The sequence below is a fragment of the Strongylocentrotus purpuratus genome, unplaced genomic scaffold (assembly GCF_000002235.5).
Source record: "Strongylocentrotus purpuratus isolate Spur 01 unplaced genomic scaffold, Spur_5.0 spur5_scaffold_7, whole genome shotgun sequence".
Lineage (NCBI taxonomy): Eukaryota > Metazoa > Echinodermata > Echinoidea > Camarodonta > Strongylocentrotidae > Strongylocentrotus > Strongylocentrotus purpuratus.
Genome location: NW_022145613.1, coordinates 2486312 through 2537323, shown reverse-complemented (window position 1 = coordinate 2537323; position 51012 = coordinate 2486312). Strand labels below are relative to the sequence as shown.

Below are 51012 nucleotides of genomic sequence, written 5' to 3'. Positions count from 1 at the left end.
TCTTAGGGTCCTTGGAGGGGTCCGGGGGCGGAGCCCCAGTAAGCTCTGGGGTTTTAGGCATTTAATTACGGTCAGATGAGCATATTTTTATACCTCATTTGTGACATTGGCAGGTCACTTATTTTCTTTTTCTCTTTAACATACTTTTTCAAAAATTGAGGGGGGCTCGAGCCCCCGAGCCCAGCCGTTTCTGTAGGCCCTGAAATGAAGGCTTCTTAAAAACCATATTTTTCGCCCGACTGTAAATTTGGGGATTTCTAATTTTCCAACAAACGCAAAAAAAAGTTTATGACTTACAACAAAAATTGAGAAAAAATACCGGAAAATCATGTCATTACAGCAACATTTGTAAATCACTGATATCGAATAAGAAATACCCCCCCCCCATCAATACGCCAGCGTTCAGGGGCTCATGACTTCTCACCCCTATAACAAAAAAACCACACACGCTTTCCCATCCTCTCACAATATTTCCACGATATGTGCGTATCGCTATTATATAAACATCCATTGATAAATGTAGGTGGCATGCGGAATGTTTAGGAAATTTAATTCCTGTGAACTTTCCTTTTCTTTGAATGAAATTCATATGTGATTTAATTCCGGTTTTTATGATTGTTATGTTCTTTTGGGTTGAAAATACAAACCACCTTTACTCCTTTACTGCATTTTTTACGGCGTTTTGCCCCCCCCCCCCCTTCCGGCGCCTATGAGGAGGGGCGTGGGAAGCATATTAGCATCAGAAAGAAAAGAAGAAAGAAAAGTTTTGAGACGGGGAAGAGCTATATGGTTGTACTATCGTTGCATTGATTACCAAAAGTATAAATACTGACACTATTTGTGCATCGGGAAGGGGTGTAACAGTCCCCTAAATAAAACAAGAATGAAGAGTGCCCTTAAACCAAGCTTTGCTGCCCCAAAATGGTTATTTAGAAAATGCATTTTGAAAAACACCTTCAATAACACGGATACTCGAATCTTTTTGGTTGTCACAAGCTCCGAAATAGAGTGACACTTACTTTGCAAGCATAGGCCGAGCGCCAGCTGGCGTTCAAAAATAAATAATTAGAAAACATGGCAGCGCCCATGCGAATCTAATTTTACTCCTCTCCTATCTCCTTGGACCTGGCCTGGTGAGCGAACGCGATCAAATAACTCTAGTCTGGACTCTAGATGTGTTTGATTCAGTCACTTCATTGCTGTTAACAAAGCTATAGAAGAATAAGCACCATATCTCGACGATAATTAAGGTTAGATGGCCAATATTTTGATTTTTAATTCGAGTCGATCAAGACTGAAGTCAAGACGACAAGTGCAGTGCAGTAGGCCTACGCGGCCGCCGCGCCAGTAGCAGTAATTAGTGGCAGTATAATAACTCCAGGAGTCCAGCTCCAGGAAGCTTCAGACTCAGAGGCTGCTTAGAAAAACTATTTAAACAGCGGGTTGGGCGACATTATCTCAAAATATTCAAAGGGAGTAATTAGAATTTTGACTTACTAGGCTGCTCGACTCTTCTGGGCATCTCGCAGGCCATTTGAAATTATAATTTGAAGAAGTCTTCGATGGGAAAAAGGGGGTTTGTCCTACCCCGACGATTCTTCCATGTTGTATCGTTAATTCAACATGGCGAAGAGAGTACGCACGCATTCATATTTGCTGCGCCGCTACCACGCACACGTACTTTCTCTTTGCCATGATGAATCGATGCTGTACAATTGTACTCTGCAGTGTAGATCTAGATCTAGATGTGTTAGCCTACTGTTAGTACTTAGTGTTACTGTGTTGATGCCTGTTTCCTCTTCTGATAATGGCCCTTTCAGAGTCTAAGTTAGAGCCCCTTTTAGATTTTCCCGGAAGACAATTTAGGATAAGAAGAACTGTGGTGGTAATTGACCAGAGGGCCATATTGTCTGGCAGGCACTTGTGGGATTAAATACACCTAGAGGTCTAGATCTATGTAAACACCAACATTAATTAATGGAAGCAAGATTTGATTAACATGCATTTACATGCATTTGCTTGATTACATGATTTACAGACTTTGCAACTAGATCTATTACTCTTCTTGAAATATTGGGTTTAAAAAGTTCAAAATCAAATTTTAGATAATTATTTTCTTCTCATGTATAATCTACCCTGGACCAATCCCGGCTAATCCACACAGAAGCCTAGTGTGTGGTCAATTCTAAGAAATACAGATCTGCCAAAGTAGAAGCTTGTTTTCTATCCTTGTAACCAATCTTCCTGCTCATTAACTTATGCAACTTTTCCACTAAGACTTGTCAAGTGGCACTCCATAGCATTTTGACTAAAACACATACCACTTCATGGACTAGATCTAAATGCTTTTTATTTTGGGAATTGAACTGTTGTTCTTTTTCTGTAGGTACAATGGCTAGTGCCGACCAGCAACCCACTTCATGCACTTCTACAGGAGCTAGCACAGAGCCAGAGGGGCCAACCGTTGCAAGCCAGATCCCTTTTGTACAGCTTTGTGGGTTCCTAGAGAGAGTCCAGAAGAAGAAGGGGAGCGATGCAAAGAAACTACTCTTCAAGGAATTCTTAGAAAAATGGAGAGAATTCCACAAAGCGATGCATGCCAAGAACCCAAACACGGTTAGGACTGATGATTTGTTATAATTTGTAATCATTCAATCAAAAAATTTCCTAATTTTCCTCCTTTTATTGTGACAATAGATCTTAATGAAATTACGAGCCACTTTGTATGTGTTTGTGTGTGTGTGTGTGTGGGGGGGGGGGGGGGAGGGGGTGGCAACGCTCAATTTTGTTGGTGCTCTACAGACCCTATTATAAATAAACATATTTGAAATAAAATTTTGTGAGAAGATGTGAACATCAGCACACATATGTAGGTAGCAATATTTTTAAAAATTTCTATCTACTTTTGTCCTGTATCAATTACATCTCATCTTATAACTCTCTATTCCTTGTAAACAGACAGATAATTTCTATCCAGCAATGCGACTACTGTTACCCCAACTTGAGAGAGAGAGAATGGCTTATGGCATCAAAGAGGTACTAGTAAATGTTTCTTTCCATTCAATTTCTTAGTAAACATGCTTTATGACAACAAATCCATTTTTTTCATAAGACTTTTCAAAATTATTTGTTTTGTATGACAAAGGTATTTATCAACAATATTCTTGTTTATTTTTTATGTAGAATGCAAGTGTAAGGGAAGGGGGGATGTTCAAAGGAGCTTTTAAAGTTTGCCAATTATGGTGGAATATGGTGGAATATTTGGCAATTCTGAAAGTGACATGTTGAAGAAGAAAACAACTCTGTTCTTTATGTACTTATACAAACATTGCAACAACAAAAAATTTAATTTTGAAAAGAAAGCTTTGAAGACTCTTTAATCAGTTGAACAAATTCATTGTCTTTGGATTTCTATTCTTGTCTTTTCCCTTTGCTGTGTAGCACACCCTAGCTAAATTCTATATTGACATCTTTGGTTTAGCCAAAGAAAGCACGGATGCCAAGAAACTTCTAAACTACAGGGCTCCAACAGCTAAACAGGTAAGGAACATTGATTGATTATTGAACCGGGACACTGCTCTACAACTGAGTCATCATGCATCCTCTTGCAAATTTTAAGTAACAATACAAACAGCATTGTTTGAATTTTATGGAGACTACACATTAGGGGCGTAATAAAGATCATAAAGTGAAGAGGAATGAAAAGATATTGCCCATTAGTTCATTATTTTATGAAACTGTATTTGAGTCATTACCATTAAAAAGAGGGGAAAATGAGAATAAATTGACTTGGTTAAAACCAGGTAATTATTTCATAGAATGATGATGTATGTGATATATTTTGTTCCTATCTCGAATTCTCGATCATATATCACAGATAACATGTTCTTTCATGCACCCCCCTATAAGGTAGGTGTACCATTCCATTAACATTCAGAGGCATGGAGATTTTAGGTCATTCAGTCATTCAGATCAGTGGTGAATTGTGAGGGGATGACATCACAATTTCTGACCACATTGCCAATTTGTCTCAAAGATTCCCTGATTTTCATGATTTTGAAAGATTCATTACTTTCTTATTTAAAACAATAGGATTTTTAAATGAAGGCAGTTTTAGAGAATAATGAGATCCTAGCAAGGCTGGTTAAGATCCAAACTCACCTGTGAATGATTCATACCATGATAAATCTTTTGTACAGGAAGCTGGAGACTTTGCTAGTGTTGCTTTCTTTGTCCTGCGTAATAGATGCCCAGAGAGAGGAAGGCAAGTATGCAAAGTCTTTTGTGTAGTACTGGTTATTTTACCTGACTGCTAAAAATTAGAAAGCATAAATGCCACTCCGAGGGACCTGGTAATGATGATTAATGCCTTATCAAAGGGCACTAGCACATCGCCTTGGTTTCGAACCCTGGGTTGCCGGATTACAAGACCACTGCTCTACCAACTGAGCTTATTCCCCTCCTCTAAGAATCTTGGACATTTACACCATATGGAATTACCCCCTGAGACGACTCCCTTCCTCTCCCTGACAACAACCCCAATATAGTAGCATAACCAGACAGGTAATTGCTTTATTTTGGATGTCTAGTGGGTGGGCGGGGGGGGGGGGGGGGGGGGGGGGGGAGGTCTAGTTGTCTTTGCATGCCTGAAGATTGATTACTATTTTGAAATTTCCCTAGCTATGCTCAGAGGAAAGATAATTGTGTTATGAGATAGTTTATTGTGACCCTTCCTAATATTTCTCACAAAGTTACAGGATGAGTTTATAATAAGTACCAGCTTTAGAGCCCCTGTGAATGGGTTTTTTAAGCTGTTTAAATTATGGAGTTCCGATATGTTTAAAGTGTCCACCCAATTAAGAAATATACTTTTCCCTGTATATAACCAAGTGTACATTGCACATTTAATATTTTTAAAACAATGGCTAGCAACAAAAAAGTCACTTGATTTTCCTTGCTCATGTATTCAAAGGAAATTTGAAAATACTCAGATATTAGCTACTATTTTTGACTGATATAAATGAATAATTTCCTCTTGCAGCTTGACCATTAAGGATGTGAATGACAGTCTTGACTCTATCGCTCTCAACAATGCTACCAAGAAGAAAGACCTGGTCAAGCAAAGTTTGTTGAACTTACTCAGGAAAACCAGCGCTATAGAACAAAAGTGGTTCATACGTATGATTATGAAGGTACAATATGTCCATTTGTATTTTCATTTTCAAGGACAATTTATTTGGCAGATATGTGTGAATACATGACATATACCCACTATACTAAGTTCTTTACATTTTGAATGTGAAAAGTAGCTGCTTCTCAAGCTGATGATAATTGCCTGCTTGTACTGAATAGCATGCAAACATGCTGTGTATGTATATCTATCTTTAAGAAATGTAACACTGTTTAGGCTCCAAGGAAAAGCCAAACTCTCTAAGAAAACCACTAAATTATTCAGACATTTATTAAATTTGGGTTGAGGGAGACAAAGATGTAACACAGATGATGATGATGATGATGACGACGACGACGACAACGACGATGACAATGATGATGATGATGATGATGATGATAGTGGTGGTGGTGGTGATGCTGATGGTTGTGATGATTATAGTGATTATGATTATTACTATTATTATTATGATGATGATGATGATGATAATAGTGATGGTGGTGATGCTGATGGTTGTGATGATTATAGTGATTATGATTATTACTATTATTATTATGATGATGATGATGATGATAATAGTGATGGTGGTGATGCTGATGGTTGTGATGATTATAGTGATTATGATTATTACTATTATTATGATGATGGCTTTGTTTGTAGCGTCGTTAGTTGGCTCCGCTGAGCACTTATGTCTTGCTCAAATCCACAACATTCCATATAAAAGTCAAGAGGATTACTGTTTTCATTGATGATAAAAAGCATTAGAGTTTATATTTAAAAGGGGTTTCCTATTAACAACCAATTTATTGGTGGGAGAAAGTTAACTCAGATTCATATTCCGTATTCCTTGTTTTGACAGGAAATGAAAGTTGGTCTCAGTCAGCAGTCCATTCTTGGAACCTTCCATCCTGATGCAGAAGACTTGTTCAATGTTACCAACAGTCTCTCAAAGGTAAACTAAAAGCACATCTAAAAGACTTTTTTTTAAAGTGTACTGATCACCAAAACATGTTTTGCTCTTGATGTAAGGGGTTCCATGTTGCTATACTGTGGTTAAACTGTATGGGCTTCACATTTTTCTTCTACAAAGAGATATTACAGTTTAAATACACTTCCAATGAACTGTATACTACTTAACACATGTGTACCCACTGGCATAGAATAGAGCACATACATATATTTTTATGTCATCCTTTGTTTTCTTCATACTCCTAAACAGTTTACCTACAGAACGCCAGGTCAAGATTTGTTAGGTTAATTATACACGTTCTACCTATATACAAATTGTTTTTTCAGTTGTTTGGTACGCTTTGAAATGTAACATCACATGTAGAAAGGGCTTCTCCAATAGAATGTTTAAAGTATTAATGTTTGATCAATCATGTATACATAAAGGTGAATCGTGTTTTTATTTTGATACACCATGAAGGTGGTTTATTGGGGGAGGGGGAGGTTCAACACACTTTCCCTTTGAACATATGGGAGTAGTTGAGCTTTTCTCCAAAATGTATTCTGCTCACAGAATCTGTTCGTTGTTGAATATGAAATACATTTAAAACTGGTATTAAAACCTGTTTCTGGTTTCATGTTTATCGTTCAAGCTTGAATCTTGTTTTCTTCTTTTGTAGGTTTGCAGTGATCTGTCTAGCCCGAGTGTGAGATTGAATGAGATTGCCATCAGTGTGTTCAGTCCTTTCAGTCCTATGCTGGGTGAAAGAGCCAAAATTACTGGGGTGGGTGCCAGGTCTTGTCTGTATCTGTATTGTTAGGTCAGCAAAATGTCTATTCAGACACAGCCACGCAAACTTTGTCAATGTAAATTCTCAGGAAAAGTTTGTTCAGAACAGCAGAAAATAAAACTGAATGAAGATCTTCTATTGTTGAAATTATATCCATAGCTTTTGTTTTGTAAAGCGCTAGGAAACTGTATTTGTATACCAGCGCTATATAAATCTTAAACTATGATCTCTCATTCTCATTTCCAGTGCATAAATTCCATGTAATAATGAGCTACCGGTATGTGTTTTGAATTGAAAATTACTGTAATCATTGCAAATAGAAATTGATTATTTCCTTTGAAATCATAGTTAAAATATAGGCCCTTTGCCTTCTTGAGACTATATGATGTCTCTTGATTCATCTCCGAGCATAGCACAGTTTTGAGATCTACTTGGGCCAATAGTTTAAACCATTTCCACCTGATGCATTTAATATTTGTGTAACAATGTTGGAATGCCAAAAGCATCATACCTGGTCCTTCTGCTTGCTGCTGCTATTATCGGTAATTATTGATTCATCTCAGGAATAGCACAGTTTTGAGATCTACTCTGGCCGATGGTTTATTAAACCCTTTCCCCCCAAAGCATGTAATATTTGTGTAATGATGTTGGATTTCCAGAAGCATCATGGCTGCTGCTATTATCATTAATTATTGATTTATCTGTCTGTCTTACATTTAGGTTGAGCGTATGATGGAGCACAAAGGTTTCCTGATTGAAACCAAACTAGATGGAGAGAGAATGCAGCTTCATAAAGAAGGAGACAAGTACATGTATTTCTCAAGAAGGTCAGTATTATGGGCAAAAAAAAAAAATGGCCCAGAAACTGTCGCAAAAAGAGTCACCATGAAGTTCAATTGATTTCTGTCAATGGCTTCTGATGCAAAAAATATCTCTCAACCAATTAGTTTGACTTTGAAGTAGCCTCTTTTCAAAGAAATCATTTAAAAAGATGTTTCTGATGTTCTTAGATATGCTTTTTTTAATGGAAGTCCTATCCCTCATGTTTGTGTTGTAGGTCACATGACTATTCTGGATCCTTTGGCAAGAGCCCAATGGAAGGGAGCTTGACACCATACATTGCAAACTGCTTCAATAGGTCAGTTACTTGCCTGGGTCTTGACATTTCTTATTTTGGATACATGTAGCTGAGCAAATGATTTTCTCTGTCTCTCTATGTCTCTGTCTCTGTCTCTCTCTCTGTCTCTCTCTGTCTCTCTCTCTGTCTCTCTCTCTCACTGCATTATCCCAAGAACGTTAGTGATCATGCTTCTTGGTACTGTCACTCCTTTCTCATCATTACGTTTATGTATGCTGTTCACCCCAAGCGCCCTTCTTTCCCTTGATCTTTCCTGTCAGAGGAAGATTCTCTAACCCTCCTGTACATACAAAATTCCCCAATAATCTTATCTACCAGGCATCGTTAGACTAGGCGTTGTGGCGTGCGCCTGTAATCCAGCTAAAAGTGAAAGTTACAAACTGATTCAGCTGAGGACACAGGTTCGAAACTGAGTCACGTCTTTCGGATGGTGACGTTTAAAGGTCGTTCCCCAGACGTAAATAATCATATCTGATTGATACACGTCTGTAAAAACACCATCAATAGTTCAAGTTCGACAACATCCCATTTAAATGTGTGTTAATTGTAACGCAAACAAATTGTACTTGTGACGGTTTCATGAAATTATGCCATAATCTTTGGTCAATTTTGGGGGGATGTACACGTTGGGGAAAGTTCAAAGCATGAGCAGTTAGAATGAGCATTTCTAAAATTCTTTGACATGCTTATGAAATTATTAGATAAATGGAAATTGTTAAGGACTATATGATCTTTTCCTTTTACAGAGATGTTCATTCCTGCATATTGGATGGTGAGATGTGTGCCTATAATTCAGAGACCAAAGCTTTCATGTGAGTATACCAAGCTATTAATTATTTAAAAAAAAACTATTGATCAATGTTAAATTCTGTTTTGTTTCATGCAATTGATATAGCCAAGTAATTCTCAAGTTTGTTAATAAATAATTGTCTTACATACTATTTTATAAATATATGCATATACAGTGAAACATGCTTTATCGTCCACTTGTATACATGTATAAATCCCACTTGTCTGTATAACAGACCACATATGTTCTATTTCCGATGAAAATTGAATTGGAATTAAAATTAATGACAAAGCACTCTAGTACAATTACCTGTACCAGAACTCAATGTTTTCTTAAATGCAGAATTATGTCTCTTTCTAAATACAGCTCAAAGGGAGAAAACTTTGACATCAAAAGCCTGCGAGATGAAGAAGGTAAGACGAAAGTTAATTGTTCGAAGCAGTCCTACCTATAACTGGTTTTATACTGAGCCTGCAAGTTCCTACATTCAACACTATTGAAAATGCATCTTTTAGGGACATAAAATTATCATCAAGTGATTAAATACACCTGCAAAAAAATGTCTTTATTGTTTGCTATCAGAGCTACGAGGTCACTTTGAATTCATTAGGAATATTACCATGGCAACTTGTTTACGCAGAAACAGAGTAAAAGAAAACGATAATTTTGAGACATGCAGGCTTACACCTTGCGCTCCATAGATCAGCGGACTAAATTTACCCAAATGTTAGTCTTTTATGGATACCAGTCTGATTTCAATTGCCACTACAATCTGCTGTGATACCTTTACAGGAACCAATCCCATTTCAATGACATTTATATTTGTATTCATGTGAGGTTATTCCTTTATATTTTATTTTTTGCTTTGTTTTTAGATGTTCAGGTGTGTTATGCTGTGTTTGATGTACTCCTTGTGAACAATACCAAACTTGCAAACCGCCCCCTCAAGGAGAGACTCAACTACTTACCAAAGTAAGTCCAAGGTTGTGTTACATCAAGTTTCTTTGAAAGTAGGTTTTGTATAAAGTGTTCCAATTGCTGACTTTATTTTTTTTTTAGCCTTAGATTTCTGTTTGAAAAATTTGAATTAAAAACCTTTAAAAAAAGTACTGTAATGGTATTCATGCTTTAAAAAAAGGATGTAAAAATTAACTGCTTCTAATAGTCTCATATCTTTGTGTTACAAAATACAAAAAGGTGAATTGCACTCCACTAATTATGCTTTAAAAACGTATGTTAAACCGCCATGGTTACTTTACCACAGCTTATGTGAGCACGCCGTAAGTCATGGTACCTTCCATATATATATATATATATATATATATATATATATGTCTCTGTCTGTAACTTTAATTCATCTTTGCAGTCTTGATTTACTTGGAATGTGAATTATGTTTCATGTCAAGGCTAATGTGTTTGTATCTGTTTTGGTTGTAGAGTGTTCACTGTAATTGAAGGAAGAATGGTCTTGGTGGAGAGGAGAGATGCATCTACAAAGTAAGTTTATTTTGTTATCTTCCCTGGTCTCAATATAATAAAAAGAAAAAAAAGTGTTCCCTGCCATAACCCATTGTTTTCTCTTTTCTTTACATGAGGAAAGATAGATAAAACTTTTTAATACTCACTATATTGCAACAGAAAATTATGGTAATACAATATTTGTTTTCTTCATATCAAACTGAATGGATGAGGTTAAATAGAAGTGTATTGACCCTTCAATTTAGCCCTGCACTTTTGTCCTATAATTAAAACCTGAGGTTTGGCAGTGAAGGTCTGGGGTGCAATTAATGTTTAGGTTGGGTATATGGTGTAGGTTTAGGTGAAGTGTTGAGTCCCGGTTTGAAGTCAGGAGTTTGGTTAATGCTAGGAATTGGTTGCGGAGCAGTTGTAGTTGTAGCATGATTTATACAGACCAATCTTTGTACTCGAAGATATTTTTCTGATCCACGAATGGTATTTGTTTTACAAAGTCATTACATTTGGTCTTGAAATACAGGCATGTTAGGGTGTTTGAAGTATTTCATTTCAACTAGACAGTAAAATATACAAATGCAGATCAAGGAAAAACGCAGGAATCAAACAAATGTTCATTTCAAATTTCGATTCTATTATCTATGTGTATCATCAATTCTGCTCTGAAAGAAAATGATTAGAGTATTATCCTGTCAAGACTAAAGAAGCACACATTTAGTTTTCCATGATTGGCATCTCCCTTTGATTTGACATTGCTTAGGGCGCGTTCATGCTTGATTTTGACGGCCAGAATCAGGCATCTGTTACGCGTTTAGTTTAAAACACGATTGCGTTCATGCTCACTTTTGTAGAATCACCGAAAAAACGGTGATCACGATCGCCGATCGTAAACTCACAAAAAGATGCGTTTACAATTTGTAAACACGTTTAAATGGGGTCAACGCACTGACCTCTAGTGGGTCTACGTAGCATGTGCACACAGGTTTGCGAATCCAGCTGAAGGCCACCCAAGGAGAATTGCCTGGAGAAGTGAGCATGAACAGTGCACCGTGGAACTGCGATTACGATGAGCGTTTACAATGAGCGTTACAAATCGCTCATTCTGCCTTCAAAATCAAGCATGAACGCGCCCTTAGTAGGACATCAGTCACACCAACGCGTCCGACAACAGACGGAACAAGAAGTTTCATATACCCCAATGGCCAAAAGTTGGTTGATTCGGAGTCTGTTTGGTGGTGTGACTGAGGTGCGACTCACTCTCTCACTCTCACTCCCTCTCTTTCTCTCACTCTCTCTCTTTCTTGTAGGGCAGAGGTTGTAGAGGCATTGAATGAGGCTATAGATAAAAGAGAAGAAGGAATCGTCGTTAAGCATCCAGAGTCAACTTATCGACCTGACAAGAGAAAAGGTTTGTATTCTGATGTTGTTTATTTTTGATATTTTTGTTTTGGGGTAACTTTCTACCATTACAGTGCAATAGGTTGTTAATAATGGCTTAGTCCTTTTGAAATAATTTTTTTTTTGTCTAAGTAAGATTGCATTCATCTTTAAATTCAGAATAAGCTCATGAGTTTTGAAGTTTGATGACATTTAACACTCTTTTGTTATCACAGCAAAAGACAAAGACAGAATGTATGACGATTGAAAAACCTGGAACATGAAATGATAGTTGAAGTACATATATCACAACGTGGTGGAGCTGTAAAACATTACTGATCAAGAGCTATTCATTTGTGTGCTTTTTCAAATAGAATTATAGGTTTTTTTTTACTTAAACATGTAAATTATATGGTACAACTTGGAAGGATGAGATGCTTTTTGAATACTTGTGATGACCATTGTGACACCAGACAATTGTTGGCTTTACAAATAGTCCAGATTTGTGAAAGTTTCATGTCTTTCCATTCTGTCCCATTGTAGGTAGTGGTTGGTTGAAGATCAAACCCGAGTATGTCGACAATCTGATGGATGAGTTGGACCTTCTTATAGTCGGAGGCTACTTTGGCAAAGGGGTAAGACAACACATACTGTAGATTGTTTGCCAAGAGTCACAGGGGTGTTCAATCATTGTGAGATAATCATGAATGGTTCTAGTTCTCGGCAGACAAAATACATATATAGTATTTCATTTTGTATTTTTATAAAGTAATTGTCACATCTGAAAAGATTTATTTGTTTATTTTTTTATTTTACATTTTCAATTTGGAATTCGTCCTACTTCACTTGTCCCATGTCTTGTATGTAAGAACTTTCGACTGTCTTTGAGTATATCAAAATTGATCACTCTTAGATTGGCAAGAACATATTGTATTTTAAATGTTCCAATGAATTCTCTAAAACAAGGTATTTTGTTTTACCTCTTTGTTTTACCGCTTTGTTTTACTAGTATCGGTCGCAGCTCATCTCACATTTCCTCTGCGCACTAGCTGTTCCTCCAAGCAGGGAAGGAGACCATCCCAAGATCTTTTACTCCTTTTGTAAGGTAAGGATTATCCTGCTAGAGGCCCAAGTACTTTATGTCACATTGGGCCTCATGTGAGATTGTGCATTTCAGTTGATGAGATTTCCAGCAAGTTCTGTTTATTTCTATATACATTACTGGTTCAAACAATCCATCTAATAAATGATGAATTAATTGAAGTCTGTACTTCCTCTTGTAATGCAATTCCAACATTAGTATTGAAGATTATCTTTAAATTTGATCCATCTGAATCAACATTGTTGCTACTTTCCTTAGGTCGGATCGGGATACACTTTACAGGAGCTCCTAGATTTCAACCAGAAACTTGCCAAACACTGGAAGAAGTATGACAAAGAGAACCCACCTAGATGGTTACAGTGCACAAGGGTAAGGGAAAGTCTTTGATCTATCAGCCAATGTAGTATGCTTAGCAATTTGGGCCTAGTAGCTCTTGCTGGAATGCTCCCCAGGGAGTGGGGAAAGTGCATACATTGTGTGCGGGCAAGCCAGAATCCGATGACCGCTGGTAATGACTGTAAAGCGCTGAGAAACTCGGACTTGCCGATGTATTAAGCACTATATAAGCAGAAATATTATTATTCATTGGACAGGTTTGTGATTGTTTACATATTGTCATTTTCCATATGAAGCGTTAGGGTAATATTTGTGTAATTTGATTTATAAAAGAGATGTATCAGTCAGTTCTGATTTAAGTCTGTGGATCAACCTCTCAGAGTTTAAATTGTAAAAAATAATTTGAGAGGAAAAGTACCTTACAAAGAAGTTTGATATTAATATTCTGCCTATGGATTATTATGTAAACATACATGGACTTATTTGCACTAGATTCATCTGAAAAATATATTCTTATAAGCTATGTGTTTCTGATATGCATACCTGTATATATATTTTTTGTAGGAGAAACCAGAGCTCTATGTGGAGCCCCAGCATTCCTTCATAGTTCAAGTCAAAGCTACCGAAATCAACTCATCTAATGTGTAAGTTCACACATAGAGTGCTGTAATGTCTACACTTGAAATGGCCAAACCTGTTGAACACTGGGCTCATGTATGCTGGGGTGGTCATCCATGACAAGTGTTTATGAAAGTAAATCATCTGGACTATTAAATTGCTCAACAAGACTAGCCTTTCTCTCATTTCTGTTTGATGACAGGGAAATTGACCTTGTGATACGAATGTGCATCGAGCAAAAATATGATTCACATTGACGGATTGATCTAAAAGATTTTATCTCCAAAATAATACAAGAAAATTAAAAATCAAGGTATAGAAATAAGCATGGTATTACAAATTAACATGCCCACCTATTCTAAAACATAGACCTGCACCTTTATTTTTTCCACTCCAAGTCCAAAAATTGCAGAATTCTGACAAATGGAGCCACTCCCTATGCTGGATGTGCCTCACTTCAGTGCATCTAATCTTTTTATGTCATTCCACATCAGGTACAGGACAGGATGTACACTACGATTCCCTCGTCTGGAGAAGGTTAGAGACGATAAGGACTGGCACCAGTGTATGACCACAGAAGAGATGGAGAACATGAGACAGGTAACCCATAACAAATCAAGAGTTTTTAAAGGTCTAAATGCATCAAATTGGCAACAATTATTTGCTTTTTCCACTCCACTCTTTCCACTCTTTCATAAAAATACCATCGATAGACTATGTCGACTTAACCTATGGAGATGGGCTTCACTAAGAAAAAGAGCTTTCCTAGCAGTCAAATTGGTGAGGATCAACAGTTTTCCTGCAAAATTATGATGGTTTGCAAGGACTTCTTGACGCTTCCAGTAAGATGCAAACTTGATTCCTTTTTCACTCCATGTTTTCTTGCTCAAACCTACTTTCATAGCGACCACCTGTCTATAAAGCAAAGGTTTTCTTCTCACAGAAATGTGTAGTACAGGTACCTTTATATAAAAGACTTCTTTCCCATAAAGACAGCTTTCTTGTGTCCCTTTAGCAGTCTTTGTAAACAAGTTTCATTGTATTTTTCTATCGTAGCAAGCAGAGGGCAAGTTAACAGGAAGACACGTTAACGTGGATGACGATGAGATCGTGACTACTAAGAGAAGAAAAGCAACATCAAGAGCAGTAATTCCGGTTGCTGTGCCATCAAGGTTCAGAGCTGCAGACACTTCTAATGTCAAACAGGTCAGGCATGGGGTGTTGTTATGTGGGTTTTCATTGTAAAGAGATATTATAAGAGTTTGCAGTAATAGCATTGCAATGATTTATATCAAGATTGTTTGTTACTCTTTTGTGGAAAGGAGCCAGTGTTTAACAGGACTGAAGTTCAGTATTCTCTTGATGCAGTTCTTTTAAAGTATCTTTAGTTTTCTATATTTCGTCAATGAACAAAATTGAGCGTATAATATATGAATACCTTCCTTTCATTCAGAAAAGATCCCTGTAGACATTATTTTACATGCAATGGCAGATTCTCTTTGGCATGTATAAAGCATATTGCCCTCTCAGGTATAAAAGCATTATACAATAGTCATGAAACAAACATACTTCTCAAATAGAAAAGTCCTTCTTCATTTAGTAATTATGTTGTATCCTTTGTGTCCTTTCCTTGTTGTTTCCAGACCTATGAAATACTAGAGCTCTGTATCATGAACAGTTCCCTGCGCCATCTTAAGGATGAGAGAAAAAAAAAGTAGGATGTAGAAGAGTAATGATCTAGAAATTGTGCCTAGTTTGGAATCTTTTCTGTCTTTCCATTTTTGTTTCCAGACGTCTGAAATGCTGGAGGGACGAGAGCTCTGTATCATGAACAGTCCTGCAAGCCATCCTAAGGATCAGCTAGAGAAGAAGATAGTAGAGTGTGGAGGCTTAGTGGTTCAGAACCCAGGTATAGATACATACTGTGTGCTGGCGGACAAGGTTAACCTCAAGGTCAAGAACATATTCAGGTGAATATCACTCAGTATTAAGCCTTGTTCACATGTTATGTGATGCAGTGCATGAGGTGTAGAGAGAGAGAGAGAGAGAGGGAGGGAGAGAGAGAGAGGGAGAGAGAGAGTTTGAGAGAATGCCGCAGGAAAATTAGAAGTGCACATAATGTATACATGTATTATGAATGGCTAATTGGGATGAACGAAATAGGAATTGTACACTACAAAAGCCGTTAGCATATTATCAGTGTTATGAAATACCAATTTTATATTGTGCTCTTCATTAATGTCACTTTATTATGCATGTGCATTTTTTTAGAAAGTTTACTGTGTCAATTGTGAACGAGGCTGCAGCAGCCATCTCATTTGCATAGAAGTCTGTTTTATCATGGCCCTCTTTCTTTCAGATCGATTTTATGAACAGAGTGTATGCTTGTATAACTCCTGCATGAAAGGCAGTGTGTCCATTGCAATCGCTAGAAACCTACCCCTTATGCACTTGTCCAGAGTCAATTGTCCAGAGGTGGAGGGGTACAGTTTTCAAGGAGATGTGTTATTGTCCTCTGGAGTAGCTAGTTGTGCTAGTGGAGTGGTTATGCATAGGTTGTCAGTGGCTTGATTTTATGGGAAGGGCATGGTGTTCATACAGGGATAATTGTCTTGGGTTAGTACTACAGGATGTAACTAATGGTCTTCTGGCATAGTTGACCAGGCGGTAGTCATCCAGATACAGGCACTGAAACAATGTAATTGTTATTTTAATGAAATATTTCATTTGTTATATCTTACAGTGCCAAGATATATGACGTTGTGAAGACTTCATGGCTCATTGAAAGCCTGGTAAGATTCACATACACCACCTAACCCTTTGCCTTCGAGAAAAAAATAGTTCTTGTACTAAGTGTATTGGAAGGGGAGAATCCAGTAGTTAGTTGGTTAACATTCATGAAATCAACAAATGAGACATTTCTGACTGCCTTAATGTCATAATCCCTCCTAGAGAATGAAATATAATGGTCCCTTATTTTTGTCATTATTTAGAATGAATGAAACTCAATAGAGCCTTTTAGCAAGGACTTTGGAAATAATGTTCTTGAGGCACATAGGGGGGAGGGGCAGTTACTTCTGAAGAACCAGCCGTAAAAACACCTGTAACATGCAATACTATTCCAAGCTCTCTTGTTATATTTCAAGAATTGTATAATTGGTAAAGTGTGTATCTACGTAATCATTCATACTGAATCATGACAGCAATGACCTCAAATTAATATCCATTGATCCTCATACTTGAGGGAACAGCCAGGACCATAACTACTGATAAAATCCTTCATTCTTGTGCATTCTCTTGGCTGATAGGATGCCGGTCGCTTATTGCCATGGTTACCATCCCATATGCTGTTCACCTCTGCTAAGATGACGGCTCAGTTTGCCTTGGACTATGACTGTCATGGAGACAGCTATACACAGGACGTCAATGAAGAGAAACTCAGGGAGGTCTTTGCAAATGTGGAGAAGAAGGTGAGCTTGTGAGACAGCTTGATGGGGCGATTTTAAATTCCGCCATATTTGAGATATGATTTGAATGTGCCATTTTTCTTTCTCCAGGTTCATGTAAATGCTACACTCATTATCTAGACGTTTGAGATTGGGAGTCTGAAATATATTTGATTACAACTGTTGGCTTTCCATTATATAATGAAACTTTCTTTCTCATTTGAGATGTGTAGTAGTAAATATAACATTGTTCCAAGGCAGTAATTTCCAAATATACCCTTAAAACACAATAGAATTGTCATTATCTTGCAATGAGATACAGATATGAGAAGCATGATACAGTTACATAATTTTATTTTGCTTTAGCATTAAAAAAAAAATTGTTTTACTTTAGTTTACCATTACATACACTTTGTAAACAAGGTTGTACATGTCAATGTCTGTTCATTGTTTTCACAGAAGAGTAAGCAGCCAATGACTGCTGAACAGATAGCCGAGATAGAGATGGACTACTTTCCTCAAGACTCCCTCCTTGGTCTCTTTCGTCTGTGCCGTGTCTATATGGATTCATGCCTTGTCATTGGGGAGGAGGACACAGTGAGTAGAATCATGATGATGTATCAATCAGGGGCCCGTTTCACAAAGCCTTTTTTCAATGACAAATGACAAAAATCAGTGACAAATCTGCTGATAACCAATCAGAAGCAAGGATTTCAGTAGCTTATAGCAAAGACTGTCAATTGTCACTGATGACAAGTTTTGTGAAATGCCCCCCTGGCCCCAGGTGTTTCATTATAACATCAATCTTTTATTATTATCCTCCAAGAAAAAGTTGTTGTTTGTGTAATATTCTATTCATTGCTGAATTGCAAGGGATGTGAAGAAGGCAATATTTGCTTGCATAACGGCTGTTAAAGGGCTTACAAATTTATGTGCTATCAAAGGTACAGCTTATAAGGGGATTAATATAATTATATATATCCCTTATCTGAGAGAGAGATTTATTTCCCAATATCAGACAGGTTTTAGACACTGACAATTTTGTTTTAATATTTGTGTTATTTTCCCTGTAGCACATCAAAGATTGCTCTCTTGACCTGGTATCCTTGGAGATGAGGTTTCATGGCGCCACCATGTGTCCTATGCTAGACAGGCAGGTCACTCACATCATCGTAGACAAAAGGTGGGATTTACTCCAATTAGAACTTGTATAGCAGTAGGAAGAATGACAAGACCCTCATTAATTCATTCTCTTGATATCTTGTCAAGTATACAGGTATTGGCTTACATTTCCTGAAGAATGATTTTTGTGTTTTTAAGCTGTAATTCTTGTAATTCTAAAAGACTACTGGTTAGATTGACATGCTAGTACATGTATATGATTGTACTATTTTCAGGCTTAAATTATGTTGGTCCTCATACATGTACCTGTAGCTGGTTTTAATTTTAATTTTGTCATTTGAATTGTCAATTTTGTCTGAAGAAATTTATCCTAGTCTTTTGTAGTTTACCTACATAAATAAGAATGTAATCCATTTCTAAATTCTAATTAACTTCAATACCATTTTTTTCTTGCAGTGACCTTAGCAGAGTGAGAGAGTTCCGTCTACGAGGCCAGAAGCGAGCCTTGAAGCAGCACGTAGTCACCTCAGAATGGGTCAGGGATTGCATCCAGAAAGAGAAATTTCTCAGTGAAAGGCCCTATGAAGCAGCAATGTCTTGAGATTTCTCCTTACAAAAAGTTGAATACCCCCGGTAGAAAGAAAAGAAATACAGATTCAATGCTGAAAGTGTTTTGAATTAGTACTGTAAATATATACAACGATACTCCTGAAATAGCCTATCATGTTTCTCAATTTGACAGCTAGACAACTGAACAGTACCAGTTCTCTTGATTCATGTCAAATTTGCCTCAACTCTAGTTTTAAATGAAAGGGATGTTAAACCCAAGGTTTGGTTGAATAGTCTACATTCAAATTGAACCATGCTCTCATAACATAATGGAAGTAACCTTTGAATGCCATTAATCCTAAACTTGTGCACATTTTTGTTTGTAATACATGCCGAGTCATTCATGGATACATCTGAATGAAGAATCATTTAATTATAAGATACATTATCAACTATCATGCCATTATGATATATTGAAAGCTGTCCTAGTGTTAGGGTTATAGTTGCAATTATATCAATACTTTACTAAAAATCCATTCTGTAGCTGAATACAAATTATGAAATACAGTGATTTTATACTCGGGTGTTTTTTTATATAAATGTTGTTTAAATATATTTGTTATGCAAATGGGAATATTTATTAGATGCCAATTTTGTGAAATAAAGTACAATCAGGAGAATACTCTCTATTTGGTAACAATTTATGAAATATTATAATGATAAGATTTATTGCTAGAAACACTTCATGTGACATACATGTATAAAAATGATCCAACATTTGCTCATATGACCATTGCTCCAGGTTTTATTTCGTCAAATGTATAGGGTTAGGGTTAGAGTTGCAATTGTGTTTTAATTTAGGTTTAGGTTTAGGATTAGGACTATGTTCATTATTTTGTTCAGAGTTAAAGGTTATATACCATCAACTCAAACCTTGCATTATGTTAACAATTATGAAAGGTAAGGTTTTTTTTTATTATCATGTACATGTATTCCTAGATATGTAACACACATGCTTACTATCAACTCAAACCTTAGATAAATACTTGGAACAATCATTTTGACTTTCAAGAAAGATGATTAAAGGTTATTCTCGCTTGCTCTTTTCTCCTCTCTCTATCTCACTCTCTGCCAGTGAGAAAAATTATGATTTGAAAAGTAAGTCACTGTACTCTTATATTTTAGTCTTATGTTGTAAGGTCAAGCACACTCATGCAAGTATGTTGTTATTCATTTTATATGTTTTCAGAAATAAGGTTACATCTTACATGAATTAATGTCTGATGAATATAATTTATTGTGTATTTCATTCCTATCACTCAGTATCTTAGTATGACTTGTAAGAGTGGGCTGTCATGGGGAATTTAACACCATTCTGGTGTTTACCCATTAAAGTTGTTTAATAATCACCAGGATTAGCTGTCAGTTTTATGACCAACATGCTCTATGTAATGCTCTACATTTCTCCAGGGAGGTGAGACTTTAACTCACATGCCCTGATTTCTCCATATGAAAAAGTCATTATCTGATATTTGCATCACTTGAATACTCAAAGAGACGAGGGGATATTTCTTGACTGGCCTATAAGTTTGCTGTGTGCAGAGTTGCACACCTTGTCTGGTGTCAGCGAATTCTGTTCTTCTACACATGATAGCTGCCGACCTATTCCCTTTAAACAAATTATGTCTTTCAATGTGTATTTTGTGTATCAATAATCTTTCCTTGTAAATTGTTTGCTTTACATATAAACTATTATGCCATCAGTTGAAAGTATATGTGTGAAATAGATGTATTTGTACAGGTCATTTTTCCAAATGTGCCATAGTTTCTTCTTTTATACAGGTTTTGTAGCAATTATTAATGTATATACCACCTTGCCTTAATTGTCTCTCATTGTCGCGGAGTGTTTACTGTTTATGACGAGAATGATTATAAAATAATTTTTGATCAGTAGACATCATGTGTTAGTACATTGCAAAGCAATAAAATTGTGTTTTTCTAAGAAGCTTTTATACGAGTGTTCTTTGTCGTATATCCTTTTATAATGTGAGAATTCATTCAAATCCAAAATCCAATTGGTTCATAATGCATTTCAAGTTCTGTTTGTAACAGTCATGACTTTGAGGTTGGTTGTATGTTGTGATTAAATATTTCAAACATCGAAAATAGAGAGAAATGGATGTTGGTGTTGGGGGATTAAAGTGGTGCTGACAGTGTATTTCATGAGAAAATTTTGTTTAAGTTATTTGGAATAACATGTAGATCAACTCATAACAATGGTACTTCAAAGTTTATATTTGCAAATTTGAAAGTCGTGATAAATATATTCAAACACTAAAAACGCAAATGAAGGAGGGGACATTGTTAATTATTAGCCAGATTTTTATTGGGGGGGGGGGGCTACTGGTGTCTATTGAATTTAATAATGGACTACATTTGTGCCTGGTTCAAGAAGGCTAAATAAACTACATATTTTTTTTTTTTTTTTTTTTTTGGGGGGGGGGGGGGCCTCATAAAACATGAGAAAATCAGAGAAGCAGTATCTAATGAGAACAACAAATTCATAGAAAAAAAATGCATCAACAATAATCAGATGAATTTTATGGTCTCGCTTTTCTATGGGGAGGGGGGGGGGTGCAATATTCATAGGTCATATCTAATCGACCATGTTAACAATATTGAACATAAAAATAAATGTTTACTTTTTATAAGCGCCATAATTGTTTTTTTAATTCGTCTCAAAATATCAATAGCTGAATATTGACGCTATGTCCCCCAAAATATATAGTTTATACAGAGTTTAGCAAGAAATGTACTAGTTTAATAAAAACTTAAAGGTAATACAAAGTTTTGGTATGTGGTCGTGAATTTGGTCCAATTGAACATATTGGAAGCATATATATGAGAGTCTACAATATTCCATTCAATTTTCAAAATTTCCCCAAAACTTTGCATTACCTTTAAGTATATAAGAGTGACCAACTCTCAATTAAACACTAGCAAGGTGGCATACTTTTTGGGATCAAATATATTTGCTAGATACTCGAGAGCCACCCAAGATTTTAAAGCACCCCCTCCCCCTCCCCCTCGAGTACAAGTGCTAGCCACAAACTTGCGTACGAAACGAAATCTCACGATAATAGCACTGCGCTGCACGTACGGCCAGTGAAAAACATGTGTGTGTAATGTAGATACGCACATGTGATCAATGGATGTGATGCAATTGCATTGCATTACGTACGAAAACTAGCGTACGTGCAAATCATATGTAACACATTCTTAAGTACATTTCATCATACTAACGGCCTAAGCTAGGAGGGCTTCGACTAATAATATTGTGATTCACTGCATGTGTAGCTTATGAATTGTTGTATATGCATAACATATATCAGTAAAATATATAAATCACATGCCTAGGTCGAATCGAGACTTCAAGAATCAGTAGTTGGCCTTTCACGGGAGCGACTTGGGTACTAAAAAACGTCGGATAACGCCGAGTAGAGTCTCCTCGCGTTGCGTTGTTCAGCTCGCAGCTCAGCTCAGCTCGGCTTTCCAAAGAAGAACCAAGAGAAAGTAAAATATGGCCTTAAATCAAGTTTTCTCCAGGCTTGGGACGCTCGGCTTAGGTGTTGCCATCGCAGGAGGTATTGCAAACTCGGCCTTGTATAATGGTAAGGAAGCTTGATCTCAATTATTGACTCGAGCTCGCTGAATCATGAATGAGCATGATCGAGGATGATCTGATTCTGATACCTGATGCATGATGATGATCAGCACTTCAGCAGCATATTCATTTTACTTTTAAGTTTTAGTCTAGGCCTACAGCTACGTCCATCTAAAAATCTATGCATCTTTATTCTTGGCCTGGTGCCAATGTGAATTATGAAGTATTAGCATGATTAGCTTGGCCTTGGTGGTATATCAACATGATCAACGACAACAGACAACATTCATGGTTTTTCATCCTCCAAATTCCAATCATGGATGATGGAGATTAACTGACATGGCAATAAATTAAATAACGACTAACTTTAAAGTTGAATCTAGTCACCATGGTCACGTCACAACCAGCGCTAATGCACTTTTACCACTGCACTGGCATGCTTCATTTTGTCACACAATGACACAAGTTAGACCTAGATTCTAGATCTATAGTCCTATCATGTTTAGTGTTAAGACTCTAACTAAGACTAGATCTACTAAGAGTCTAGACGCTTAGTTTAAACTCGATGGATAGCGCCTTTAATTTTAATGAGGAAACCAATGCATTTGATGGAACAATTACAAAGCATGCCCTTGGTGGCAGTGCAAATTGTACCCTGAGGCTGAAGTCTGTAGGCCTAGTAATTGCAAGTTTTTAATTTCAATCAAGATTTTTTAGTCTTCCTTTAATATTCCATTTGAAACTCCACACAATTCTCTAAAATGTGTATTTTATTCAATATTTTGCCTTTTCCCGATATATTACAGTTGATGCTGGTCACAGAGCCGTCATCTTTGACCGATTTGCTGGAGTGAAGGATATTGTGATGGGAGAGGGAACACATTTCCTCATCCCTCTGATCCAAAGACCCATCATCTATGACTGCAGGAGTAGACCAAGGAACGTACCTGTCACTACTGGTAGTAAAGGTTAGTATGAGGAGTATGGAGGAGGCACGATGGCCCAGTGGTAGAGGCTTGTAACTGGGAGGTCCTGGGTTCAAAACCAAGTCCATGTGCTCGTGCCCTTTGGTAAGGCATTAATCTTCATTATCATGCAAGTCCCTTGGAGAGGACTTAGAGCTGTTGGTCATACCTTGGAAGTAGGCATACAGTTCTACATCTTTTATTTGCCTCTCGGTGTCCGCTAGTAGGTTACTCTTCAATTTGGCGCTGTTACGGATGAACATGGACAGTTGTTTTCTTACAATACATGTTTTTTGGGCAGTCGGGTAAAACAATCATCATCAAACAAATATGATTTCTTTGTGAGCCTTCTCCCCTTCCCTGATATAAGTGATAAAGAATCGAATAAGCCCTCTCAAAAGTACCAGCCACAAATGTATGACAGTGGGTTAACAAACACTAACAATGGTTAACCACATATAGCTACAAGTCATTTTAACCTACCGGTACTTATGGGCAAGGCATAAGTTAGTATTTAAAAAGTTTCTTAATTATACAATATTAGTATTTTTAATTGAAGATAAAATGCTTGGGACCCCAATCATACATTCATGTAGAACAAAATAGTCTAGTGATTAATTTCCTTTTAAATTCTGTTGTGACATTCTTTCAACTTAATGATATGCAGTTGAAATGTAAACGGTATACAGTGTACGGTATGTAACAATACTAACATACAGTTATGCTGTACATCTCTGTTGATCTACCCTTTTCCTCTGTTTTGTAGACTTGCAGAATGTGAACATCACTCTTCGTATCCTGTTCCGGCCGATAGTTTCTGAACTTCCTAAGCTGTACGTCAACCTCGGTGAAGACTATGATGACAGAGTACTCCCGTCCATCACCAATGAAGTTCTTAAAGCTGTTGTGGTAAGCATCCTGAATCCTGATGATCTTGTGTCACTGGCAGAGGAGTGCAAATGGATGCACGAACAAGAGATTAAAAGAAAAATGCACTTACAAATTTGACCATACTGGGACCACATCTACATAACAGAGATACTTTTGCTAGCACCCGAAACCAAGATGTTTGTATAGAAATTAGAGAAAATATTTTATTTGCTTTCATCTGTCAAGTACATGATGATGTGTATTGTGTATGATTATAATATGAACACAAAATACATCTACATATATATCTTACTTTGTTTTGTACTGTGTTCTCCCCTTCTAGAGCAGTATGAAAATTGTTTTGGTTTTCGCTCAAGACATTCAATATATTTTGCTTATGTATGCTTACTGAATTGAAGCTGTGAACGATCACAAGGTTAGTTAGTATTAGGGATACACCATGATCCCACAGTCGGTTTATCTTTACATTTTTACAGATATAACCGGTTAGCATGCCTCATGAGTACATAAATTTGATTTACCACATTTTAGAGTTAATTATGCTACACATAGTCACAGAGTTCTGACTAAAGGTATTAGGCCATGTAAAATTGATTACATGTTGATCGTCCGGATTTTTTGAAAAAGAGGAGGAGGGTGTACCATGTTATTTGATATTTGATATTTCAAAATGGCCGCTCAAAATGGCCGCTCGGTACATTTTCCCCGACAGTCGAGGCTATTTTTTTTCAAGATGGCCGCCGACAATTTTTTTTTTTTTAAATCAGAAATAGAGCCATTTTAGCAGTGTTTTTCATGTTTTTTTTCTTTCAAAAAAAAAAAAAAAAAAAAAAAAAAAAAAAAAAAAAAAAAAAAAAAAAATAACAAATAACAAAAAATAGGAGGCGGCCCCCAAAAAGGAAGCGGGCGGGGACGATCAACATGAAATCAATTTTACATGGCCTTAGGCTGGCTTCACAAACATTTTGAATGTGTTGCTGTTGACTAAGAGGTATTGAATGTGTAATTTTGCTTTTGCTGTTGATTATCAGGCTCAGTTTGATGCCGGAGAGCTGATCACACAGAGAGAAGTGGTATCACAGAGGGTCAACGAGGAACTGGCTGAAAGAGCTCAACAGTTTGGTATCGTCTGTGATGACATCTCACTGGTAAGTGGATACTCTGCATAGTACTTAAAGAGAAGGTTGAGTTCTGGGAACAGGTGAAAAATAAGAACATCAGAGTAAAAATGTCCCCTGAAAAGCATGGCTCTTCAAATGCCTTCATATTATAAATACGACAAGTAACAGCTTAAAAATGATGCCTGATTTTTATGCCACATGTTTGTGTAGTCCCATATACATCTTTCTGTGTACAGTGCTGGTTACTTTACCAAGACTGGGCCAAATTTCTGATCATTTTGATGACTCCAGAACCTTGCAGACTTTTGCAGTACACACCAATAGTTATGCTAAATGATCAACCTTTTCTGATCGATTCCGCACCGTTTCTGTCACAATCCAATCGCACTATAAGGAAAGGGGGGGGGGGAAGAATCTTTCTCCTGCCTTTATGCTCCCTGTGATATCTTTTAGAAATTTAATTTCACATGTTCCATATATTTCTTAAGTTTAACAAGAAAGATAGATGAATAGTCTTAAATATGAAAGCTCTTCTAGTATTGTCATAATATAAAAGTCAGATGATGGAAAAGTGATATGATCTATTTAAAAGGGAAAGTCCACCATGGAAATGGACATGTTAAGCGAATCTGCATACTTTTTAGAATGTATTATATTTCTGACAGTGCTAATGTAATATTCAGCTAATTTTGACAATATTTTGTTAATGTGTAGACCCATCTGACGTTTGGACGTGAGTTCACCCAGGCTGTAGAGATGAAGCAGGTTGCTCAACAAGAAGCTGAGAGAGCAAGGTTCCTTGTAGAGAAGGTAAGGATTAGGGGACGTAAACTAGTCTGAACGTTATCGTGTCTCTTGATAAAGTGTGCTCAAATTCAATATTATTTGACTTGTAACAGATATAAATAGTTGCGTTAAATAGAACAGAAAAATTGCCAATGAAAGTCTGAAGATTGCCCTCATTCACCAATTGCCAATAGTTCATAATGCATACAATATTTGGACACGATAGCCAATTCATGTTTGGCTTATAGGTGACCTGAAATATAAGACTTTACAGAAAGTGCAGAGGCCAATGTAGTAAAGCACATAATTGGTCACGTCAGGGTTACTACACCTGGATGAGGCTAGAGGCAATTGTTAATAAAAAGTCCTTGACTGACATTGCAGCATTTGTGTTAGTCAAGAGTCTATCGAGTCTTTTTGTGTGCAACAGCATCACTACTACGTTTTGTGTGGTTAGTGATGTTTCGTAACACCTGGGAAGTGTTTCACAAAAACTAAGATCGACTTTACGTTGGACTTAAATATGGCAAGCCATTCATCATGCCACTGGTTGCTCTCCCCATGGGTCTCTCAATTATGATATTTAGATACCGGTAATATTTTTTCCTTAAAAAATGTAAGTTCTGTAGATTTGTGACCATGATTTGTACATCCCTTGAGATACCAATGCCAGTATTAAGTAAATGGTGAGAGCAAACAGTGGCATGAATGACCTGCCATAATTAAGTCCAACTTAAAATCAATCTTAGTCTTTGTGAAATGCCCTCCTGCTCTGCACTTTCATGGTACTTGGGATGAATGGGTATTCAAAATAGATTTCACTTTCCAACCTGTTACCTTTTTTCCTACTTCAGGCGGAGCACCAGAAGCGAGCGGCCATCACCACCGCAGAGGGAGACTCCATTGCTGCCTCACTGCTCTCCAAGGCCTTCGCTAAGGCAGGCAACGGTCTCATTGAGCTGAGGAAGCTTGAAGCAGCAGAGGACATCGCCTACCAGATGTCAAGGTCACGTAACGTCTCCTACCTACCCCAAGGACAGCAGACGTTACTCAGTCTTCCTCAGTGATAGCTTATAGTACTCACCATACAGATGAGATATCTCTGAAGTTATTTGCATACATACACCAACAGATTTCTATGTAATGGATAAAGTATTCCCTAGCCAGATTGATTCCATAAACTTGTTGGGAAGTAGTATGAATTTCTTCTTTAATAGAAAAGAAGAAAACAAATTCTAAATGCACTTATGATGCATTAGTAATCTTCTGAGTATGAATATTTTGGACATTACAATGCTGTTTAAAATTATTCGTTCTGAGCTGTTTACAACATTAATGACAAGCTCTATATAAGTAAGTCTATATACATTGTGTTTGCTATCATTTAGGGCTTGAAGTTGCAAATTTCTACAGATTTGTTATCTTCAAATTTCATCAAACAAATTCTTTACAACATTTGACTCTTAACCATTTGTGTGACCTATGATCAAAGGATACTGCATTGTGTCTAGAAGAAAAATCTTTACCTGCAGTCTGTCTGTAGACTACTTTTGCAATGATAATCAGTTAGGCAGTGAGAAGATCTCGGGGGCCCGAGGGTCTTTTCCTTCATAAGTGAATAGGCCTGAATGATTTAGTTGCCAGTTGCTCTCAGTTTCCTTTCTTTGACCAAGCACCACATTGTAGAGATTGTTATAAGAATCATGACCCTCTGTGTGACATTATGGAGAGCTAATGTAGACGGTATAATACATTATTAATCAATGTGATTTCTTTTAATCAGACATGGGTCTACTCTATTTCATCTTTTATTCTTTTGTGATCATACATTACTCATGGTGGATAAAAGAATTATTCATCGTCGCCCAAATCTGCTTGCTTTTCTTGCAGTCACAGTGGTTTAAGAACGATTCACCTCTTTCTTGGTGGGATATCTTGTAGATTGAATAGAAGATTTTTGTTACTTTGTATTGCCATGAAGCCGATTATGTGATTTGTATTTGGAATAAAAATCCACTACGATGTGTACAAAACGTAGAATCACTGACAAGTTTTGTACAGTCTCCATTGTTATGTAAATGTGTTGATGATTTATTCAGTTTCCCAAAATAATTTTTAAGAAGATTAAACTGAATTGATATTGGGTCCTGGCTGGAGAAAAATAATAACAGAATTTTACAAATTTACATTGACTGATTACCAACAAGTAGACAGAGAGAGATAGAGACTGTTGGGTAAGATAGGAGATAGATTGAGACAGAGGGAGGGAATATGAGAGAAGCAGAGAGGGAGAGAGAAAGTGGGAGCAATGGGACAGAGAGAGAGGGGATAGCAGAGAGACTGGGACAGAGGGGAGGGGTGCTAGGGCAGGGAAATGGAGAGATGAGGGAAAGGCGGGGGAGGGGGGGGGGGAGAGAGAAAAGAATATTGGTGAGTGAGATGGCAGAGAGTTAGGGGAAGAGGGAGGAGAGAGGGGAAGGGCTGGAAAAGGGGAAGAGAATAGAAGATTGGTGAGTGGTATAGCAGAGCGTGAGAGGCAGAGAGAGGGGAAGAGCTGGAAAAGGGGAAGAGAATAGAAGATTGGTGAGTGGGATAGCAGAGAGTTAGAGGCAGAGGGAGGAGAGAGGGGAAGGGCTGGAAAAGGGGAAGAGAATAGAAGATTGGTGAGTGGTATAGCAGAGCGTGAGAGGCAGAGAGAGGGGAAGAGCTGGAAAAGGGGAAGAGAATAGAAGATTGGTGAGTGGGATAGCAGAGAGTTAGAGGCAGAGGGAGGAGAGAGGGGAAGGGCTGGAAAAGGGGAAGAGAATAGAAGATTGGTGAGTGGGATAGCAGAGAGTTAGAGGCAGAGAGAGGGGAGGGGCTGGAAAAGGGGAAGAGAATAGAAGATTGGTGAGTGGGATAGCAGAGAGTGAGAGACAGAGAGAGGGGAGGGGCTGGAAAAGGGGAAGAGAATAGAAGATTGGTGAGTGGGATAGCAGAGAGTTAGAGGCAGAGAGAGGGGAGGGGCTGGAAAAGGGGAAGAGAATAGAAGATTGGTGAGTGGGATAGCAGAGAGTGAGAGACAGAGAGAGGGGAGGAGCTGGAAAAGGGGAAGAGAATAGAAGATTGGTGAGTGGGATAGCAGAGAGTTAGAGGCAGAGAGAGGGGAGGGGCTGGAAAAGGGGAAGAGAATAGAAGATTGGTGAGTGGGATAGCAGCAGGCGCAGATCCAGGATTTTTTTTTTTGGGGGGGGGGGGGGGCCAAATTTGAAATTATGGGTCCCCAAAAAATCGCAACGACTCAGCCAGCCGCTGAATAAGCGGGGGGGGGGACATATTTTTTTATGTCATCTATAAGGATTTAAAAAAAAAAAATTATTTATTACAAAAATAAAAATAAAAAATCAAATCAAAAGGGGGGGGGGGTTCCCAAAAAACATACAAAAAACTCAAGGGGGGTTTACCCCAACCCCCCCCCCCCTGCCTAATGGGGGGGGTGCATTGACGTAATGGGGGGGGGGGTGCCAGGGGGTGCAGGAAGGGGCGATTTTCCCCCTCCCTCCTCCTCAAAGCGCCGAAGCTTTGACGTTTCATTAAATTATTAGAGAAAGAAGACGATTTGTTGTACCGTCCTCGACTCTTAATCCTCGTCTGAATTTAGCCCCCCCCCCTTTTGCGCGCGCAAAGCGCGGAAGCTTTTACGTTTCATTAAATCATTAGAGAAAGAAGACGATTCGTTGTACCGTTCTTGACTCTTATTCCTCGTCTGAATTCAGTTCCCCCCTCTCGCGCGAAGCGCGGAAGCTTATACGTTTCATTAAATTATTAGAGAAAGAAGACGATTCGTATTACCATTCTTGACTCTTAACCCATGTCTCAATTTAGTCCCCCCCCCCCCCCTCCCGCGCGAAGCGCGAAAGCTTTGACGTTTCATTAAAAGTATTTAAGAAAGAAGACGATTCGCTGTAACGTTCTCGTCTCTTAATCCTTGTCTCAGATCAGTCCCCCCCTCCTGCGCGAAGGCTTTGACATTTCATTAAATTATTAGAGAAAGAAGACAATCGTTGTACCGTTTTCGACTCTTAATCCTTGTCTGAGATTCAAAAATGTTTTTTGTCTGCTCCTTTTTCTTCCTACGTCCTCTTCCTTTTCTATCCTCTCTTTTTTTGGCCGGCTTTTTTGGGGGGCGCCCCCACCGCCCCCTGGCTACGCGCCTGCGGTCAGATGAACAAATTTTGATACCTTCAAGTTGTCCGCCCCCGGAAACTCGGTGGTTTAAGGCAATAAATTACGGTCAGATAAGCATTCAGGGTCCCACCTAGGGCCCTTGGTGGGGTCGAGGGTGCGGAAAACCCCGGAATCTCAGGGGTTTTAGGCACTTGATTACGGTCAGATGAACATATTTTTATACCTTATTTGTGACACTGGCAGGACACTGATTGGCGTGAGTTCCAGCAGGCGGAGTCCCCAGAAGCCCAGGGGTGTTAGGCGCTTAATTACGGTCAGATGAGCATTTTTGATACCTTATTTTGTTGTGACACTAGCAGTTAACTATTCTTTCTTTCTTGCTCTCTTTCTTTCTGTTTCTCTTTAATATTCTTTTTCACCCTTTTACACACGTTGTTGGCGGGATTAACCGCAAATTATCTATTTCCCCTTCTTTTCACCCTTTTTTTCTCTTCCTCTTTTTCGGTCCCTTTTAGCTCTCCTTTTTTCCTTTTTCCTTCCTTCTCTCTCTGTTTTAGCGTGGGCGGGGGGGGGGGGAGCAAGGGCCTTTTGCCCCACCCCACCCCGATCCACATCTTGTTGGCGGGAAAATTGCAACTAATACCCCCTTTTTTTATTATAACTTTTGGTAAATAATTTTTTTAGTCAGAATATGGTGCGCTTAGAGACACCAGTATTAAGCGCCTAATAAATATTGTGTATTATTATTATTATTATTCTTATCTTTTCTTCTTCCCCAATTTCCTTCCCTTTATCTCCTCTTTTCCTTTCGTCTTTCCATTTCATTCCTTCTCTCTTATTTTTTTGATGGGGGGGGGGGGGAGGCAACAGCCTAGCAGGCGAACCCCCCCCCCCCCCGATCTCCTTCTTCCCCCTTTTATTTTCTTCTTCCTCTTCTATCTTTCCCTTTCTCTCCTCTTTCCCTTCTTTTCCTTCTCTCTCTCTCTCTCTTCTTATTTTTCCTTCTTTTTTTCCCTTTTTTTTTCCTTCTTTTTTTTCCCCTTTTTTTTCCCCCTCCTTTTTTTCCCTTCATTTTTTTCCCGGGGGGGGGGGCGGGCCCCCGGCCCCCCCCCCTGGATCTGCCACTGGATAGCAGAGAGTGAGAGGCAGAGAGAGGGGAGGGGCTGGAAAAGGGGAAGAGAATAAAAGATTGATGAGTGGGATAGCAGAGAGTTAGAGGCAGATGGATGAGAGAGGGGAGGGGCTGGAAAAGGGGAAGAGAATAGAAGATTGATGAGTGGGATAGCAGAGAGTTAGAGGCAGAGAGAGGGGAGGGGCTGGAAAAGGGGAAAAGAATAGAAGATTGGTGAGTGGTATAGCAGAGCGTGAGAGGCAGAGAGAGGGGAGGGGCTGGAAAAGGGGAAGAGAATAGAAGATTGGTGAGTGGGATAGAGGCATAGGGAGGGAATTGGAGACAGGGAACGGGTGCTGGGGCATGACAATTAAGAGATGAGGAGGGAGAGAGTAGAAGATTGGTGAATAGGATAGAAGAGAGATTAAGGCAGAGGGAGGGGTTGTTGGAAAATGAAAGAGCGAGGGAGTGAGATGAGACGAGAAGGTGAGAAAGGGGTTAGAGAGAGAGAGAGAGGAGAAAAAATCCTGTAAGCCTACAGGGAATCGATGACATCTGATGTTTAATCGTGATTTAATTCATGATTTGGGGCGGTAAATGATTACATACTGGGTAATTGGGTAAATATAATGATAGTTATATTCATTAATAATAATACAAATACTTCTACTATTAATTGTAATGATAATGATTACAATAAATGATAATAAATATTACAATAATAAAGATATAGAAGTTAAACTGTGATAGGTGTACTTTACAAAAAAGGTCTAATTTGCTTTTAATATCATTTCTGAGCAAAACCTAAACTATATTGATATTCTATGAGGGTACATTTGAAAGCAAGATATTAATGGTGTTTATGTTTTTTACAGAGCAAAATGCTCTCCACTTTAAGTGTATATTTAAAAGCAAGATATTAATAGCGTTTATGTTTTGTACAAAGCAAATAGATGGTTTTCTCTTCAATTATCGGAATACGCCATTAAGGTGCCATTTTCGTAATGTAACCGAATTCAATGCATACGTCTCTGTAAAGTGCCTTTATACAAATTATTTCATTTACCTGTTATGAATAAATCAATAGAATGCAAACTGCATATATTATTATGTCTTATCAACAAATACTGTATGCAATTCGAATTCTATTGAGATACAATTATTTGTAAGAAATGAATGAAATGATTTATATCGAGGAACTTCACAAAGATGTTTCCATTCAATTTGGTTTCATTACGAAACTATCCCATTGTCATTTGTGCACATTTCAATAGGCGAGGAGCTCGTGAGCCGTGAGCAAAATAAGTCGATTGAAATAAAAACCTAAGGCAATATCTGTAGAGAAGAATTTTTCAATATGGATTTTCTACTGAATGGGTTTGTTCTTCTTCAAAAGTTTTAGCAATTTAAGACTTCGTGTCTTTTTATAAAAAATTACTTCTGGTACATTGAACATCATAATGCACATTTACTACCCAGTTCCATTCTCCACCTAATATAAGATTAAAATCAGTTTCATTTACATCGTCTCTAATAAGATTGTGTTGTAAGTTCTTAACAAATCTTTCCCTGATTTTTTTCTGTGTGGGTGCATACACATTGCAAAGATTATAATTCATGGTATCAATATTTTCTTTTAAAGGCAACATTCTACCATCATTATTTTGCATTACATACTTAGTATCAGTGGCGTAATGAGCAAAAACTTGTTTTGTAGTAAAAAAAATTCGCATCACCACTAAGTAGCATAATGAGCCAACGATTACCGACATATAATGCATGGCCATCCAGAGGATTTGTTTATGTTGGGGACCGGGGTAAAATGCAATAAATTATTGAAAATTTATTGCATTTTCTGTTTTTTTTAAAATTTATGGAAACTGCCCCCTACCCTAGCCCCCGCTGCGTACAGTCATGGTCCAGTGACAAAGCAATGGCCTCGTAACTGTGAGACCCCAGGATCAAAACCGTGTCGATGTCCTATATTAGTGCCCTTTTGTGGGGCATTACTGTCATTTATGACTAAGGGCGTAGGTCCCCTATTTGATAAGCATAGTAGCATACACATGCTTTAGCAGTCACGCAAAACACACATTGTCAAATCATTATTCAATAAAATCTGAGAATGTATACTATTATCTAGATCTATTATTTTTTAATTATTTTTAAAATAATTCCATAAATTGGGGTAAAACAAAAATATTCCAACTATATGAGCGACAGTGTACAATTATTCGTAACAGGTAAATGAAAGAATTTGTAACGAGGCACTAAACAAAGATATGTTCATTAAATTTGATAATACTATGAAAATGATATTTGCCTTGGATTGGATTATCGAGAGTAGCTGCGATCGGAAACATAAGAACATAAAACTCGAGCACGATCGAATCCCATCCGTATCTTTAATGGTCGACTGTCAAGTTCATTCCTACATCGCGCGGGAGTTGAAGAGCTATAATTGCATTTTAATGTGAACTTTGCGAATTAGCCGAAAATATATACAGTTAAATAATACTATCATTAAATGCTTGCTTGGGTAATATCAATATACAGTTCTATATTGTTTATGTTATGCCCGTATCATTTGCCCGTATGCATGTCATGTATCTTAAAGGCCTCTAGTACAATAGTTTTTAGAAATATTTTTTTGAATTTTGTAGTTGGTTAAAAAACATAATCTAATTATTTTCTGTACAACGTTCCATGTTAGTATACATTATGTTAACAAAAACCTATTGTTAGTTTACATTTTTCATCAAAAGGAATAGATATTGTTTGGGTTAATACATGTTTTAAATCAACGGAAGTTTTCCATCTTTTTTTATAAATTTGTTTTAAAACTTTTTTATTGTTATTTCTGAAAAATTATCAGATTAAAAGCAACAATATAATATGGAAGTTTTCCATCTTACTCCTTCTAAATCAAGATCGTAATATATTCGTCAGTGAAATTCACCGTACTTATAGTTGACACAGAACTGTTTGTTAGGCAAAATGATTTTCCTCATCCTTTTTAAAGTTTAAAAATTAATTTTCCATTTAAAGCCTCGCAAACTCGGTTTCTTGCATAGAAACAGTGATATATATATACATTTTTCTGACCTAATTCATGAATGGTTTCATTTTGTCTAATTTTGCCATTTTTCCAGAAAATGGAAATATGGCAAAATTAGACACAATGAAACCATTTACGAATTAAGTCAGAAAAAATGTATATATCCGCTTTCAAAACAGATTTGTAGGGCAGAAGTCTCTTTAAATCGAATTAATGCTGCATTCATAGGTTTCCAGAATTGTTTTGATTAAATTTGTTGCATTGGTGAGTTCTGCCTTTGAATAATCTCTTGTTATATAATTTTTTTTTCTTCACCTGGCTTTGTGTTTATCGATATGACTTAAATGGAGGTTCTGAGTTCGTACATACCTGCATCACAAAAATACCAAGAAAGTGTTACGAAATGACATCACAGGAAGAGTTATTACGCACACGGACGATAATAGGACAGGAGGGGGAATTAAGCCTCTGCGCGTGCCGTCCTACATGTATATAAAAGCGGAGATTATATGGCTACATAAAACACTTTTTCATTGACCCGCGTTGAGTGGTTGCAGAAACAGGATCAGTAGTTTATTCTCCAGCAATTTCGAAGCCGAGGTAAGTTTCTATATTTACTTCGTCGATTATTTTTTCTGCCACTTATGATTTATTCCTTTATTTATGTTCTCTTCTAAGCCATTGCAGTACCATTTGATATTTTGTACTTTACTTTTTGTTTTTTGATCTTGATATTCTGTTTGTTTTTTTCTTCTGCTTTTATTGTGGGCCCATCTAAGTGATAAAAGATGCATCTATATTTATCTCTGAATTTCTCAAGCACAGATTACTAAGGAAAAGAACAGATATCTTACGAATTGTGGTACCTGAAAACATAATGCTTGCGGTTGAATCTTCATCATTTTTTAGTGCAACTATTTAATAACAATTCCATTAAAAAAAAATCGAATGCAGTATGCCTAATCTAACACGACATGACGTTTTCAGAAACAAAATATAGATGAACGAAAATTGAACTTATTTTATGGTACATCTGAATTCAAGGGCCCATAATTCAAGAATGTTTTTGTTCATGAAGTATATTGTTCATAACATAGACCTACATGTACATGTATGCTTCCACAGTATACCAATTCTAAATCAGTAATTATGAATTCCTTTCCAGGTATATATGTGACGGTTTTTCTTTTTTAAGTTTACTTTTTTGTCAGACGATACTTTAGGCTAATTAAATAAAACGGATGATGTATTCTAAACAAACATATGCCAGTATTCATAGAAGTCACTGATTTAATACAACTTTTCTTGATAAAGAACCTATATCATATTTTGTCAAAACAAAAAACAAAAAATGATATCCTCGTCATGGACTTATCAGTTTGTATCATACTTGCATTTTCAATGTAACTTGCGCTTAACACTTTTGAGTACGTGCTTTAAAAGAAATAAATAAAGGAATCTAAGAATTCATCCTTAAGCATATTTTGTTTGTATCATAATCTCTTGGTACATTATTGAACACGCACACCTACACACACTTTTGTTGTTGTTTTCCCACTTTATTTTTATTTCAATTTCATTCAATACAAATAATTTTTCAAAATTCAATTCTTTTTCATCATAATAAAATAATTCAATTAACTTAATATGTGTACAATTCATGAATTACAATCGTAAAATAAAGAGTCGAATGAAATCCTTTATAATATCAAAGAAAACCCACTACCAAACTCACTCATCCTCAATTTTCTTTCCGTGATTCTTATAAATTATAGTCCACTTGATAAATGTGAATTATACAAAAAGATTATATACATGTAGAAACAGAAATAAGTAAATGAATTTTGAGCACTGATGCCTTTTACTCAACTTGTTCAACAACCTACTTGTGTTTCTCCCAATAGCACCTCGTGGATAGATTTAATATGTGTTTCCGACACAATTTGTCCATTGAAAACTGGATTTCAATCAGTTGGATTAAGCGACCGGTCTTTAGTGTACTTAGTAAAAAAAAAAAAAAAATCATCCAAAGTTAACGTCCAAAATCTTTTCTTTTAGAGCGTTCATGCAGGTCCTTAAACGAAAACACCTTTCAAAATTCGGTCTTCTCTTTAGAGAACAATGTCAAACAAATGTCGTCGTTAAAGCTTAATCTTAGTAACAAACATGCTCCGTACATTTTTGTAAGGAGAAAGTTTAATGGATCTTCTTGGAATAACGATGAATACTTGGGCTTAGTACGAGAGAGGGACTTTAACAAAAGGAAGTTCGACCAACATATCATACTTACAGCTGAAGATACCAGAATCCATTATTATCAACCTAATCTTCAGCAATCTATTGAATATACCCAAACTATGAAGTTGCACTGCGAAAAAATACACTTGCTTTCGACAGAAAGCGAACAATTTGAATAAAAAACTGAAGAGGTTTCTGCACGGGGAAAGTTTAATGGATCCCCTAGAATTAACGATGAATACTTGGCTTTAGCACGAGAGAGGGACTTCAACAAATAGCTTACGAAAAGTCGGTTTTGAAAGGTGATGAAAGATTTACTTCCAAGCAAAAAGTCTCAGGAAGAAAGGCATATTTTTATTAACCAAGAAGTTACTCCTGATAAAAATATTATAATTAACATTTTCAATGAAAATTAATGTTTAGTAATTTCGGCAGCGATATAATTTTTAGTTTAAACACAACGGATGATGATACGAATTTCTTTAAAACTTTATCACAAACAGATTTTATTTTAAAATAATAAATCTGTTAAACAACACTTTGTGAGATAATTCAGAAAAGAAATATGTGTATTAATAAATACATATATTTGGTTTGAAAAAGGTCGATTGGATTTAATCTTGAAAATGATGGTTTGAGCCTGGTAAACGCAAACACACCTTAAACAGCTAACGTATATACCCTTATAAAGCTGTCAACGTAAATAAATGGGAAAACCCCCATTACATTTCATACTAAAATACGATGATACATAGAAAATCCGGATGTTAACTCGGGATAAGGATATGAATAAAATCATAATCATAATTATGTGCCTGTAAAAATCAAAAGTGTTTGGATTGTTTGCCACGTATATACCTGCATATATTTTATGAGAGGTCAATGCATGAGAATATTGATACCCAATTAAAATGAATGACTGGTCATTTAAATAAAGGGCCATGATAACGAACAATTTTTGTCAACACGATATGACAAAGATTTCAACAAACGCAAACGATTTAGTTAGAGGAGAAAATTGTATATCTTCTGACAATTTAAGAAAAGAACATGCACAACCGTTTTCGTTTTTCTCCGCACGAATGCGTTTTAGGGCAATAAATGGGAATACCCCTATTTTGTAAATGAAGAAAAAATATGAAAGTGGTAATTTAGTTTGCCTTATGACTTTTTGCTCTCTAAAATCAGTGCTATATTCCAATAAATTTTTTTTATATCTTGATCCAGATGGTGACAAATCTCATATAAGAAATGTTTAATATAAACATCACATATGCGGATCGGGCGGGGGGGGGGGGTTCAAAACAGCAGCCCTCATTCTATTGGGGGTAAATATGAGAAAGGGCTGGAGGGGGAGGGAAAAAAGACGAGACAGGAAGTAATAGCGATAATTGTTAAACACACTCTCCCCGATGGTCTGGGATGGCTAGTAAATATAAAATGCCCTTTTCTCGCTTATAGACAATATGGGCTCTGCCGCTGCAGGACTGCGACCAAAAATAAATAGTTATTGGTACGATAAAGATTGTAAAGGTCTCCTCATTCTAGGTCCTATACCCCACCCTGTCTCTATGTGCCCCAACCCTTAACCCAATCTTTTATAACCCCAACCTATTATCATGCTTCGCGAAATGTATATGTCATATAGGGACGGGCATAAATCAGGCTAAAGTCTTGTAAGTGTTCTGTTGGTACACATGTTTCGTTCAATAGGCCATTTCCGTAATGCTATCAAATTTTATGCCAATTAATTGCATACATTAATTTTTGCTAGGTTTGACAAACATTATGGCTTGTCCCACCTGACAACAGGTAATGTTAGCAATTCGCATACTAACTATTAAATACATTAATTATTCGTGAATGAAATAATTTGCAACATGGTACTTAACACAAAATTATGCATTAAATGTTGATAACATTACGAAAATGATCCAGTATTCTAAACCCATTTTAGCTCAAACATGCGTTGGATGATCATGATGTTACTAAGGTTTCAATGTAAATTGCAAGATGAAGCTTGTACGCAATCCGGAATTACGGTGAATACAAGAATTTATTAACTGGGGCATGTCAAACCGGCTGTAATCAAATTATTTCATAAGCTTCCAGACGATTGCCTGTACACAATATGTAGGGTAATTTCAGGGTACATACCTTAATTGTTAGGTCAATACGATCGCATCTATAATTATACTTTCGAAAAATTAACTCGAGAGCAATTTCAATACCCTATTGTACTTAGTAATCTTGTTCGGAAAAGTAATAAAACGTTGTTGAAAAGATGACGTATATCGCCAATCGAATTGCCTAAGTCTAAAGTAGTTGAGCTCGTGTTTGCATCTTGCTAATTACGAATATACATAAATAAATCTGCACGGGATTACAAGTTTATGGAGGTAGCGTCTTTCTTTAACCTAGACCAGCCATCTTTGCGCTGCATTTGAATATTTGAATACTTGAATATTTGCGTTGGTACGGTGTAGGGGAGATCAAAAATTAAATCGGCAAAATACTAGACTAACCGGTATGTCGCAATGATTAAGAACAAGTTTCGAGCTGGGTAGTTATTCGTTTGTGGCAAGTGTACCGATTTGCTCGAGATGTCATTCATTTTAAGTAAACATATCTTTGCACTTGTAATTTTTGTATGAAATCTCTTAAAATGGCAAACTATCGCATCAGATGCGTGTGTATTATGAATATTTATGACTAGCGCATGACGTATATGTCCCTTTTGAGCCAGCGCAATCAAATGCAGCGCTAGAATGGCTTGTCTAGGTTTTTTTTAAAAGACGTGTCCCGGTATGGTATACATGACGTTATAGCATAAAATCGATTTAAACACCTCATTGTACGTTCATTAGAAATCATGTTCAGATTACGTAATATGACATGGTAATATTCGCATAATTAAAAAAGATGACGTACGAGGCCATTGGAATTGCCAAAGTCTATATAAAGTAGTTGCGATCGTGTTTGTATCTTTCTAGTTACGAATATGAATACATAAATCTGCACGGGATTACAACATTATGGATGTATCCCGGTATACATGACATTATCATACAATACATTCGCGACAAGCAATCAATCAAATAAACAAACAAATAAAAAGTAACAAACATAACGTTACAAAAGAGAAATTGGAAAGACTTATGTCGATCGTGTCAATTATTATTTCATAATTCATCATGTTTATGGAGAGTCCATTTTCTCCTCCTTAACATTGCAGTCAGAAAACAAACTCAATTAATTTACTTCATGAAGTAATATATAATTATGGCTGAATTTAGATAATTTTTCTCCATGATAATTGCTCGTATAAATGAACATTAGTGGCAGTGCACATATTTTGATAAATAATTTGTGCATTCCGCTTCAACACTAAACCATAAAACTAAGTAGAATTTTTCTCTCTAGTGAATTATGATTTTAGTATTCGATAAACCAATATGTGACAAACAATTTTGTCCCATCCACATCGGACTTAGTGCAAGATTTTGAAACTCCTTTCCTAATTGTTTTTAAATAAAGCGAAATGCCACCACCCGAATCGGCAACCACGGGGGCGTTTATGGCCCTCCTCGTGTTCTCGGGGATGATCAGAACAGCATTTACTCAAACAGCGACAAACCATGATCTGACCACGCCCACCACACATGACAACGGCCCGCCAACTTCATTCACGTCCCCCAACACGTTCACTACCATCAGGGAAAAAGGCACCACGGAATCTGACTCCGCAACCAGCCCTGGCGATGGCGTCACCGAGATTACATTGTATACCAGTGGTGAATTACTACATACAAACGGTGAGGAAGATGGCGCCTTGAATACGGCGCCAAGTGGGACGAGCGCGGGAAGCGCCATTACGAGTGTGCATTGGTCCAGTGACGGAATGACCTCGGAGAACCTTTCATCTGCGTTCAACTTTTCAACAGAAATTACAGACTTCGGTTCAGGTAAGTGCAGAGTTGAAGCTGATGAATATTTACATCAAGTAAAACATAATTAGATGAAGTGTAATTAAGTAAGAACAATAATAACAATAGTTGAACTCCCCTCCCCCTCAAAAAGAAACGTTTATTAAATTAATGAGTTGAACCATATCGTCTTCCATTTTCACTAAATTAGTCTTCATAATTATCATGGTAGCTAACATAATCAGCATTCATTCAATGACATCAACAACGACACTTATTAGGCTTGTGTATCGTCTCCCTTTTGTTATATCATAATGGTCTATGATGGTGCATTGGATATAAAGGATATACAGTTCTATGTCATAATAATTCAGTTAAACCAGACGCTTGAAACAGGACGAGTCCAAGTCATGTGCAGCAAAGAGAGAACTTCCGATCTTCTCACCTCAGTCTTGCTACTTTTGTTTTCTTCCAAACTCGACTTAAGACCAAGCTGACATGCTCAGAATGGTGATCCAACATTGTCAGAGTAACAATTGCTCCGGGCTTTATTTCGTCAAAGAGGTTTTCAGATACGTTTAAGGTTAGGTTTGGGGTTAGGTGTAGTATTATATCCAGAATTGAATGTGGGAATATGCGCCTGAATGTCCCAGACATGAACATGAAAACACCTTCCATTTTACTAAACCTTATTATAGATACCTCTCCGATTGTAGTTCTGTAATAAGATAACTGCTCGAATTAATTTGTTATCTTTCACATCAGGTGGTTCAGAATCTGAATGGCTTTGGAAATCGTTAACATGGAAGTGGGACATCATTCTCCAACTCCTCTCAGCCACTGTTGGAATCTTGGGTAATTTGCTGGTCATCTTGGTCATCTTCAGTCGTCGTCGTTTGTCCGGCCGAACAACCGACATCCTCATCGGAAATCTGGCCGTAGCTGATTTCGTGACATCCTTTGCCATCGTCCCTTATCCGACCCCATCCCGTGCGCCCGATTCATGGCAAGGAATGTTATGGTGTTTGGTGATGTTCCAAAACCTCCCTCTTTGGTTACCTGTCACTGCCTCCTCCTACATCCTAATGGCAATGTCTGTTGAAAGGTACATCGCCGTGGTCTATCCACTGCAATTCAGTTGTATGGTGACTGTCCGGCGTGTAAACATAGCCGTTGGCCTCATCTGGTGTCTGGCCTTGTTGTCTCTACTGTTCGGATTCTTCGTCACAGGTATCGACGACACGTATGGATACTGCACATTAACGGTGACGACTCGTCAAGGCTTAACAGCTATAGGTTACTACTGGTTCTGTCTTCGTATAGTTGTTCCCGTCGCCACCATGCTCATCACCCAGTCCCTGATCGCGCTGGAGCTCCATCGCCAATCGAAAAATTTCCAAGGGAATACCTTCCGAGGGAAAACCAGCTCTACAGACACCTCTTTCCACGTTGTCGCTCGCAATCGCGTGCTCATAATCATGTTAGAGATCATCATCATCTACATCGTGTGCTGGCTGCCCAATCAGGTGGCCTTCTTAGGTGTGATCGTTGGTTTCATAGAATGGTCTGAATACATCGGTACTCCTCTTCATCGAGTCCTTACGATCCTCGGTTTCTTCAACAGTTGTCTGAATCCTTTCATCTACGCTGCACAGAATCCACAGTTCAGGGTCGCAACCAAAGAGCTCTTCACTGGAAAAACCAACACAAATTCACCCGTATTCAGTGGGAACAAGCCCGACTCAAGCGTTAGGAAAACTGGAAGTACGTCCGTTATTTAAATGATCGATTGTCATGGCTGTTAAAATTTGTTGCACTTAAATGTCAAACTGCATGTAATAATTATTTTACGAAGGAACCGTTGGATTGTATCACGGTTTAATTATGGGTAGTAATAATTACATTGGCAAGGATGCAAGATGAGAGAGAGAGACATAATTATAAAAAGATATGTAGATAGGAGAGAGAGAGAGAGAGAGAGAGAGAGAGAGAGAGAAAGAGAGGGAGAGAGGGGGGAATTGATTTGAGGGAAATGAATTACAATGTATTCAGTTCCAAATTATGTAATCCCTTATGTGATAAGTAAAAAAAAAGAAATAAATTATCAATAATCAGCATTAAGATAGTAACCCACTTGTAACTCACTTGATCCAGGATTATTCAGTCTTTAGAATGTTGTTCCTATATCCATGGTTTCGTTTGGCTGGGGTTGTCATCATATTTATCTGGGGCAGCTTTCCATCATTTCTCAAGTCTAGATTTAAAACGATTGATATAGTGGTACTCTCCACATCATCGCCTGGAAGACCATTCCACACATTGATTTACTTTGGCTGAATGAGTTTTTCCTTAATGTCTTCCGGCATTTTAGCTTGTAAAGCTTAAGTGAGTGACCACGGGTGCGACTGCACTTTGTTCTGCTGAAGAAATGTTCTTCTTGAAGATTATCGAACTGGTGCATTATTCTGAATACTTGAATCATGTCAAATCGTTTCCGTCTGAACTGTAGAGTGGGGATTTTCAGTGCTTTAAGTCTCTCTGAGTAGTTTAAGTGTCTCACACTTTTGACAAGTTTTGAAGCCCTCCTCTGCACCTTTTCCAACTTATCCTTGTCCTTATTCAAAAGATGGTTCCATACTGTTGAGCAGTACTTTAACTTAGGTCGTACCAGGGTGTTATACAGGAGAACTAATGACTTTTCATCAAGATGATGAAAGTTTCTCTTGAGGAGCCCAAGGATGGTATCACCTTTAGGGTTTGAACTGTACACGAAACCCTTTGTTTCATAAAATTGCAATGTGTGGCTGGTATGGAAGATGACATTATTTTGTTATCACAGTTTTTTTTGTTTTTTTGGCACAAAGTACTACTCGGTGTTATATATAGATACAGCGTGTACCAAAGTAATTAGCATTTTTTTAAATCACACTTCTCATTAAAAACATAAATACCGATTGGTATATTATATACGCATTGATCTAACTTCTGTCTATTAAAAAGAAATTGCAAATAAAATGGAAGAGACTAATGACTATATTCGTCTTCTGCTATCCTGTGATTTCAACGCTTTTAATATCCCTTGCTGCTGAAAGAAACCATTCTTTTCTTTTAAAGAGATAGTGTCCTCCGTCATAATTAGGGCTATCGTGAACGTTTAATTCTTCCATGTAGTTTTTGCTTTTTAATGTCACCACATGATTGCCTATATACAGTATAGGCCTACGTGTATTTAGTAACATGATATACATGTGTCCTAAATATACAAATAAATTGTTAACCGTTAAAAGGATGTAAACAAAGTGGCACAATATAGCCTACAAGCGCCTTGAATTTTCACCTTGTTAATATTTTGTTATACATTATGTTCATATATATATTAATGAAACAACTTTATTCCGTTTACATGGTTTATGTACCCATTTAAACCCTTTATTTTATAGTATAACAAAAGCCAGAATGAGACACTGCGTTTGATTTTGTTATTTTGTTACACATTTGTACACATTATTTACACACGCTCGTTTCTTTAGATCTTCTTCAGCTTCCTATTTCATTTCTTACTTTTCAACTTTCTTCATATTTGCTAGTAGATCTGTTCATTTGTAATATATGTATATAATCATCATCACTTTGTGTTTTATAAATCAATTTCTGTTAATTGTGTTAAAAATGTGAACGCTCAAAAGGGAATGAAACACTTTGTCCATTCTCTTTTTCTTTTTTTCCTCCCACTTATCCATGTACTGTATGTAAATTAGATCTGTATTGTGTATGAAGTGCAATATATTGAAGTTTTCATTATTATTGTTATTCTTTCCTTTAACTAATTCTTGTTTCTTTTCCATATTGATGTACATGTATGTAATTTTTCTTTATATTTTTGAACATTTCAAGTTTGTAATCTTTGTTTGTATCAGTCTACCGACTGTTTTAACGAGGAATTTTGATTCAATAAACCGAAATGAATGAATGAATGAAAGAATATAGCTTCCTATTATTTCCTAAGAAGATTTTGACTGATTAGAATCTGTCTTGTAAGAATGTAGACACTCATCGTACTAGTTCTGGATAATCACCGTGACCATGCCAGACGTAGGGTTGAACGTTACAGTCTTAAAATATTATCCAGATTATGATAATATTAATAATACAAATCATCGTATGGAAGAATTTTTTTTTTTAAATTACGGGAGAACGATCGAATGAAACAATTCCTGAAAAAACCTTTATAAGAGGATAGTTTGGTTATATTTTATATCAAGTCTTTCAGCAAGAAACTATCAAATAAATGAATCAATCATTAACCTTGTGCAAGCTTGATTTTTTACAAGGCTTAGGAAAAGATCATTTTTTGAAATTAAATCATGAAGAAATACATGTAGTATGAGCAAACATAGGCCAGCAAATTCTAAAATGTGTCCTGCAAATGAAACATGTTTTGAAGTGGATTATATCCAAGTATCCAAGTCCGAGAGAATCGGAAGATTAATGAGTCCCGTGGAGTTTGTTTCTATTTGCAGTATACATCGTTCCTTTCTGACTCTCTGATTATCCTTGCCTTTTATACTTTTACGACCGTCCATGCTCCACCCGTTACTATCATTAATGTTAAAAGGGATCCTGGTTGTTACATGGAAATGAGGTGATTTTATGAGGAACGATTTTTGACACGCTAATTTTAATTATATTCGAAAAGTTGATATTTGGTTTTATGGATCTATATGAATGAAATACAACTCAGGATGAGAGGAGTTCGGACTATGAGATTATTTTGTCTAATAACTACGTAAATTGTAAATGGCCAATACAACTACCGTAGAGAAGAGAAGCGAACAGAAGACAGATAGAGAGAGAGAGAGAGATAGCTAATGAGAGAGAGAGAGAGAGTGAGAAAAAAGAGAGAGAGACAGAAAGAGAGAGATAGATAGTGTGTGTGTATGTGTGTGTTGGGTGGGTGTGTGTGTGAGAGAGAGGGGAGAGGGGAGAGGGAGGGATAGAGAGGAGAGAGAGAGAGAGAGAAAGAGAGAGAGAGAGAAAGAGAGAGAGAGAGAGAGAGGGAGAGGGGGAATGGGGGGGGGGGGGTGTCAACACAATGATCATATGGATGGTTCACATTGTCCGATGAGGGAATAATTAACCTACCCTCCCTCCAATGTTAATTACTCGTAGAGGAATCAAAGGTGCCAAGCGCCGGAGAGTTAGTCTGAGAGCACTCTGTGAGCAGACATGCGTGGATTCGGGTGCATTTCGAAAGTGATCTATTAACTTGTAGTGCTGCTTCTATTGATAATGAGTTTTCTTAGACACTTTGTTTACACACTCACTCATTCCTTTAATTAACAAACCTACGCGCATCATAAATTCTTTAACAACACTTGAGAACATGTTTTAAAATCATCAAACACACGCTTCTACGGGGAAAATTTTGACCGATATCAGCGACCACTTCCCAATATTCTCGTTCACACCTTTTCCCAATGGCTAGGACAATTTTCAGAAATTGGCGATCGAACGTCAAAAACGTTCAGAGGATGATGTGGACAAATTTAAATAAAATTTAAGTTTTAAAGACTTGTCGCATGTGAAAACACAAATGACTCATTGGAAGTATTTCTTCTATTAAACTTTTATTTCATAATTGAACACAGATATACCACCAAAACGTCAGGCAGAAAATAATAAATACAAAAAACTCCTGGTCAACCTTGGATAACAATCTCGCCGCTACGTTGTTTCAACAGGAAAAAAAAAGAAGATTATTCTATAAATACAACAACTCACGCAATGCTCATATTTATAAATAAAGTCACTCATGGAATTGATGATTTTTCACACACCATTGGAATATTCCTGGACTTCTCCAAGGCCTTTGAAACTATAGATCACGAAATATTATTATTTAAACTCTCGCACTATGGTGTGAGAGTAAAGGCCTTGGGGTGGTTTAGCAATTACTTGCAAGACAGGACCCAATTTGCCTCAGTTAATAATTGCGAATCAATTGTCAGGCATATCACATATTGTGGGGTCGTTACCCGGACCGCTGCTCTTTATTTTATACATAAATGATCTTAAATTCGCATCTACCACCTTATCATTAATCTTATTTACAGATAACACTAACACTTTTATCTCATCGTGACCAACAACTTTTATGAATATTCATGAACGCCATGGACTATTCGATTATTTACAGAGGGGTGCAATTGTGCACCACATCAAACTCCCCTACTTTCAGTCAAGTATTTTATTGTATTATGTAGTTTGGTAGGTTTATTTTACTAAATATTTAATTATCAGATATCAATGATAGTTTAAAGATATGGAAAAAGTTCTTGTATTTTGAATTTAGCAAAGCAATCTCACATACGAAATCATTAACAAGTGTCGTCCGATCCGCCGATTGCCGTCTGCTATATACGTTCAAGTCACATTTATCTGTGGACTGTGATCACTCGTCATTGTAGATTAATGATTAGCCATCTGCCAATATTAGTCTTTAATTGTTGACACACATACAATTACCACACACACACGAACACTCTCACTTCCCCTCCCCAACACACCATTTCCACACACCCGGTTCACCCAATGGCATATACACCCTGCAACATAGTGGAACATTCTAGTTTGGTATTGCCGTCTAGCTACGTTTGTGCTGGCAATGGGTCAGCGAGCGAAAATGAGACAACCGGAGCAATATGGGTGTTATAAACAACTTTAGACTTCCATTCCCTTACAAAATACTATTATCTCAACCCTTTATCTGCCGTATTTACATTATGGAATTTTTGCTTGGGGTAATTCAAACACCAAATATATTAATAGAACACTACTTTTACAGAAACAAGTACTCAGATAAATGATGCTTTCTATTGCTCAAATACTAACCCTTTTTTTTGGAAAGACAACCAGGACAGTATTCGCCCAAAATTCGTGTTCATACACAGAACCAAACAGGCGCGGATCCATGGGGGGGGGGGGGGTGCGACGGGCCCTGCCCCCTAGCAAAATAATAATATTTGGACGAAAGAGCAATTTTACTAACTCTGCGTGGGCAAGAAAAGATTAGTTATCTATTTGTTAGTTCGAAGGTATACATGGTATAACCTCCAAGCTACTTTAGTCTCGATCAATCCATTTTGTCCAACATGTATTTTATATTATTTATTAGGAAAAATCCTATCCTTGAATTGTAGTTAAGTGTTTCTCGTAAAATGCTTGAGCGCGATAGCAGGCGCCGGAGAAGCCGCAAGTGACGTAGAGAATTAAACAGCTAAATTGATTTGCCAAAAGTAATCAAATAAGGAGTTTTATATTTGATCTGTTGAATGGATTGGACGAGGAAATGATTTGTGACATTTTCAATTTTTATAAAGAAGCACTGCACTAATATCAATCTATACAGTGCTCTGTTTACAGCATAGTTTAAAGCATAGTCTAGCGCACAAAGAAATAAAACCCTTTTTAACGCAAAATTGATTATTTTATAGTACTATGAAACCTTTTAGGCCGTGTGGTATATTTTTAGCTGTTTAATTTCCTGCAATGTGATTTACCAGATCTTTTATTTGTCCGCGTCATTCTGAGATGGAATATTTTTAGTAAGTTTTCATCAATGTTCAATTTCGATTTCAATTTCAATTTTTTCATGTTTCCATCAGAACATTACAAATCAACTATAAACATTTACAACAAAATGTAGAAATACATGCTGGAAACAGAAGGATCCACTAAAAAGCAATGCTTGTACAAGTGTGAACACCTCAAATGATACTGAGGAATAATGAGTAATTAAATTAACAAGTCCATAACTACAAAAGGAACTACAACACAGGGGGAAAGAGGGGATGCCAACAGAGACAAGAACTGGACAAGACAGTGCTTTACATGACAAAGATAGAATAACACGGTCATAATACAAAGAGTATACAATGCCAAAAAAGAAGTGAGAGATCGGGGGTACAGAAAATAATACAAAATGATGAGCTGCATGTGGCAGTGGCGGATCCAGGAAGGGGGGGGGGGGCAGGGGGCCCGCCCCCCCCCCCCCCCTTGAGAAAAAAAATCATGTAAAATCACGTGATTTTTACCTTTTTTGCACCCCCCTGGCGCTCAAGGGAGGGGGGGGGGTGCAAATTTTAAAATTTTGGAGGACCAAAAAAAAAAAAATGTGCTTACTACCCTCCCCCCCCCCCCCCCCCCCCCTCCCAACCCACTGAGCGACTTTTCGGCCGGCGCGATTTTCAAATTTTCGGGAGCAAAAAAAATAATAAGAAAGTTGGGCCCCTCCCCTAAGAAATCCTGGATCCGCGCCTGGCATGTGGGGTTGAGAAGAAGATGAGGAAAGAGAAATGCGCACCAGAAAGGAGATATGCATGAGAAGGCACAATATAATCAAATTACATTCATTCACTTACATCGGAAACGGCTTGTTAGAACATGCGACCGTATATTTGCCTGCATGGAATTTAACAGCGAGTGCACATTGACATGTAGTTTTATGAAAATGCACTTTCAAATAGGCTAGCATCGTGAAACGGGTGGCGGCGATCTTAATTAAGGTATACGAAATGTAAAAGAACAAGGTCACATGATGAGGGGTGGTGTGTGACGATCTCTTATACCATCATCGCATGTACTGTTGTCCCACCCCCTCCGTTATTTGTTTTTTGAAATTCTAATGGGGGCATGTGCTTACTTACCATAGTTACAACGCTACTGTAATTTATCATCCCGGGGGAGGGGGAGGGGGTCACTCTCATACACAAGTGCTACCCATCCGTGTCCATCAACCTCTGAAATGTATCCTAATGGCGTATCTATCGCACTTTTCTGAAATGACCCTAATGGCGTATGTATCGCACATTTTCCGAAATAAGCCCCACTGGCGTATTGCACCTTTTCTGAAGTGGACTCTAAACTTAAGGAAAACGTCGAAACCTGTAAACCCCTATACCACAGTGATATTGAAACGCTTCCTTTCGCCTTTTGATTTAAAGAATCGTTATGAAAACTTTGCATTGATTTTGTTGAGAGTATATGGTATGCAGTGATACATCACTAACTCACAACATTCAGCTTCTGTTTAAAAAAAAGATAGTCAAAATTACGCGAGGTGACTTTTTGATTGCTTTATCACCTGAGTTAATCGAACCGTTGAAGGGAATTAGCCTATAAATTAAAAGCATGACTTGCACTTTTAATTTTGCATTAACTTTTGAATCGATGTAACCACCCCATGACGCACCAAAGGCTGCACCAGCCATTGGCGCAGTTCTACGTCAGCCAAATGACGCTCCGTCATCAATGGACTATAAAGCCGTTTGTATACGAGGCGTTAATATTTCCCTTCAAGGCCCTTCACGCAAATGCATACACAGGACAGGCCCAGGCGTAGTCTCTAATGGAACAGACGCAACGTCCTGACGCAGGGGCATAGTGCAAACTTTTGTTTAAAAATCGGCATCAACAGGGACTTTTCGATTTGCACTGGCAGTGCCTTAAAAGGACGTCATAGGTAGCAGTCCACTATGTCGACGTACAAATCGAAAAGTCTCTATTGAAGCTACGCAAGCCATTAAGAGGCCATTTTCGTAATGGAATCAAATCTAATGCACAAATCTTTGTTAAGTGCCTCGTTACAAATCATGTCATTCACCTGACATGAATAATTGTTTTTTGATAGTCAGAATGCGTATTGAATACATTAATCGTTGCTGGGTAGGACAAACACAATGGATTCTCCTACTTAACAACACGTCTTCTTTACGAGTGGAATACCTTAACTCAATTGAATACACATGTTACTGTTAATTCATGAACACTACATGACACAAAAGGTCTTTTCAGTTTTGTTGAGTAGGAATTTTTCAGGTCAACTACTCTTTGGATCTCGTCTTTATCGTTTTTCTGTCCCTTGACTAAAGGGAGATACCTCTTGCAAAGCCGATCGCGACTGCGACGCAGCATATCTAAAAGGCTAAAAGCCACAAGAAATATAAAGATGGAGAAATACTCGTACCAAAAGGTCTTAGGGATGGGGAATTTTGGGAAAGCATGGTTAGTACGATCACGAGAGAGTCGTCGACCTTATGTCATCAAGGAGATCAACGTGGTGTGCATGGGCGAGAAGGAGAGAGAAAGAGCTGTCAACGAGGTCGCTATTCTGGGCCGGTTGAGACACGTGAACATCATACGGTACCGGGAAGCTTTCGTTGCCGGG

At 37.4% G+C, this 51012-nt stretch overlaps 4 protein-coding genes across 5 annotated transcripts in view; all 4 read left to right on the top strand.

The window, feature by feature from the left end:
* The first annotated feature begins 1052 nt into the window (after positions 1-1052).
* LOC582203 (DNA ligase 4) lies at positions 1053-20867 on the top strand. 2 transcript variants are annotated; one of them, XM_011669908.2, is made up of 27 exons: positions 1054-1250; positions 2387-2616; positions 2959-3036; positions 3442-3540; positions 4200-4264; positions 5042-5192; positions 6030-6122; positions 6799-6903; positions 7630-7736; positions 7967-8047; positions 8794-8859; positions 9204-9250; positions 9713-9809; positions 10275-10334; positions 11618-11718; positions 12231-12322; positions 12697-12792; positions 13048-13158; positions 13690-13769; positions 14238-14343; positions 14800-14949; positions 15535-15713; positions 16487-16535; positions 17052-17213; positions 17649-17786; positions 18263-18372; positions 18768-20867. In XM_011669908.2, exons 2-27 carry the CDS (start codon positions 2392-2394, stop codon positions 18910-18912), a joined length of 2793 nt encoding a protein of 930 aa, XP_011668210.2. In that variant the 5' UTR covers positions 1054-1250; positions 2387-2391; the 3' UTR covers positions 18913-20867. The 2 variants fall into 2 exon arrangements, with proteins under 2 accessions (XP_030830469.1, XP_011668210.2); XM_030974609.1 differs by lacking the exons at positions 16487-16535; positions 17649-17786; positions 18263-18372; positions 18768-20867 and having other exon boundaries at positions 1053-1250; positions 17052-17212.
* A 1282-nt stretch (positions 20868-22149) lies between these two features.
* LOC584483 (prohibitin) lies at positions 22150-28334 on the top strand. The gene is made up of 6 exons (XM_030974572.1): positions 22150-22531; positions 23331-23492; positions 24256-24398; positions 25412-25528; positions 26216-26311; positions 27142-28334. Exons 1-6 carry the CDS (start codon positions 22441-22443, stop codon positions 27352-27354), a joined length of 822 nt encoding a protein of 273 aa, XP_030830432.1. The 5' UTR covers positions 22150-22440; the 3' UTR covers positions 27355-28334.
* A 6792-nt stretch (positions 28335-35126) lies between these two features.
* On the top strand, positions 35127-44769 carry LOC100891457 (trace amine-associated receptor 6-like). Its single transcript, XM_003724506.3, has 3 exons — positions 35127-35223; positions 40399-40826; positions 41553-44769. Exons 2-3 carry the CDS (start codon positions 40403-40405, stop codon positions 42566-42568), a joined length of 1440 nt encoding a protein of 479 aa, XP_003724554.1. The 5' UTR covers positions 35127-35223; positions 40399-40402; the 3' UTR covers positions 42569-44769.
* A 5913-nt stretch (positions 44770-50682) lies between these two features.
* Positions 50683-51012, top strand: part of LOC593493 (serine/threonine-protein kinase Nek5) — a 14294-nt gene continuing 13964 nt past the window's right edge. The window contains exon 1 of the mRNA XM_792965.4: positions 50683-51012. This exon is cut by the window's right edge and continues 43 nt beyond it. Coding sequence (XP_798058.2) covers positions 50794-51012 — 219 coding nt within the window. The 5' untranslated portion in view covers positions 50683-50793.

Bases quoted from the DNA above. Each gene is read 5' to 3' on its own strand.
- LOC582203 (XM_011669908.2), top strand. From the start codon at position 2,392: ATGGCTAGTGCCGACCAGCAACCCACTTCATGCACTTCTACAGGAGCT. The intron at 9,810-10,274 runs GTAAGTCCAAGG...TTTTGGTTGTAG, and splicing joins AGACTCAACTACTTACCAAA to AGTGTTCACTGTAATTGAAG. The intron at 17,787-18,262 runs GTGAGTAGAATC...TTTTCCCTGTAG, and splicing joins TCATTGGGGAGGAGGACACA to CACATCAAAGATTGCTCTCT.
- LOC584483 (XM_030974572.1), top strand. From the start codon at position 22,441: ATGGCCTTAAATCAAGTTTTCTCCAGGCTTGGGACGCTCGGCTTAGGT. The intron at 22,532-23,330 runs GTAAGGAAGCTT...GATATATTACAG, and splicing joins AAACTCGGCCTTGTATAATG to TTGATGCTGGTCACAGAGCC. The intron at 25,529-26,215 runs GTAAGTGGATAC...GTTAATGTGTAG, and splicing joins TCTGTGATGACATCTCACTG to ACCCATCTGACGTTTGGACG.
- LOC100891457 (XM_003724506.3), top strand. From the start codon at position 40,403: ATGCCACCACCCGAATCGGCAACCACGGGGGCGTTTATGGCCCTCCTC. The intron at 40,827-41,552 runs GTAAGTGCAGAG...CTTTCACATCAG, and splicing joins AATTACAGACTTCGGTTCAG to GTGGTTCAGAATCTGAATGG.